Source organism: Pristiophorus japonicus, unplaced genomic scaffold (assembly GCF_044704955.1).
Source record: "Pristiophorus japonicus isolate sPriJap1 unplaced genomic scaffold, sPriJap1.hap1 HAP1_SCAFFOLD_1133, whole genome shotgun sequence".
NCBI lineage: Eukaryota > Metazoa > Chordata > Chondrichthyes > Pristiophoridae > Pristiophorus > Pristiophorus japonicus.
In genome coordinates this window covers 30,279-102,367 of record NW_027250792.1, presented here as the reverse complement: position 1 = coordinate 102,367, position 72,089 = coordinate 30,279, and the positions used below count along the sequence as shown (strand labels likewise).

The 72,089-nt window shown below is 45.8% G+C and overlaps 1 protein-coding gene across 1 annotated transcript; it reads left to right on the top strand.

The window, feature by feature from the left end:
- The first annotated feature begins 30,819 nt into the window (after positions 1-30,819).
- Positions 30,820-65,929, top strand: sacs2 (sacsin molecular chaperone 2). The gene is made up of 7 exons (XM_070870092.1): positions 30,820-30,905; positions 32,090-32,177; positions 32,400-32,511; positions 42,457-42,603; positions 42,988-44,458; positions 47,111-47,199; positions 54,075-65,929. The coding sequence occupies exons 1-7, from the start codon at positions 30,835-30,837 to the stop codon at positions 65,066-65,068; spliced, it is 12,972 nt and encodes a 4,323-aa protein (XP_070726193.1). The 5' UTR covers positions 30,820-30,834; the 3' UTR covers positions 65,069-65,929.
- Positions 65,930-72,089: the final 6,160 nt, after the last annotated feature.

Below are 72,089 nucleotides of genomic sequence, written 5' to 3'. Positions count from 1 at the left end.
TGAGAGAGGGTGATGGAGGGAGAGAGAGAGAGAAAGTGAGGGAGGGAGTGAGAGGGGGAGGGAGGGGGAGGGAGGGAGAGAAAAGTGAGGGAGGGAGAGAAAGAGAGAGAAAGTGAGGGAGGGAGAGAGGGTGAGGGAGAGGGGTGAGGGAGAGAGAGAAAGTGAGGGGAGGGAGAGGGTGAGAGAGGGAGGGTGAGAGAGAAAGTGAGGGAGCGAGAGAGGGTGAGGGAGGGAGAGGTGAGGGAGAGAGAGAAATGGGGAGGGTGAGGGAGAGAGAAAGTGAGGGAGGGAGAGGATGAGGGAGGGAGAGAGGGAGGGAGAGGGAGGGAGGGTGGGAGGGAGAGAGGTAGGGAGAGAGAGAAAGTGTGAGGGAGGAGAGAGAGAGAGAGTGAGGGAGAGGGTGAGAGGGAGGGAGAGAGAGAGAGTGGGGAGAGAGAGAGAGGAGAGGGGAGAGAGAGAGAGGTGAGGTGGAGGGGAGAGAGAGAGAGAGAGGGTGAGGGGGGAGGAGAGAGGAGAGGGAGAGGTGAGGGAGAGAGAGAGGGGGGGAGAGAGAGAGATAGAGAGAAGGAGAGGGGAGAGGGTGAGGGAGAGAGAGAGAAGAGAGGGAGAGAGGGTGAGGAGAGAGAGAGGGCGGGAGAGGGGGAGAGGGTGAGAGAGGTGAGGGGAGGGAGAGGGGAGGGGAGACGGTGAGGACTGAGAAGTGAGGGAGGGAGTGAGAGAGAGAGAGAGTGAGGAAGAGAGTGAGAGAGGGTGAGGGAGGGGGAGAGAGTGTGTGAGGGAGAGAGATAGAGAAGTGAGGGAGGAAGAGAGGGTGAGGGAGGGAGAGGGTGAGGGAGAGAGAGAAGAGAGAAAGTGAGGGTGAGGGGGAGAGAGAGTGTGAGGGAGAGAGAGAGGGGGAGGGAGAGATGGAGAAAGTGAGGGAGAGAGAGGGTGAGGGGGGAGAGAGGGTGAGGGAGGGAGAGAGAGAGAGAGGGTGAGGGGAGAGAGAGGGGGAGGGTGGGTGAGGGGTGAGGGAGAGAGAGAAAGTGCAGGAGGGAGTGAGAGAGAGCGAGAGGGTGAGAGAGGGAGTGAGAGAAAGTGAGGGAGGAGAGGGTGAGGGAGAGAGAAAAGTGAGGGAGGGAGAGAGAGAGAGAGAGAGAGAGAAAGTGAGGGAGGGAGTGAGAGAAAGTGAGCGAGGGAGAGAGGGGGAGGGAGGGAGAGAGAGAGAGAGAGAGGTGAGAGGGTGAGAAGGGAGAGAGAGAAAGTGAGGGTGGGAGAGGGTGAGGGGGAGAGATAGGGTGAGGGAGGGAGAGAGGGTGAGGGAGAGAGAGAGGGTGAGGGAGGGAGGGAGAGAGAGAGAGAGAGAGAGAGAGAGAGAGAGAGAGAGAGAGAGAGAGAGAGGACTGATTTAATGTCGCAGGCACTAGTGACTGATTTAATGTCCCAGGCACAAGTGACTGATTTAATGTCCCGGGCACTAGTGACTGATTTAATGTCCCAGGCACTAGTGACTGATATAATGATCCAGGCACTCGTGACTGATTTAATGTCCCAGGCACGAGTGACTGATTTAATGTCCCGGGCACTAGTGACTGATTTAATGACACATGGGCACTCGTGACTGATTTGATGTCCCGGGCACTAGTGACTGATTAATGTCCCAGGCACTAGTTACTGATTTAATGACACATGGGCACTCGTGACTGATTTGATGTCCCGGGCACTAGTGACTGATTTAATGTCCCAGGCACTAGTTACTGATTTAATGACACATGGGCACTCGTGACTGATTTAATGTCCCAGGCACGAGTGACTGATTTAATGTCCCGGGCACTAGTGACTGATTTAATGACACATGGGCACTAGTGACTGATTTAATGTCCCACGGGTACTAGTGACTGATTTAATGTCCCAGGCACTAGTGACTGATTTAATGACACATGGGCACTCGTGACTGATTTGATGTCCCGGGCACTAGTGACTGATTTAATGTCCCAGGCACGAGTGACTGATTTAATGTCCTAGACACTCGTGACTGATTTAATGTCCCAGTCACTAGTGACTGATTTAATGTCCCAGACACTCGTGACTGATTTAATGTCCCAGGCACTAGTGACTGATTTAATGACGCATGGGCACTAGTGACTGATTTAATGTCCCAGGCACGAGTGACTGATTCAATGTCCCAGGCACTAGTGACTGATTTAATGTCCTGAGACTAGTGACTGATTTAATGTTACAGGCAATAGTGACTGATTTAATGACCCAGGCACGAGTGACTGATTTAATGTCCCAGGCACTAGTGACTGATTTAATGTCCCAAGCACGAGTGAGTGATCAAATGTCCCAGGCACTAGTGACTGAGTTAATGTCCCAGGCACTAGTGACTGATTTAATGTCCGAGGCACTAGTGACTGATTTAAAGTCCCAGGCACTAGTGATTGATTTAATGAGGGGGAGGGAGAGAGGGTGAGGGTGAGAGAGAAAGTGAGGGAGGGAGAGTGAGAGAGGGTGAGAGAGGGAGAGAGAGAAAGTGAGAGAGGGAGGGAGGGAGAGGGTGAGGTAGAGAGAGAAAGTGAGGGGGTGAGGAGAGAGAGAAAGTGAGGGAGGAGTGAGAGAGCGAGAGAGAGAAAGTGAGGGAGGGAGAGAGAGTGAGAGTGGGTGAGGGAGGGAGAGAGGGTGAGGGAGGGAGAGAGGGAGAGTGAGGGTGAGAGAGAAAATGAGGGAGGGAGAGGGAGAGAGGGTGAGGGAGGGTGAGAGAAAGTGAGGGAGGGAGAGGGAGAGAGAGAGGGTGAGGGGGGAGAGAGGGAGAGAGAGAGAGGGAGAGAGGAAAGTAAGGGAGGGAGTGAGGGAGGAGAGAGAGGGGGAGGGAGAGAGAAAGTGAGGGAGGGGGAGGGAGAGAGAGAGAGAGAGAAAGTGAGGGAGGGTGAGGGAGAGAGAGAAAGTGAGGGAGGGAGTGAGAGAGGGAGGGAGGGAGAGATAAAGTGAGGGAGGGAGAGGGTGAGGGGGGAGAGAGAGAGAGAGGGGGAGGAGGGGGAGGGAGGGAGAGGGGGAGGGAGAGAGAAAGTGAGGGAGGGAGAGTGAGAGAGGGTGAGGGAGATAGAGAGGGTGAGGGAGAAAGAGAGGGTGAGGGAGAGAGAGAAAGTGAGAGAGAGAGGGTGAGAGAGGGAGAGAGAAAGTGAGGGAGGGAGAGGGAGAGAGAAAGTGAGGGAGGGAGAGGGAGAGAGAAAGTGAGGGAGGGAGAGAGAAAGTGAGGGAGGGAGAGAGAGAGAGAGGGTGAGGGGGGAGGGAGGGAGAGGGAGAGGGTAAGGGGGGAGGGAGAGAGTGAGAGAGGGTGAGGGAGGGAGAGAGAGAGGGTGAGGGAGAGAGGGTGAGGGAGAGAGAGAAAGTGAGGGAGGGAGTGAGAGAGAAAGTGAGGGAGGAAGAGACGGTGAGGGAGAGAGAGAGAAAGTGAGGGAGGGAGAAAAGGAGAAGGAGAGGGAGAGAGAGAAAAGTGAGGGAGGGGAGTGAGGGAGAGAGAGAAAGTGAGGGAGGGAGTGAGAGAGAGAGAAAGTGAGGGAGGGAGAGGGAGAGAGAGAGAGGGTGAGGGGGATAGAGAGGGGGTGGGAGGGAGGGAGTGAGAGAGAGGGTGAGAGAGAAAGTGAGGGAGGGAGAGAGTGAGAGAGGGTGATGGAGGGAGAGAGAAAGTGAGGGAGGGAGAGAGAGGGGGAGGGAGGGAGAGGGGGAGGGAGGGAGAGAAAGTGAGGGAGGGAGAGAAAGAGAGAGAAAGTGAGGGAGGGAGAGAGGGTGAGGGAGGGAGAGGGTGAGGGAGAGAGAGAAAGTGAGGGAGGGAGTGAGAGGGTGAGAGAGGGAGGGTGAGAGAGAAAGTGAGGGAGCGAGAGAGGGTGAGGGAGGAGAGTGTGAGGGAGAGAGAGAAAATGGGGGAGGGTGAGGGAGAGAGAGAAAGTGAGGGAGGGAGAGGATGAGGGAGGGAGAGAGGGTGAGGGAGGGAGAGGGTGAGGGAGGGTGAGAGTGGGTGACGGAGGAGAGAGAGTGTGAGGGAGAGAGAGAAAGTGAGGGAGGGAGAGAGGGTGAGGGGGAGAGAGAGGGTGAGGGAGGGAGAGGGTGACGGAGGGAGGGAGAGAGAGAAAGTGAGGGAGGGAGAGAGAGAGAGAGTGAGGAGAGAGAGAGGGTGAGGGGGAGAGAGAGAGGGTGAGGGGGAGGGAGAGAGGGTGAGAGAGAGAAAGTGAGGGAGAGAGGGGGTCAGGGAGAGGGAGAGACAGAGGGCGAGGGGTAGAGAGAGGGAGAGAGAGAGAGAGAGAGAAGAGGGTGTGGGGGGAGAGAGAGAGAGAGAGAGAGAGAAGGTGAGGGGGAGAAAGAGGGGAGAGAGGGGGAGGGGAGAGAGAGAGAGAAAGTGAGGGAGAGAGGGTGAGGGAGAGAGAGAGAGAGGGTGAGGGGGAGAGATAGAGGGTGAGAGAGAGAGAGAGAGGGTGAGGGGAGAGAGAGGGAGAGGGAGAGGGAGGGAGACGGTGAGGGACAGAGAAAGTGAGGGAGGGAGTGAGAGAGAGAGAAAGTGAGGAAGGAAGAGAGTGAGAGAGGGTGAGGGAGGGAGGGAGAGAGTGTGTGAGGGAGAGAGATAGAGAAAGTGAGGGAGGGAGAGAGGGTGAGGGAGGGAGAGGGTGAGGGAGAGAGAGAGAGAGAGAAAGTGAGGGTGAGGGGGAGAGAGAGTGTGAGGGAGAGAGAGAGGGGGAGGGAGAGATGGAGAAAGTGAGGGAGAGAGAGGGTGAGGGGGAGAGAGAGGGTGAGGGAAGGAGAGAGAGGGTGAGGGGGAGAGAGAGGGGGAGGGTGGGTGAGGGTGAGGGAGAGAGAGAAAGTGCAGGAGGGAGTGAGAGAGAGCGAGAGGGTGAGAGAGGGAGTGAGAGAAAGTGAGGGAGGGAGAGGGTGAGGGAGAGAGAGAAAGTGAGGGAGGGAGAGAGAGAGAGAGAGAAAGTGAGGGAGGGAGTGAGTGAGAGAAAGTGAGCGAGGGAGAGAGGGGGAGGGAGGGAGAGAGAGAGAGAGAGAGGGTGAGAGGGTGAGAGAGGGAGAGAGAGAAAGTGAGGGTGGGAGAGGGTGAGGGGGAGAGATAGGGTGAGGGAGGGAGAGAGGGTGAGGGAGAGAGAGAGGGTGAGGGAGGGAGAGAGAGAGAGAGAGAGAGACTGATTTAATGTCGCAGGCACTAGTGACTGATTTAATGTCCCAGGCACAAGTGACTGATTTAATGTCCCGGGCACTAGTGACTGATTTAATGTCCCAGGCACTAGTGACTGATATAATGATCCAGGCACTCGTGACTGATTTAATGTCCCAGGCACGAGTGACTGATTTAATGTCCCGGGCACTAGTGACTGATTTAATGTCCCACGGGTACTAGTGACTGATTTAATGTCCCAGGCACTAGTGACTGATTTAATGACACATGGGCACTCGTGACTGATTTGATGTCCCGGGCACTAGTGACTGATTTAATGTCCCACGGGTACTAGTGACTGATTTAATGTCCCAGGCACTAGTGACTGATTTAATGACACATGGGCACTCGTGACTGATTTGATGTCCCGGGCACTAGTGACTGATTTAATGTCCCAGGCACTAGTTACTGATTTAATGTCCCAGGCACAAGTGACTGATTTAATGTCCCACGGGCACGAGTGACTGATTTAATGTCCCAGACACTCGTGACTGATTTAATGTCCCAGTCACTAGTGACTGATTTAATGTCCCAGACACTCGTGACTGATTTAATGTCCCAGGCACTAGTGACTGATTTAATGACGCATGGGCACTAGTGACTGATTTAATGTCCCAGGCACGAGTGACTGATTCAATGTCCTGAGACTAGTGACTGATTTAATGTTACAGGCAATAGTGACTGATTTAATGACCCAGGCACGAGTGACTGATTTAATGTCCCAGGCACTAGTGACTGATTTAATGTCCTGAGACTAGTGACTGATTTAATGTTACAGGCAATAGTGACTGATTTAATGACCCAGGCACGAGTGACTGATTTAATGTCCCAGGCACTAGTGACTGATTTAATGTCCCAGGCACGAGTGAGTGATCAAATGTCCCAGGCACTAGTGACTGAGTTAATGTCCCAGGCACTAATGACTGATTTAATGTCCGAGGCACTAGTGACTGATTTAAAGTCCCAGGCACTAGTGATTGATTTAATGTCCCAGGCACGAGTGACTGATTTAATGATCCACGGGCACTAGTGACTGATTTAATGACGCATGGGCACTAGTGATTGATTTAATGTCCCAGGCACGAGTGACTAATTTAATGTCCGAGGCACTAGTGACTGATTTAATGTCCCAGGCACTAGTGACTGATTTAATGTCGCAGGCACTAGTGACTGATTTAATGACCCACGGGCACGAGTGACTGATTTAATGTCCTGAGCACGAGTGACTGATTTAATGTCCCAGGCACCAATGACTGATTTAATGTCCCAGTCATGAGTGACTGATTTAATGACGCATGGGCACTCGTGACTGATTTGATGTCCCGGGCACTAGTGACTGATTTAATGTCCCAGGTACAAGTGACTGATTTAATGTCCCAGGCACAAGTGACTGATTTAATGTCCCAGGCACTAGTGACTAATTTAATGTCCCAGGCACTAGTGACTGATTTAATGTCCCGGGCACTAGTGACGGATTGAATGACCCACGGGCACTTGTGACTGATTTACTGTCCCAGGCACGAGTGACTGATTTAATGTCCCGGGCACTAGTGACTGATTTCATGTCGCAGGCACTAGTGACTGATTTAATATCCCAGGCACTCGTGACTGATTTAATGTCCCAGGCACGAGTGACTGATTTAATGTCCCGGGCACTAGTGACTGATTTAATGTCCCACGGGTACTAGTGACTGATTTAATGTCCCAGGCACAAGTGATTGATTTAATGTCCCGGGCACTAGTGACTGATTTAATATCCCAGTCACTAGTGACTGATTTAATGTCCCAGACACTCGTGACTGATTTAATGTCCCAGGCACTAGTGACTGATTTAATGACGCATGGGCACTAGTGACTGATTTAATGTCCCAGGCACGAGTGACTGATTTAATGTCCCAGGCACTAGTGACTGATTTAATGTCCTGAGACTAGTGACTGATTTAATGTTACAGGCAATAGTGACTGATTTAATGACCCAGGCACGAGTGACTGATTTAATGTCCCAGGCACTAGTGACTGATTTAATGTCCCAGGCACTAGTGAGTGATCAAATGTCCCAGGCACTAGTGACTGATTTCATGTCCCAGGCACTAGTGACTGATTTAATGTCCGAGGCACTAGTGACTGATTTAAAGTCCCAGGCACGAGTGAGTGATTTAGTGATCCACGGGCACTAGTGACTGATTTAATGACGCATGGGCACTAGTGACTGATTTAATGTCCCAGGCACTAGTGACTGATTTAATGTCCTGAGACTAGTGACTGATTTAATGTTTCAGGCAATAGTGACTGATTTAATGTCCCAGGCACTAGTGACTGATTTAATTTCCCAGACACTGGTCACTGATTTAATGTCCCAGGCACTAGTGACTGATTTAATGTCCCAGGCACTAGTGACTGACTTCATGTCCCACGCACTAGTGACTGACTTCTTGTCCCAGGCACTAGTGACTGATTTAATGTCCCAGGCACTAGTGACTGATTTAATGTCCAAGGCACTAGTGACTGATTTAATGTCCCAGGCACTAGTGACTGATTTCATGTCCCTCGCACTAGTGACTGACTTCATGTCCCAGGCACTAGTGACTGATTTAATGTCCCAGACACCCGTGACTGATTTAATGACCCAGGCACTAGTGACTGATTTAATGTCCCAGGCACTAGTGACTGATTTAATGTCCCAGACACTCGTGACTGATTTAATGACCCAGGCACTAGTGACTGATTTAATGTCCCAGGCACTAGTGACTGATTTAATGATCCACGGGCACTAGTGACTGATTTAATGTTCCAGGCACTGGTGACTGATTTAAAGTCCCAGGCACTAGTGACTGATTTAATGTCCCAGGCACTAGTGACTGATTTAATGACCCACGGGCACTAGTGACTGATTTAATGTCCGAGGCACTAGTGACTGATTTAAAGTCCCAGGCACGAGTGACTGATTTAATGTCCCAGGCAGTAGTGACTGATTTAATGATCCACGGGCACTAGTGACTGATTTAATGTTCCAGGCAGTAGTGACTGATTTAATGATCCACGGGCACTAGTGACTGATTTAATGTTCCAGGCACTGGTGACTGATTTAAAGTCCCAGGCACTAGTGACTGATTTAATGTCCCAGGCACTAGTGACTGATTTAATGACCCACGGGCACTAGTGACTGATTTAATGTCGCAGGCACTAGTGACTGATTTAATGTCCCAGGCACTAGTGACTGATTTAATGTCCTGAGACTAGTGACTGATTTAATGTTTCAGGCAATAGTGACTGATTTAATGACCCAGGCACTGGTGACTGATTTAAAGTCCCAGGCACTAGTGACTGATTTAATGTCCCAGGCACTAGTGACTGATTTAATGTCCCAGGCACTAGTGACTGACTTCATGTCCCAGGCACTAGTGACTGACTTCATGTCCCAGGCACTAGTGACTGATTTAATGTCCCAGGCACGAGTGACTGATTTAATGACCCACGGGCACTAGTGACTGATTTAATGACGCATGGGCACTCGTGACTGATTTAATGTCCCAGGCACGAGTGACTGATTTAATGTCCCACGGGCACTAGTGACTGATTTAATGTCCTGAGCACGAGTGACTGATTTAATGTCCCAGGCACCAGTGACTGATTTAATGTCCCACGGGCACTAGTGACTGATTTAATGTCCTGAGCACGAGTGACTGATTTAATGTCCCAGGCACCAGTGACTGATTTAATGTCCCAGGCACTAGTGACTGATTTAATGTCCTGAGCACGAGTGACTGATTTAATGTCCCAGGCACCAGTGACTGATTTAATGACCCACGGGCACTAGTGACTGATTTAATGACGCATGGGCACTCGTGACTGATTTAATGTCCCAGGCACGAGTGACTGATTTAATGTCCCACGGGCACTAGTGACTGATTTAATGTCCCAGGCACGAGTGACTGATTTAAAGTCCCAGGCACTCGTGACTGATTTAATGTCCCAGTCACTAGTGACTGATTTAATGACCCACGGGCACTAGTGACTGATTTAATGACGCATGGGCACTCGTGACTGATTTAATGTCCCACGGGCACTAGTGACTGATTTAATGTCCCAAGCACGAGTGACTGATTAATGTCCCGCGGGCACGAGTGACTGATTTAATGTCCCAGTCACTAGTGACTGATTTAATCACGCATGGGCACTAGTGACTGATTTAATGTCCCAGGCACTAGTGACTGATTTAATGTCCCACGGGAACTAGTGACTGATTTAATGTCCCTGGCACCAGTGACTGATTTAATGTCGCACGGGCACCAGTGACTGATTTAATGTCCCAGGCACCAGTGACTGATTTAATGTCCCACGGGCACTAGTGACTGATTTAATGTCCCAGGCACTAGTGACTGATTTAATGTCCCGGGCACGAGTGACTGATTTCATGTCCCAGGCACTAGTGACTGATTTAATATCCCAGGCACTAGTGACTGATTTAATGTCCCAGGCACTAGTGACTGATTTGATGTCCCACGCACTAGTGACTGATTATTGTCCCACGCACTCGTGACTGATTTAATGACCCAGACACTAGTGACTGATTTAATGACCCAGGCACTCGTGACTGATTTAATGTCCCAGGCACGAGTGAGTGATTTAGTGATCCACGTGCACTAGTGACTGATTTAATGACGCATGGGCACTAGTGACTGATTTAATGTCCCAGGCACGAGTGACTGATTTAATGTCCCAGGCACTAGTGACTGATTTAATGTCCTGAGACTAGTGACTGATTTAATGTTTCAGGCAATAGTGACTGATTTAATGACCCAGGCACTGGTGACTGATTTAATGTCCCAGGCACTAGTGACTGATTTAATGTCCCAGGCACTAGTGACTGACTTCATGTCCCACGCACTAGTGACTGATTTAATGTCCCAGGCACTAGTGACTGATTTAATGTCCAAGGCACTAGTGACTGATTTAATGTCCCAGGCACTAGTGACTGATTTCATGTCCCACGCACTAGTGACTGACTTCATGTCCCAGGCACTAGTGACTGATTTAATGTCCAAGGCACTAGTGACTGATTTAATGTCCAAGGCACTAGTGACTGATTTAATGTCCCAGGCACTAGTGACTGATTTAATGTCCCAGACACTCGTGACTGATTTAATGACCCAGGCACTAGTGACTGATTTAATGTCCAAGGCACTAGTGACTGATTTAATGTCCCAGGCACTAGTGACTGATTTAATGTCCCAGACACTCGTGACTGATTTAATGACCCAGGCACTAGTGACTGATTTAATGTCCCAGACACTCGTGACTGATTTAATGTCCCAGGCACTAGTGACTGATTTAATGATCCACGGGCACTAGTGACTGATTTAATGACGCATGGGCACTAGTGATTGATTTAATGTCCCAGGCACGAGTGACTGATTTAATGTCCGAGGCACTAGTGACTGATTTAAAGTCCCAGGCACGAGTGACTGATTTAATGTCCCAGGCAGTAGTGACTGATTTAATGATCCACGGGCACTAGTGACTGATTTAATGTTCCAGGCAGTAGTGACTGATTTAATGATCCACGGGCACTAGTGACTGATTTAATGTCCCAGGCACTAGTGACTGATTTAACGTCCCAGGCACGAGTGACTGATTTAATGACCCACGGGCACTAGTGACTGATTTAATGTCGCAGGCACTAGTGACTGATTTAATGTCCCAGGCACTAGTGACTGATTTAATGACCCACGGACACGAGTGACTGATTTAATGTCCCAGGCACTCGTGACTGATTTAATGTCCTGAGCACGAGTGACTGATTTAATGTCCCAGGCACCAGTGACTGATTTAATGTCCCAGTCATGAGTGACTGATTTAATGACGCATGGGCACTAGTGACTGATTTAATGTCCCAGGCACTAGTGACTGATTTAATGACCCACGGGCACTAGTGACTGATTTAATGTCCCAGGCACTAGTAACTGATTTAATGCCCCACGCACTAGTGTCTGATTTAATGTCCCAGGCACTAGTGACTGATTTAATGACCCACGGGCACGAGTGACTAATTTCATGACGCATGGGCACTCGTGACTGATTTAATGTCCCAGGCACGAGTGACTGATTTAATGTCCCAGGCACTAGTGACTGATTTAATGTCCCAGGCACTCGTGACTGATTTAATGTCCCAGTCACGAATGACTGATTTAGTAACCCACGGGCACTAGTGACTGATTTAATGACGCATGGGCACTCGTGACTGATTTAATGTCCCACGGGCACTAGTGACTGATTTAATGTCCCAAGCACGAGTGACTGATTAATGTCCCGCGGGCACGAGTGACTGATTTAATGTCCCAGTCACTAGTGACTGATTTAATCACGCATGGGCACTAGTGACTGATTTAATGTCCCAGGCACTAGTGACTGATTTAATGTCCCACGGGAACTAGTGACTGATTTAATGTCCCTGGCACCAGTGACTGATTTAATGTCGCACGGGCACGAGTGACTGATTTAATGTCCCAGACACCAGTGACTGATTTAATGTCCCAGGCACTAGTGACTGATTTAATGTCCCGGGCACGAGTGACTGATTTCATGTCCCAGGCACTAGTGATTGATTTAATATCCCAGGCACTAGTGACTGATTTAATGTCCCAGGCACTAGTGACTGATTTAATGTCCCAGGCACTAATGACTGATTTAATGTCCCAGGCACTAGTGATTGATTTAATATCCCAGGCACTAGTGACTGATTTAATGTCCCAGGCACGACTGACTGATTTAATGTCCCAGGCACTAATGACTGATTTAATATCCCAGGCACTAGTGACTGATTTAATGTCCCAGGCACTAATGACTGATTTAATGTCCCAGGCACTAGTGACTGATTTAATGTCCCGGGCACGAGTGACTGATTTCATGTCCCAGGCACTAGTGATTGATTTAATATCCCAGGCACTAGTGACTGATTTAATGTCCCAGGCACTAGTGACTGATTTAATGTCCCGGGCACTAGTGACTGATTGAATGACCCACGGGCACTAGTGACTGATTTAATATCCCAGGCACTAGTGACTGATTTAATGTCCCAGGCACTAGTGATTGATTTCATGTCCCAGGCACTAGTGACTGATTTCATGTCCCAGGCACTAGTGACTGATTTAATGTCCCGGGCACTAGTGACTGATTTAATGTCCCAGGCACTAGTGACTGATTTAATGACCCACGGGCACTAGTGACTGATTTAATGACGCATGAAGACTCGTGACTGATTTAATGTCCCAGGCACGAGTGACTGATTTCATGTCCCACGGGCACTAGTGACTGATTTAATGTCCCAGGCACTAGTGACTGATTTAAAGTCCCAGGCACTCGTGACTGATTTAATGTCCCAGTCACTCGTGACTGATTTAATGACCCACGGGCACTAGTGACTGATTTAATGTCCCACGGGCACTGGTGACTGATTTAATGACGCATGGGCACTCGTGACTGATTTAATGTCCCAGGCACTAGTGACTGATTTAATGACCCACGGGCACTAGTGACTGATTTAATGACGCATGGGCACTCGTGACTGATTTAATGTCCCACGGGCAATAGTGACTGATTTAATGTCCCAAGCACGAGTGACTGATTAATGTCCCGCGGGCACGAGTGACTGATTTAATGTCCCAGTCACTAGTGACTGATTTAATGACGCATGGGCACTCGTGACTGATTTAATGTCCCACGGGTACTGGTGACTGATTTAATGTCCCAAGCACTAGTGACTGATTAATGTCCCAGGCACGAGTGACTGATTTAATGTCCCAGACACTAGTGACTGATTTAATGACCCAGGCACTAGTGACTGATTTAATATCCCAGGCACAAGTGACTGATTTAATGTCCCACGGGTACTAGTGACTGATTTAATGTCCCACGGGTACTAGTTACTGATTTAATGTCCCAGGCACTAGTGACTGATTTAATCTCCCAGGCACGAGTGACTGATTTAATGTCCCAGGCACTAGTGACTGATTTAATGTCCCAGGCACTTGTGACTGATTTAATGTCCCGGGCACTAGTGACTGATTTAATGTCTCAGGCACCAGTGAATGATTTAATGTCCCACGGGTACTAGTGACTGATTTAATGTCCCAGGCACTAGTGACTGATTTAATGTCCCAGACTCCCGTGACTGATTTAATGACGGATGGGCACTGGTGATTGATTTCCTGTCCCAGGCACTAGTGACTGATTTAATGTCCGAGGCACGAGTGACTGATTTAATGTCCCGCGGGCACGAGTGACTGATTTAATGTCCCAGTCACTAGTGACTGATTTAATCACGCATGGGCACTAGTGACTGATTTAATGTCCCAGGCACTAGTGACTGATTTAATGACCCACGGGCACTTATGACTGATTTAATGTCCCAGGCACTCGTGACTGATTTAATGTCCCACGGGCACTCGTGACTGATTTAATGTCCCAGGCACTAGTGACTGATTTAATGTCCCGGGCACTAGTGACTGATTTAATGTCCCAGGCACTAGTGACTGATTTAATGTCCCAGGCACTCGTGACTGATTTAATGTTCCACGGGCACTCGTGACTGATTTAATGTCCCAGGCACTAGTGACTGATCTAATGTCCCACGGGCACTCGTGACTGATTTAATGTCCCAGGCACTAGTGACTGATTTAATGTCCCAGGCACTAGTGACTGATTTAATGTCCTGAGACTAGTGACGTATTTAATGTTACAGGCAATAGTGACTGATTTAATGACCCAGGCACTGGTGACTGATTTAATGTCCCAGGCACTAGTGACTGATTTAATGTCCCAGACACTGGTGACTGATTTAATGTCCGAGGCACTCGTGACTGATTTGATGATCCACGGGCACTAGTGACTGATTTAATGTCCAAGGCACTAGTGACTGATTTAATGTCCCACGCACTAGTGACTGACTTCATGTCCCAGGCACTAGTGACTGATTTAATGTGCCAGGTACTAGTGACTGATTTAATGTCCCAGACACTCGTGACTGATTTAATGACCCAGGCACGAGTGACTGATTTAATGTCCGAGGCACTAGTGACTGATTTAATGTCCCAGGCACTAGTGACTGATTTAATGATCCACGGGCACTAGTGACTGATTTAATGACGCATGGGCACTAGTGATTGATTTAATGTCCCAGGCACGAGTGACTGATTTAATGTCCGAGGCACTAGTGACTGATTTAAAGTCCCAGGCACTAGTGACTGATTTAATGTTCCAGGCAGTCGTGACTGATTTAATGATCCACGGGCACTCGTGACTGATTTAATGTCCCAGGCACTAGTGACTGATTTAATGACCCACGGGCATTAGTGACTGATTTAATGACGCATGGGCACTCGTGACTGATTTAATGTCCCAGGCACTAGTGACTGATTTAATGTCCCAGGCACGAGTGACTGATTTCATGTCCCACGGGCACTAGTGACTGATTTAATGTCCCAGGCACTAGTGACTGATTTAAAGTCCCAGGCACTCGTGACTGATTTAATGTCCCAGTCACTCGTGACTGATTTAATGACCCACGGGCACTAGTGACTGATTTAATGTCCCACGGGCACTGGTGACTGATTTAATGACGCATGGGCACTCGTGACTGATTTAATGTCCCAGGCACTAGTGACTGATTTAATGACCCACGGGCACTAGTGACTGATTTAATGACGCATGGGCACTCGTGACTGATTTAATGTCCCACGGGCAATAGTGACTGATTTAATGTCCCAAGCACGAGTGACTGATTAATGTCCCGCGGGCACGAGTGACTGATTTAATGTCCCAGTCACTAGTGACTGATTTAATGACGCATGGGCACTCGTGACTGATTTAATGTCCCACGGGTACTGGTGACTGATTTAATGTCCCAAGCACTAGTGACTGATTAATGTCCCAGGCACGAGTGACTGATTTAATGTCCCAGACACTAGTGACTGATTTAATGACCCAGGCACTAGTGACTGATTTAATATCCCAGGCACAAGTGACTGATTTAATGTCCCACGGGTACTAGTGACTGATTTAATGTCCCACGGGTACTAGTTACTGATTTAATGTCCCAGGCACTAGTGACTGATTTAATCTCCCAGGCACGAGTGACTGATTTAATGTCCCAGGCACTAGTGACTGATTTAATGTCCCAGGCACTTGTGACTGATTTAATGTCCCGGGCACTAGTGACTGATTTAATGTCTCAGGCACCAGTGAATGATTTAATGTCCCACGGGTACTAGTGACTGATTTAATGTCCCAGGCACTAGTGACTGATTTAATGTCCCAGACTCCCGTGACTGATTTAATGACGGATGGGCACTGGTGATTGATTTCCTGTCCCAGGCACTAGTGACTGATTTAATGTCCGAGGCACGAGTGACTGATTTAATGTCCCGCGGGCACGAGTGACTGATTTAATGTCCCAGTCACTAGTGACTGATTTAATCACGCATGGGCACTAGTGACTGATTTAATGTCCCAGGCACTAGTGACTGATTTAATGACCCACGGGCACTTATGACTGATTTAATGTCCCAGGCACTCGTGACTGATTTAATGTCCCACGGGCACTCGTGACTGATTTAATGTCCCAGGCACTAGTGACTGATTTAATGTCCCGGGCACTAGTGACTGATTTAATGTCCCAGGCACTAGTGACTGATTTAATGTCCCAGGCACTCGTGACTGATTTAATGTTCCACGGGCACTCGTGACTGATTTAATGTCCCAGGCACTAGTGACTGATCTAATGTCCCACGGGCACTCGTGACTGATTTAATGTCCCAGGCACTAGTGACTGATTTAATGTCCCAGGCACTAGTGACTGATTTAATGTCCTGAGACTAGTGACGTATTTAATGTTACAGGCAATAGTGACTGATTTAATGACCCAGGCACTGGTGACTGATTTAATGTCCCAGGCACTAGTGACTGATTTAATGTCCCAGACACTGGTGACTGATTTAATGTCCGAGGCACTCGTGACTGATTTGATGATCCACGGGCACTAGTGACTGATTTAATGTCCAAGGCACTAGTGACTGATTTAATGTCCCACGCACTAGTGACTGACTTCATGTCCCAGGCACTAGTGACTGATTTAATGTGCCAGGTACTAGTGACTGATTTAATGTCCCAGACACTCGTGACTGATTTAATGACCCAGGCACGAGTGACTGATTTAATGTCCGAGGCACTAGTGACTGATTTAATGTCCCAGGCACTAGTGACTGATTTAATGATCCACGGGCACTAGTGACTGATTTAATGACGCATGGGCACTAGTGATTGATTTAATGTCCCAGGCACGAGTGACTGATTTAATGTCCGAGGCACTAGTGACTGATTTAAAGTCCCAGGCACTAGTGACTGATTTAATGTTCCAGGCAGTCGTGACTGATTTAATGATCCACGGGCACTCGTGACTGATTTAATGTCCCAGGCACTAGTGACTGATTTAATGACCCACGGGCATTAGTGACTGATTTAATGACGCATGGGCACTCGTGACTGATTTAATGTCCCAGGCACTAGTGACTGATTTAATGTCCCAGGCACGAGTGACTGATTTCATGTCCCACGGGCACTAGTGACTGATTTAATGTCCCAGGCACTAGTGACTGATTTAAAGTCCCAGGCCCTCGTGACTGATTTAATGTCCCAGTCACTAGTGACTGATTTAATGACCCACGGGCACTAGTGACTGATTTAATGACGCATGGGCACTCGTGACTGATTTAATGTCCCACGGGCACTAGTGACTGATTTAATGTCCCAAGCACGAGTGACTGATTTAATGTCCCAGTCACTAGTGACTGATTTAATCACGCATGGGCACTAGTGACTGATTTAATGTCCCAGGCACTTGTGACTGATTTAATGTCCCAGGCACTAGTGACTGATTTAATGTCCCGGGCACTCATGACTGATTTAATGTCCCAGGCACTTGTGACTGATTTAATGTCCCACGGGTACTAGTGACTGATTTAATGTCCCACGGGTACTAGTTACTGATTTAATGTCCCAGGCACTAGTGACTGATTTAATGTCCCAGGCACGAGTGATTGATTTAATGTCCCAGGCACTAGTGATTGATTTAATGTCCCGGGCACTAGTGACGGATTGAATGACCGACGGACACTAGTGACTGATTTACTGTCCCAGGCACGAGTAACTGATTTAATGTCCCGGGCACTAGTGACTGATTTAATGTCCCACGGGTACTAGTGACTGATTTAATGTCCCAGGCACTAGTGACTGATTTAATGTCTCAGGCACCAGTGAATGATTTAATGTCCCACGGGTACTAGTGACTGATTTAATGTCCCAGGCACTAGTGACTGATTTAATGTCCCAGGCACTAGTGACTGATTTAATGTTCCAGGCACTAGTGACTGATTTAATGTCCCAGACTCCCGTGACTGATTTAATGACGGATGGGCACTGGTGATTGATTTCCTGTCCCAGGCACTAGTGACTGATTTAATGTCCGAGGCACGAGTGACTGATTTAATGTCCCGCGGGCACGAGTGACTGATTTAATGTCCCAGTCACTAGTGACTGATTTATTCACGCATGGGCACTAGTGACTGATTTAATGTCCCAGGCACTAGTGACTGATTTAATGTCCCAGGCACTAGTGACTGATTTAATGACCCACGGGCACTAGTGACTGATTTAATGTCCCAGGCACTCGTGACTGATTTCATGTCCCACGGGCACTCGTGACTGATTTAATGTCCCGGGCACTCGTGACTGATTTCATGTCCCACGGGCACTCGTGACTGATTTAATGTCCCAGGCACTAGTGACTGATCTAATGTCCCACGGGCACTAGTGACTGATTTAATGTCCCGGGCACTCGTGACTGATTTAATGTCCCAGGCACGAGTGACTGATTTAATGTCCCAGGCACTAGTGACTGATCTAATGTCCCACGGGCACTAGTGACTGATTTAATGTCCCAGGCACTAGTGACTGATTTAATGTCCCAGGCACTAGTGACTGATTTAATGTCCCAGGCACTAGTGACTGATTTAATGTCCCAGGCACAATTTAATGTCCCAGACACCAGTGACTGATTTAATGTCCCAGACACCAGTGACTGATTTAATGTCCCAGGCACTAGTGACTGATTTAATGTCCCAGGCACTAGTGACTGATTTAATGTCCCAGGCACTAGAGACTGATTTAATGTCCCATGGCACCAGTGACTGATTTAATGTCCCAGGCACTAGTGACTGATTTAATGTCCCAGGCACTAGTGACTGATTTAATGTCCCAGGCACTAGTGACTGATTTAATGTCCCAGGCACTAGTGACTGATTTAATGTCCCAGGCACTAGTGACTGATTTAATGACGCATGGGCACTAGTGATTGATTTCTTGTCCCAGGCACGAGTGACTGGTTTAATGTCCGAGGCACGAGTGACTGATTTAATGTCCCACTTGCACTAGTGACTGATTTAATGTCCCATGCACGAGTGATTGATTTAATTTCCCAGGCACTAGTGACTGATTTAATGTCCCAGGCACTAGTGACTGATTTAATGACCCAGACACTAGTGACTGATTTAATATCCCAGGCACTAGTGACTGATTTAATGACCCAGACACTAGTGACTGATTTAATGTCCCAGGCACTGGTGACTGATTTAATATCCCAGGCACTAGTGACTGATTTAATGTCCCAGGCACCAGTGACTGATTTAATGTCCCAGGCACGAGTGACTGATTTAATGTCCCAGGCACCAGTGACTGATTTAATGTCCCAGGCACTCGTGACTGATTTAATGACGCATGGGCACTAGTGACTGATATAATGTCCCTGGCACGAGTGACTGATTTAATGATTCACGGGCACTAGTGACTGATTTAATGTCCCAGGCACTAGTGACTGATTTAATGTCCTGAGCACTAGTGACTGATTTAATGTCCCAGTCACTAGTGACTGATTTAATGACGCATGGGCACTAGTGAATGATTTAATGTCCCAGGCACTAGTGACTGATTTCATGTCCCAGGCACTAGTGACTGATTTAATGTCCCACGCACTAGTGACTGATTTAATGTCCCGCGGGCACGAGTGACTGATTTAGTGTCCCAGTCACTAGTGACTGATTTAATCACGCATGGGCACTAGTGACTGATTTAATGTCCCAGGCACTCGTGACTGATTTAATGTCCCAAGCACTAGTGACTTATTTAATGACCCACGGGCACTAGTGACTGATTTAATGTCCCAGGCACTCGTGACTGATTTAATGTCCCACGGGCACTCGTGACTGATTTAATGTCCCAGGCACTAGTGACTGATCAAATGTCCCACGGGCACTCGTGACTGATTTAATGTCCCAGGCACTAGTGACTGATCAAATGTCCCACGGGCACTCGTGACTGATTTAATGTCCCAGGCACTCGTGACTGATTTAATGTCCCAGGCATTAGTGACTGATCTAATGTCCCGGGCACTAGTGACTGATTTAATGTCCCGGGCACTCGTGACTGATTTAATGTCCCAGGCATTAGTGACTGATCTAATGTCCCGGGCACTCGTGACTGATTTAATGTCCCGGGCACGAGTGACTGATTCAATGTCCCGGGCACTAGTGACTGATTTAATGTCCCAGGCACTAGTGACTGATCTAATGTCCCGGGCACTCGTGACTGATTTAATGTCCCGGGCACGAGTGACTGATTTAATGTCCCAAGCACTAGTCACTGATTTAATGTCCCGGGCACTAGTCACTGATTTAAAGTCCCGGGCACTAGTCACTGATTTAATGTCCCAGGCACTCGTGACTGATTTAATGTCCCAGGCACTAGTGACTGATTTAATGACCCAGGCACTAGTCACTGATTTAATGTCCCAGGCACTAGTCACTGATTTAAAGTCCCGGGCACTAGTGACTGATTTAATGACCCAGGCACTAGTCACTGATTTAATGTCCCAGGCACTAGTGACTGATTTAATGTCCCAGACACTCGTGACTGATTTAATGTCCCAGGCACTAGTGACTGATTTAATGTCCGAGGCACTAGTGACTGATTTAAAGTCCCAGGCACGAGTGACTGATTTAATGTCCCAGACACTAGTGACTGATTTAATGTCCCAGGCACTAGTGACTGATTTAATGTCCCAGGCACCACTGAATGATTTAATGTCCCACGGGTACTCGTGACTGATTTAATGTTCCAGGCACTAGTGACTGATTTAATGTTCCAGGCACTAGTGACTGATTTAAAGTCTCAGGCACCACTGAATGATTTAATGTCCCACGGGTACTAGTGACTGATTTAATGTTCCAGGCACTAGTGACTGATTTAATGACCCACGGGCACTAGTGACTGATTTAATGACGCATGAAGACTCGTGTCTGATTTAATGTCCCAGGCACGAGTGACTGATTTCATGTCCCACGGGCACTAGTGACTGATTTAATGTCCCAGGCACTAGTGACTGATTTAAAGTCCCAGGCACTCGTGACTGATTTAATGTCCCAGTCACTAGTGACTGATTTAATGACCCACGGGCACGAGTGACTGATTTAATGACGCATGGGCACTCGTGACTGATTTAATGTCCCACGGGCACTAGTGACTGATTTAATGTCCCGGGCACTAGTGACTGATTTAATGTCCCACGGGTACCAGTGACTGATTTAATGTCCCGGGCACTAGTGACTGATTTAATGTCCCACGGGTACCAGTGACTGATTTAATGTCCCAGGCACTAGTGACTGATTTAATGTCTCAGGCACCAGTGAATGATTTAATGTCCCACGGGTACTAGTGACTGATTTAATGTCCCAAGCACTAGTGACTGATTTAATGTCCCAGGCACGAGTGACTGATTTAATGTCCCAGACACTAGTGACTGATTTAATGACCCAGGCACTAGTGACTGATTTAATATCCCAGGCACAAGTGACTGATTTAATGTCCCACGGGTACTAGTGACTGATTTAATGTCCCACGGGTACTAGTTACTGATTTAATGTCCCAGGCACTAGTGACTGATTTAATGTCCCAGGCACGAGTGACTGATTTAATGTCCCAGGCACGAGTGACTGATTTAATGTCCCGGGCACTAGTGACGGATTGAATGACCGACGGGCACTAGTGACTGATTTACTGTCCCAGGCACGAGTAACTGATTTAATGTCCCGGGCACTAGTGACTGATTTAATGTCCCGGCACTAGTGACTGATTTAATGTCCCAGGCACTAGTGACTGATTTAATGTCCCAGGCACTAGTGACTGATTTAAAGTCCCAGGCATTAGTGACTGATTTAATGTCCCACGGGTACTAGTGACTGATTTAATGTCCCAGGCACAAGTGACTGATTTAATGTCTCAGGCACCAGTGAATGATTTAATGTCCCACGGGTACTAGTGACTGATTTAATGTCCCAGGCACTAGTGACTGATTTAATGTTCCAGGCACTAGTGACTGATTTAATGTCCCAGACTCCCGTGACTGATTTAATGACGGATGGGCACTGGTGATTGATTTCCTGTCCCAGGCACTAGTGACTGATTTAATGTCCGAGGCACGAGTGACTGATTTAATGTCCCGCGGGCACGAGTGACTGATTTAATGTCCCAGTCACTAGTGACTGATTTAATCACGCATGGGCACTAGTGACTGATTTAATGTCCCAGGCACTAGTGACTGATTTAATGACCCACGGGCACTAGTGACTGATTTAATGTCCCAGGCACTCGTGACTGATTTAATGTCCCACGGGCACTCGTGACTGATTTAATGTCCCAGGCACTAGTGACTGATTTAATGTCCCGGGCACTAGTGACTGATTTAATGTCCCGGGCACTAGTGACTGATTTAATGTCCCAGGCACTAGTGACTGATTTAATGACCCAGACACTAGTGACTGATTTAATGACCCAGACACTAGTGACTGATTTAATGTCCCAGGCACGAGTGACTGATTTAATGTCCCAGGCACTAGTGACTGATTTAATGTCCCAGGCACGAGTGACTGATTTAATGTCCCAGGCACTAGTGACTGATTTAATGTCCCAGGCACTAGTGACTGATTTAATGTCCCAGGCACGAGTGACTGATTTAATGTCCCAGGCACGAGTGACTGATTTAATGTCCCAGGCACGAGTGACTGATTTAATGTCCCAGGCACTCGTGACTGATTTAATGTCCCAGGCATTAGTGACTGATCTAATGTCCCGGGCACTAGTGACTGATTTAATGTCCCGGGCACTAGTGACTGATTTAATGTCCCAGGCACTAGTGACTGATTCAATGTCCCGGGCACTCGTGACTGATTTAATGTCCCGGGCACGAGTGACTGATTTAATGTCCCAAGCACTAGTCACTGATTTAATGTCCCGGGCACTAGTCACTGATTTAAAGTCCCGGGCACTAGTCACTGATTTAATGTCCCAGGCACTAGTGACTGATTTAATGACCCAGGCACTAGTCACTGATTTAAAGTCCCGGGCACTAGTGACTGATTTAATGTCCCAGACACTCGTGACTGATTTAATGTCCCAGACACTCGTGACTGATTTAATGTCCCAGGCACTAGTCACTGATTTAAAGTCCCGGGCACTAGTGACTGATTTAATGACCCAGGCACTAGTCACTGATTTAATGTCCCAGGCACTAGTGACTGATTTAATGTCCCAGACACTCGTGACTGATTTAATGTCCCAGGCACTAGTGACTGATTTAATGTCCGAGGCACTAGTGACTGATTTAAAGTCCCAGGCACGAGTGACTGATTTAATGTCCCAGACACTAGTGACTGATTTAATGTCCCAGGCACTAGTGACTGATTTAATGTCCCAGGCACCACTGAATGATTTAATGTCCCACGGGTACTCGTGACTGATTTAATGTTCCAGGCACTAGTGACTGATTTAATGTTCCAGGCACTAGTGACTGATTTAAAGTCTCAGGCACCACTGAATGATTTAATGTCCCACGGGTACTAGTGACTGATTTAATGTTCCAGGCACTAGTGACTGATTTAATGACCCACGGGCACTAGTGACTGATTTAATGACGCATGAAGACTCGTGTCTGATTTAATGTCCCAGGCACGAGTGACTGATTTCATGTCCCACGGGCACTAGTGACTGATTTAATGTCCCAGGCACTAGTGACTGATTTAAAGTCCCAGGCACTCGTGACTGATTTAATGTCCCAGTCACTAGTGACTGATTTAATGACCCACGGGCACGAGTGACTGATTTAATGACGCATGGGCACTCGTGACTGATTTAATGTCCCACGGGCACTAGTGACTGATTTAATGTCCCGGGCACTAGTGACTGATTTAATGTCCCACGGGTACCAGTGACTGATTTAATGTCCCGGGCACTAGTGACTGATTTAATGTCCCACGGGTACCAGTGACTGATTTAATGTCCCAGGCACTAGTGACTGATTTAATGTCTCAGGCACCAGTGAATGATTTAATGTCCCACGGGTACTAGTGACTGATTTAATGTCCCAAGCACTAGTGACTGATTTAATGTCCCAGGCACGAGTGACTGATTTAATGTCCCAGACACTAGTGACTGATTTAATGACCCAGGCACTAGTGACTGATTTAATATCCCAGGCACAAGTGACTGATTTAATGTCCCACGGGTACTAGTGACTGATTTAATGTCCCACGGGTACTAGTTACTGATTTAATGTCCCAGGCACTAGTGACTGATTTAATGTCCCAGGCACGAGTGACTGATTTAATGTCCCAGGCACGAGTGACTGATTTAATGTCCCGGGCACTAGTGACGGATTGAATGACCGACGGGCACTAGTGACTGATTTACTGTCCCAGGCACGAGTAACTGATTTAATGTCCCGGGCACTAGTGACTGATTTAATGTCCCGGCACTAGTGACTGATTTAATGTCCCAGGCACTAGTGACTGATTTAATGTCCCAGGCACTAGTGACTGATTTAAAGTCCCAGGCATTAGTGACTGATTTAATGTCCCACGGGTACTAGTGACTGATTTAATGTCCCAGGCACAAGTGACTGATTTAATGTCTCAGGCACCAGTGAATGATTTAATGTCCCACGGGTACTAGTGACTGATTTAATGTCCCAGGCACTAGTGACTGATTTAATGTTCCAGGCACTAGTGACTGATTTAATGTCCCAGACTCCCGTGACTGATTTTATGACGGATGGGCACTGGTGATTGATTTCCTGTCCCAGGCACTAGTGACTGATTTAATGTCCGAGGCACGAGTGACTGATTTAATGTCCCGCGGGCACGAGTGACTGATTTAATGTCCCAGTCACTAGTGACTGATTTAATCACGCATGGGCACTAGTGACTGATTTAATGTCCCAGGCACTAGTGACTGATTTAATGACCCACGGGCACTAGTGACTGATTTAATGTCCCAGGCACTCGTGACTGATTTAATGTCCCACGGGCACTCGTGACTGATTTAATGTCCCGGGCACTAGTGACTGATTTAATGTCCCGGGCACTAGTGACTGATTTAATGTCCCAGGCACTAGTGACTGATTTAATGACCCAGACACTAGTGACTGATTTAATGACCCAGACACTAGTGACTGATTTAATGTCCCAGGCACGAGTGACTGATTTAATGTCCCAGGCACTAGTGACTGATTTAATGTCCCAGGCACGAGTGACTGATTTAATGTCCCAGGCACTAGTGACTGACTTCATGTCCCAGGCACTAGTGACTGATTTAATGACCCAGACACTAGTGACTGATTTAAAGTCCCGGGCACTAGTGACTGATTTAATGTCCCAGGCACTAGTGACTGATTTAATGTCCCAGGCACTAGTGACTGATTTAAAGTCCCAGGCACTAGTGACTGACTTCATGTCCCAGACACTAGTGACTGATTTAATGTCCAAGGCACTAGTGACTGATTTAATGTCCCACGCACTAGTGACTGATTTAATGTCCCAGACACTCGTGACTGATTTAATGACCCAGGCACGAGTGACTGATTTAATGTCCCAGGCACTAGTGACTGATTTAATGATCCACGGGCACTAGTGACTGATTTAATGACGCATGGGCACTAGTGATTGATTTAATGTCCCAGGCACGAGTGACTGATTTAATGTCCGAGGCACTAGTGACTGATTTAAAGTCCCAGGCACTAGTGACTGATTTAATGTTCCAGGCAGTCGTGACTGATTTAATGATCCACGGGCACTCGTGACTGATTTAAAGTCCCAGGCACTAGTGACTGATTTAATGTTCCAGGCAGTCGTGACTGATTTGATGATCCACGGGCACTAGTGACTGATTTAATGACGCATGGGCACTAGTGATTGATTTAATGTCCGAGGCACTAGTGACTGATTTAATGTCCCAGGCACTAGTGACTGATTTAATGATCCACGGGCACTGGTGGCTGATTTAATGACGCATGGGCACTAGTGATTGATTTAATGTCCCAGGCACGAGTGACTGATTTAATGTCCGAGGCACTAGTGACTGATTTAAAGTCCCAGGCACTAGTGACTGATTTAATGTTCCAGGCAGTCGTGACTGATTTAATGATCCACGGGCACTCGTGACTGATTTAATGTCCCAGGCACTAGTGACTGATTTAATGACCCACGGGCACTAGTGACTGATTTAATGTCCCAGGCACGAGTGACTGATTTAATGTCCCACGGGCACTAGTGACTGATTTAATGTCCCAGGCACTAGTGACTGATTTAAAGTCCCAGGCACTAGTGACTGATTTAATGACCCACGGGCACTAGTGACTGATTTAATGACGCATGGGCACTCGTGACTGATTTAATGTCCCAGGCACGAGTGACTGATTTAATGTCCCACGGGCACGAGTGACTGATTTAATGTCCCAGGCACTAGTGACTGATTTAAAGTCCCAGGCACTCGTGACTGATTTAATGTCCCAGTCACTAGTGACTGATTTAATGACCCACGGGCACTAGTGACTGATTTAATGACGCATGGGCACTCGTGACTGATTTAATGTCCCGCGGGCACTAGTGCCTGATTTAATGTCCCAAGCACGAGTGACTGATTAATGTCCCGCGGGCACGAGTGACTGATTTAATGTCCCAGTCAGTAGTGACTGATTTAATCACGCATGGGCACTAGTGACTGATTTAATGTCCCAGGCACTTGTGACTGATTTAATGTCCCACGGGTACTAGTTACTGATTTAATGTCCCAAGCACTAGTGACTGATTTAATGTCCCAGGCACGAGTGACTGATTTAATGTCCCAGGCACTAGTGACTGATTTAATGTCCCGGGCACTAGTGACGGATTGAATGACCGACGGACACTAGTGACTGATTTACTGTCCCAGGCACGAGTAACTGATTTAATGTCCCGGGCACTAGTGACTGATTTAATGTCCCAGGCACTAGTGACTGATTTAATGTCCCGGGCACTCGTGACTGATTGAATGTCTCAGGCACTAGTGACTGATTTAATGTCCCGGGCACTAGTGACTGATTTAATGTCCCAGGCACTAGTGACTGATTTAATGTCCCACGGGTACTAGTGACTGATTTAATGTCCCAGGCACTAGTGACTGATTTAATGTCTCAGGCACCAGTGAATGATTTAATGTCCCACGGGTACTAGTGACTGATTTAATGTCCCAGGCACTAGTGACTGATTTAATGTCACAGACTCCCGTGACTGATTTAATGACGGATGGGCACTGGTGATTGATTTCCTGTCCCAGGCACTAGTGACTGATTTAATGTCCGAGGCACGAGTGACTGATTTAATGTCCCGCGGGCACGAGTGACTGATTTAATGTCCCAGTCACTAGTGACTGATTTAATCACGCATGGGCACTAGTGACTGATTTAATGTCCCGGACACTCGTGACTGATTTAATGTCCGAGGCACGAGTGACTGATTTAATGTCCCGCGGGCACGAGTGACTGATTTAATGTCCCAGTCACTAGTGACTGATTTAATCACGCATGGGCACTAGTGACTGATTTAATGTCCCGGGCACTCGTGACTGATTTAATGTCCCAGGCACTAGTGACTGATTTAATGTCCCAGGCACTCGTGACTGATTTAATGTCCCACGGGCACTCGTGACTGATTTAATGTCCCACGGGCACTAGTGACTGATTTAATGTCCCGGGCACTAGTGACTGATTTAATGTCCCAGGCACTAGTGACTGATCTAATGTCCCACGGGCACTAGTGACTGATTTAATGTCCCAGGCACTAGTGACTGATATAATGTCCCACGGGCACTAGTGACTGATTTAATGTCCCAGGCACTAGTGACTGATTTAATGTCCCAGGCACTAGTGACTGATTTAATGTCCCACTTGCACTAGTGACTGATTTAATGTCCGATGCACGAGTGATTGATTTAATGTCCCAGGCACTAGTGACTGATTTATTGTCCCAGGCACTAGTGACTGATTTAATGTCCCAGGCACTAGTGACTGATTTAATGTCCCAGGCACTAGTGACTGATTTAATGTCCCAGGCACTCGTGACTGATTTAATGTCCCAGGCACTCGTGACTGATTTAATGTCCCAGGCACTAGTGACTGATTTAATGTCCCAGGCACTCGTGACTGATTTAATGTCCCAGGCACTCGTGACTGATTTAATGTCCCAGGCACTAGTGACTGATTTAATGTCCCAGGCACGAGTGACTGATTTAATGTCCCAGGCACTAGTGACTGATTTAATGACCCACGGGCACTAGTGACTGATTTAATGTCCCAGGCACGAGTGACTGATTTAATGTCCCACGGGCACTAGTGACTGATTTAATGTCCCAGGCACTAGTGACTGATTTAAAGTCCCAGGCACTAGTGACTGATTTAATGACCCACGGGCACTAGTGACTGATTTAATGACGCATGGGCACTCGTGACTGATTTAATGTCCCAGGCACGAGTGACTGATTTAATGTCCCACGGGCACGAGTGACTGATTTAATGTCCCAGGCACTAGTGACTGATTTAAAGTCCCAGGCACTCGTGACTGATTTAATGTCCCAGTCACTAGTGACTGATTTAATGACCCACGGGCACTAGTGACTGATTTAATGACGCATGGGCACTCGTGACTGATTTAATGTCCCGCGGGCACTAGTGCCTGATTTAATGTCCCAAGCACGAGTGACTGATTAATGTCCCGCGGGCACGAGTGACTGATTTAATGTCCCAGTCAGTAGTGACTGATTTAATCACGCATGGGCACTAGTGACTGATTTAATGTCCCAGGCACTTGTGACTGATTTAATGTCCCACGGGTACTAGTTACTGATTTAATGTCCCAAGCACTAGTGACTGATTTAATGTCCCAGGCACGAGTGACTGATTTAATGTCCCAGGCACTAGTGACTGATTTAATGTCCCGGGCACTAGTGACGGATTGAATGACCGACGGACACTAGTGACTGATTTACTGTCCCTGGCACGAGTAACTGATTTAATGTCCCGGGCACTAGTGACTGATTTAATGTCCCAGGCACTAGTGACTGATTTAATGTCCCGGGCACTCGTGACTGATTGAATGTCTCAGGCACTAGTGACTGATTTAATGTCCCGGGCACTAGTGACTGATTTCATGTCCCAGGCACTAGTGACTGATTTAATGTCCCACGGGTACTAGTGACTGATTTAATGTCCCAGGCACTAGTGACTGATTTAATGTCTCAGGCACCAGTGAATGATTTAATGTCCCACGGGTACTAGTGACTGATTTAATGTCCCAGGCACTAGTGACTGATTTAATGTCACAGACTCCCGTGACTGATTTAATGACGGATGGGCACTGGTGATTGATTTCCTGTCCCAGGCACTAGTGACTGATTTAATGTCCGAGGCACGAGTGACTGATTTAATGTCCCGCGGGCACGAGTGACTGATTTAATGTCCCAGTCACTAGTGACTGATTTAATCACGCATGGGCACTAGTGACTGATTTAATGTCCCGGACACTCGTGACTGATTTAATGTCCGAGGCACGAGTGACTGATTTAATGTCCCAGGCACTCGTGACTGATTTAATGTCCCACGGGCACTCGTGACTGATTTAATGTCCCACGGGCACTAGTGACTGATTTAATGTCCCGGGCACTAGTGACTGATTTAATGTCCCAGGCACTAGTGACTGATATAATGTCCCACGGGCACTAGTGACTGATTTAATGTCCCAGGCACTAGTGACTGATATAATGTCCCACGGGCACTAGTGACTGATTTAATGTCCGATGCACGAGTGATTGATTTAATGTCCCAGGCACTAGTGACTGATTTATTGTCCCAGGCACTAGTGACTGATTTAATGTCCCAGGCACTAGTGACTGATTTAATGTCCCAGGCACTAGTGACTGATTTAATGTCCCAGGCACTCGTGACTGATTTAATGTCCCAGGCACTAGTGACTGATTTAATGTCCCAGGCACTCGTGACTGATTTAATGTCCCAGGCACTAGTGACTGATTTAATGTCCCAGGCACGAGTGACTGATTTAATGTCCCAGGCACTAGTGACTGATTTAAAGTCCCGGGCACTAGTCACTGATTTAATGTCCCAGGCACTAGTGACTGATTTAATGTCCCGGGCACTAGTGACTGATTTAATGTCCCAGGCACTAGTGACTGATTTAATGTCCCAGGCACTGGTGACTGATTTAATGTCCGAGGCACTAGTGACTGATTTAATGTCCCAGGCACTAGTGACTGATTTAATGTCCCAGGCACTAGTGACTGATTTAATGTCCCAGGCACTGGTGACTGATTTAATGTCCCAGGCACTAGTGAGTGATTTAATGTCCCGGGCACTAGTGACTGATTTAATGTCCCAGGCACTGGTGACTGATTTAATGTCCGAGGCACTAGTGACTGATTTAATGTCCCAGGCACTAGTCACTGATTTAAAGTCCTGGGCACGAGTGACTGATTTAATGTCCCAGGCACTGGTGACTGATTTAATGTCCCGGGCACTGGTGACTGATTTAATGTCCCGGGCACTAGTGACTGATTTAATGTCCCAGGCACTGGTGACTGATTTAATGTCCCAGGCACTAGTCACTGATTTAAAGTCCCGGGCACGAGTGACTGATTTAATGTCCCGGGCACTAGTCACTGATTTAAAGTCCCGGGCACTAGTCACTGATTTAATGTCCCGGGCACTAGTCACTGATTTAATGTCCCAGGCACTGGTGACTGATTTAATGTCCCGGGCACTAGTGACTGATTTAATGTCCCGGGCACTAGTGACTGATTTAATGTCCCAGGCACTGGTGACTGATTTAATGTCCCAGGCACTAGTCACTGATTTAAAGTCCCGGGCACGAGTGACTGATTTAATGTCCCGGGCACTAGTCACTGATTTAAAGTCCCGGGCACTAGTCACTGATTTAATGTCCCGGGCACTAGTCACTGATTTAAAGTCCCGGGCACAAGTGACTGATTTAATGTCCCAGGCACTCGTGACTGATTTAATGTCCCAGGCACTAGTAACTGGTTTAATTATCCCACGGGCACTCGTGACTGATTTAATGTCCCGCGGGCACTAATGGCTGGTTCAATGTCCCACGGGCACTCATAACTGATTTAATTGACTTTTATTTAGGTATGCAGCAGCCTCTCTGATGATGTCTTCATTGCTGCATCGTGATAATCGAGGAGGAGGCACTTTCAGCAGCAGTGACAAGAAAACGAGGTACAGTTCAGGAAGGACCAGTGACGTGTTGGGAGGGTGGCTCGTGTATTTTTCTATTCAACAGAAATCAAACTAGTTAATCTGACCAATGTGCAGTGATCAGTGTGGAACAGTAAGTGGATGTTGTCTAAAAGACCTCAACAAGTCGCTGGTCAACTAGTCAAGCTTCTGATATTTTTGAAACTTTGGCCTAGATTTCTTTATATAGCCTCATGTCACAAATAACCTCTAATAATAGCAACGAGTTCTGATCAGCATAACAAAAACAGATGATGTGGTCATCATCACGTTGCTGTTTGTGGGAGCTTGCTTTGCAGAGGTTGGCTGCCGCGTTTCCCACATTACAACAGTGACTACACTGTAAAGCACTTTGAGACGTCCGGTGGTTGTGAAAGGCGCTATATAAATCCCAGTCTTTCTTTCAGATCTTCAGTTGGACCAGTTAGACACCCAATGCAAACCTTTAAATATTGTACATTAGAATATTGGAACATTCAAGGATGAAAGGAAGTTGTTTGGCCCATTGAAGTCTATTCTGCTGGCTCTCTAACCGTCCAATGTTAACATCCAGTTGTATTCTCAATGTCCCTGCTGTTTTTACCCATACTAGTCGGCCTGGCAGATAATTCCACACACTTATTTGTTCAACAAAGTTCTTCCTAATATCTGTATTAAATTTAGCTTTCACTAATTTAAATTTATGTCCCCATGTCCCACTTGGAGGTCTTTCTGATGCTGTTCTTTCTTGAGTTCTGTTTTTGTCTATTTCTCTTGTCTCTGTTTGTTTTTTTTCCCCTTTTCCATTCCTTATTATGTACAAACCTAGACTGAACAAGAAAGGTGCTTCAGAATATGAGATTACTCAGGGTTGAACCTGGGCCATGTCAAGTCATGCTTGTGAAGGAGTTCTTCTGTATAGTCTCAGTGATTTCCCTATTCCATGGTTCAAAAACATACTTTTTGAATGAATGGATTATTGTCTGATCATGGGAGGTTGGTTCAGACGACCTGGCATTGTAGGTTTGGTCTGCTGCCCTTATATTATACACCTGTGGATGAAGCAGGCTGTAGACCATAGTGACATCCAGAGACAAAGAAAATAACTGGTACAGCAAAACAGAATGAAGCAATGATACAATGTTAACATAGAAATTCAATTCACAGATTATGTTTCATTTGTGTAGGAAGAAATTTGGTGCAACAGCTCCACCATTTATTGACTACCTGAAAGAGATACTGCGTCGATATCCTGATGGTGGACAGATTCTGAAGGTGAATGTTCCACATGGTATATTACTGAACACGACAAAATGGATCTTCTTCAGTGGGATCATGTCCTTGAAATCATTTTTGTTAAATGTCTCTAGTGCCATTGTCAGCACTATTATCAGACATTAACTGAATTGGAGACAATTGACGAGTGGCATTAAAGGGGCGGGCCTGCTGCACCGCACAGCGAGTGTGAACCGGCTTCTTTCATTTCTTTCCCCACAGGAGCTGATTCAAAATGCAGATGATGCTGAGGCCACTGAAGTGGTGTTTATATTTGATGAACGAACTTATGGAACAACATCTGTGTTTATGAAGGATCTTAAAAAGTTTCAAGGTGCGTGAGTTCGGGAAGTAAAGCTCCTGAAAGACATCAGGGGATTTAGAACTTCAGATTTGTTTTTCCCAAGGTAACTGATAAGCTCCAAAACAAATGATGGTTAAACGATACAGTCCTACCCACGATGGCGACATGTTGGAGACCATTCTCATTTTGTCCATATAAGTGACACAAGTCGGTAGATTCCTGCTGTCATGTATGTAACCATCATGCAACGGTAATCTTCATGTAACTGTAACCTTCATGTAACTGTAACCTTCATGCAACTCCTGTACACTGTACTTATACCCTAGAAATGCACACCCTGACAATAGGGGGTGAACTTGTGGGAGACACTCCTCACCTGGGTTTCCAGGGGAGGTCCCACCCAAGGTCATCACTCCTTGGTCCTGGGAATAAAGGTTAAGGTCACGTAGTGACTGTGTCTGCAGTACATGCCTCGTGTGAGTTTGAAGCACGGTGCAGGGACACCACATTTGGCGACGAGAAACGGGAATCACCAAACCACGAGGATGGCCACCGGTAGCACAGAGGAACGTAACTGTGTGGGTGAGGACTGGGATGACTTCGTGGGGAGACTCCAGCAGAGCTTTGTCACGAAGGACTGGCTGGGAGCAACAGCGGCTGACAAGCGGAGGGCGCATCTACTGACCAGCTGTGGTCCACAGACGTGTGCGCTGATGAAAGACCTGCTCGCACCCCAAAAGCCAGCGGACAAGTCCTTTGAAGAGCTCAGCCAGCTGATCAGTGAGCATCTCCAGCCGGCGAGTAGCGTACACATGGCCCGGCACCGGTTCTACACACACCGGCGTCGGGAGGGAAAATACGTCTCGGACTTTGTTGCGGACCTGCGGCGCTTGGCCAGTCTCTGTAAGTTCACAGACGCCTGTAGGGGGAAGACGTTAAGGGATTTCTTCATTGAGGGCATTAATCATGCCGGGATTTTCAGGAAGCTCATAGAGGCCAAGGACTTGACTTTAGAAGGGGCGGCGTTGATAGCTCAGACCTTTATGGCAGGGGAAGAGGAGACCAAGCTAATTTATGCAGCAGCCCTGGTCCCAACGTGGCGATGGACCAGGGAGTTAACATGGTGAACACGGCTAGGGACCCCGCAGGCAGGCAAGGGCACTTCGAAACCGCCCAGGCAGCAACAGACTCTAGGGTGGGCCCGCAACAAGGACAATGGAAAGGGGATCGGCAATTCACACCATCTCGAGGAACAATGCGTCCCGCGATGGGACCATTAATACTCACCATCAGAGTGCCTAGAAACAACCAAATGGGCAATCAGAGAGGAATGCCTGGTAACAGTCCCTTTGTTAACAACAATCTCAGCTCATGCTGGAGGTGTGGGGGGAGACATACTGCGAAAAGCTGCAGGTTCCAGCAATATACCTGTAGGATTTGTAACATCAGGGGATACTTGGCCAGGATGTGCAAAAAGGCTGTGGCGAGGCTAATCTGCGAGACAGAGGAACCAGACGAGGGGTCTGCAATGCAGGATGATGCCTGGGGAACAACCATGGATGCTGAAGTTCAGCGGGTTCATGTGGCTGACATCCACAGCTCATACACTAAAATGCCACCCATGATGATGAAAGTTTTATTGAATGGCATCCCGGTGCACATGGAGCTGGATACGGGAGCGAGCCAGTCACTTATGAGTGCCCAACAATTTGAGAGACTGTGGCCACACAGAGCTAGCAGGCCCAAACTGGACCGTATTGACACGCAGCTATGGTCGTACACCAAAGAGATTATCCCAGTGCTAGGCAGTGCAAACTTGGTGGTAACACATAATGGATCACAGAACCGGCTGCCACTCTGGATCGTCCCGGGAAATAGCCCCGCGCTCTTGGGGAGGAGTTGGCTAGCCGAGATGAATTGGAAATGGGGGGATGTGCACGCCATTTCATCAGCGGAGCGAAGTTCATGCTCACAGGTCCTACAAAAATTCGGGTCACTGTTTCAACCCGGTGTTGGAACATTCAAGGGCCCTAAAGTAGTGATACACATCACTCCGGACGCCAGACCAGTGCACCACAAAGCCAGAGCGATGCCGTACGTGATGCGTGAGAAAATTGAAAGTGAATTAGACAGGCTGCTCAGAGAGGGCATAATTTCTCCCATTGAATTCAGCGACTGGGCAAGTCCATCGTTCCTGTCATTAAAGCAGATGACTCGGTTAGGATTTGTGGCGACTACAAAGCCACCATCAACCAAGTGTCGCTGCAAGACCAATACCCGCTCCCGAGAGCGGGGGACCTCTTTGCCACGCTGTTGGTGGCAAGCTGTTCACGAAGCTGGACCTCACTTCGGCCTACATGACTCAGGAACTGGCTGAAGAATCCAAGTTTCTGACCACCATCACGACACACAAGGGGTTATTTATCTACATCAGGTGTCCGTTTCGCATTCGTTCGGCGGCAGCTATCTTTCAGCGGAACATGGAAAGCTTGCTCAAATCCATTCCTGGAACAATTGTATTCCAAGACGACATCCTTATAACGGGTCAAGACACCGAGGAACATCTCCACAACCCGGAGGAGGTGCTACGCCGACTGGACCGGATAGGCTTGCGGCTGAAAAAGGCCAAGTGTGTGTTTTTGGCCCCAGAGGTTGAGTTTTTGGGCAGGAGGGTTGCCGCAGATGGGATCCGGCTCACTGAATCAAAAACGGAGGCGATCCGCCGGGCACCCAGGCCCGGCAACACGTCGGAGTTGCGATCATTACTGGGACTTTTGAACTATTTCGGGAACTTTCTACCGAACTTAAGCACATTGGTGGAGCCGTTACACATGCTCCTGTGTAAAGGTTGTGAATGGCTTTGGGGGGACTGTCAAGAACGGGCTTTCAATAAGGCGAGGAACCTGCTGTGTGGCCATTCCTACACCGTACTACAAACTCACACGAGGCATGTACTGCAGACACAGTCACTACGTGACCTTAACCTTTATTCCCAGGACCAAGGAGTGCTGACCCTGGGTGGACCTCGCCTTTTATACCTGGAAACCCAGGTGAGGAGTGTCTCCCACAAGTTCACCCCCTGTGGTCAGGGTGTGCATTTCTAGGGTATAAGTACAGTGTACAGGAGTTGCATGAAGGTTACAGTTACATGAAGATTACCGTTGCATGATGGTTACATACATGACATCACCTCCCCCCTTACGTCTTTTTGTCTCAGATGTTAAGTCTGTCAGGTGGTCGGCGCTCTCTCGTGGAGCGCCGCAGTTGTGGCTCTGGTGGCTGAGCCTCAGCACGCATCTCTGTCACCTGAGGTGATTCCGGCCTGTCCGGGCTGGCCGCAGGGACTGTGCATGCTGTGGACTGTCCTTGTTGCTCGTCCACTGGCAGTGGTGTGGGTGACATCTCATGCTCTTCTTCAGGTTCCTCCGTGTCGATGCTGAACCTTTTCTTTACTTGGTCCAAGTGTTTGCGGCATATCTGCCCATTGTTTAGTCTGACCACCATGACCCTATTCCCTTCTTTGCCGATTACAGTGCCCTCAAGCCACTTGAGTCCCAAAGCATGGTTAAGAACAAATACCGGGTCATCCATTTCTATACACCTCCCCCTTGAGTTTCAATCATGGAACTCGGTTTGGGACAGGCGCTTGCCCTCAACAATGTCTGCCAGGGCTGGGTGAATGAGGGACAGCCGCGTTTTAAGCGTGCGTTTCATGAGGAGTTCCGCTGGCGGGACTCCCGTGAGCGAGTGCAGGCGGGACCTGTAGACCAGCAGGAGGTGCGATAGGCGGTACTGAAGGGAGGGTCCTTGGATGCGTAGCATGCCCTGTTTTATGACTTGGACCGCGTTCCGCCTGACTATTGGAGGCCAGCTTGAACGGTGCTGTCTGGACGTGCTTGATACCATTGCCCGACATAAACTCCTGGAATTCATGGCTATTGAAACACGGGACATTGTCGCTGACCAGGATGTCCGGCAAGCTGTGGGTCGCGAAAACCGTACGCAGACTCTCCACAGTGATGGATGTCGTGCACGAGTTCAATATGATGCACTCGATCCACTTCGAGTATGCATCGACAACGATCAGGAACATTTTCCCATGAACGGGCCCACATAGTCTACGTGAATACGTGACCATGGCCTGGTGGGCCAGGGCCACGGGCTGAGTGGGGCCTCCCTGGGGGCATTGCCCAGCTGGGCACTCGTCGTGTACCTGCGAACCCAGCGTTTCAGGTCTGAGTCAATCCCCGGCCACCATACATGTGATCGGGCAATGGCCTTCATTAGCACGATGCCAGGGTGCTCGCTGTGGAGTTCCCTGATGAACGCTTCCCTTCTTTTCTGGGACATGACTACCCGGCTGCCCCATAGCAGGCAGTCGGTTTGGATGGAAAGTTCATCCATCCGTCTCTGAAACAGTCTGACCTCATCGGGGCATGCCCTGTGTCCAGGCGCCCAGTCCCCAGTCAGGACACATTTCTTTATCATGGATAGGAGGGGGTCCCTGTTGGTCCAGAGTTTGATCTGGCGGGCTGTGATAGGGGAGCCCGCAGTGTCAAAAGCCTCAATGGCCATGACCATCTCAGCGCTCTGCTCCGACGCCTCCGACTGGTGGCCAGTGGGAGCCTGCTGAGCGCGTCAGCGCAATTTTCGGTGACTGGCCGGTGCCGTACGGTGTAATCATACGCAGCCAGCGTGAGGGCCCATCGCTGTATGCGAGCTAACGCATTGGCATTGACGGCCTTGCTGTTGGACAACAGGGATATTAATGGCTTGTGGTCCGTCTCTAGCTCGAACCGTCTACCGAAAAGGTACTGGTGCATCTTTTTCACACCATACACACACGCGAGTGCCTCCTTCTCGACCATGCTGTATCCACGCTCTGCCTGGGAGTCGACCTGGAGGCGTAAGCCACCAGTTGGAGTCGGCCGTCATCATTACCCTGCTGCAAAACACACCCAACCCCGTAGGAAGATGCATTGCATGTTAAAACCAGTTTTTTTACAAGGGTCATACAATGTCAACAGTTTGTTAGAACACAGCAGGTTCCTCGCCTTATTGAAAGCCCCCACAAAGCCATTCACAACCTTTACGCAGGAGCATGTGTAACGGCTCCAACAATGTGCTTAAGTTCGGCAGAAAGTTCCGAAATAGTTCAAGAGTCCCGTGAATGATTGCAACTCCGACATGTTGCCGGGCCTGGGTGCCCGGCGGATCGCCTCCGTTTTTGATTCAGTGGGCCGGATCCCGTCTGCAGCAACCCTCCTGCCCAAAAACTCGACCTCTGGGGCCAAAAACACACACTTGGCCTTTTTCAGCCGCAGGCCGATCCGGTCCAGTCGGCGTAGCACCTCCTCCGGGTTGTGGAGATGTTTCTCAGTGTCTCGACCCGTTATAAGGATGTTGTCTTGGAATACGATTGTTCCAGGAATGGATTTGAGGTGACATGATAGGTCCAAGTCAGCATGGATTTGTGAAAGGAAAATCATGCTTGACAAATCTTCTGGAATTTTTTGAGGATGTTTCCAGTAAAGTGGATAAGGGAGAACCAGTTGATGTGGTATATTTGGACTTTCAGAAGGCGTTCGACAAGGTCCCACACAAGAGATTGATGTGCAAAGTTAGAGCACATGGGATTGGGGGTAGTGTACTGACATGGATTGAGAACTGGTTGTCAGACAGGAAGCAAAGAGTAGGAGTAAATGGGTACTTTTCAGAATGGCAGGCAGTGACTAGTGGGGTACCGCAAGGTTCTGTGCTGGGGCCCCAGCTGTTTACACTGTACATTAATGATTTAGATGAGGGGATTAAATGTAGTATCTCCAAATTTGCGGATGACACTAAGTTGGGTGGCAGTGTGAGCTGCGAGGAGCATGCTGTGAGGCTGCAGAGCGACTTGGATAGGTTAGGTGAGTGGGCAAATGCATGGCAGATGAAGTATAATGTGGATAAATGTGAGGTTATCCACTTTGGTGGTAAAAACAGAGAGACAGACTATTATCTGAATGGTGACAGATTAGGAAAAGGGGAGGTGCAAAGAGACCTGGGTGTCATGGTACATCAGTCATTGAAGTTTGGCATGCAGGTGCAGCAGGCGGTTAAGAAAGCAAATGACATGTTGGCCTTCATAGCAAGGGGATTTGAGTACAGGGGCAGGGAGGTGTTGCTACAGTTGTACAGGGCATTGGTGAGGCCACACCTGGAGTATTGTGTACAGTTTTGGTCTCCTAACCTGAGGAAGGACATTCTTGCTATTGAGGGAGTGCAGCGAAGGTTCACCAGACTGATTCCCGGGATGGCAGGACTGACCTATCAAGGAAGACTGGATCAACTGGGCTTGTATTCACTGGAGTTCAGAAGAATGAGAGGGGACCTCATAGAAACATTTAAAATTCTGACGGGGTTAGACAGGTTAGATGCAGGAAGAATGTTCCCAATGTTGGGGAAGTCCAGAACCAGAGGTCACAGTCTAAGGATAAGGGGTAAGCCATTTAGGACCGAGATGCGGAGGAACTTCTTCACCCAGAGAGTGGTGAACCTGTGGAATTCTCTACCACAGAAAGTTGTTGAGGCCAATTCACTAAATATATTCAAAAAGGAGTTAGATGAAGTCCTTACTACTAGGGGGATCAAGGGGTATGGCGAGAAAGCAGGAATGGTGTACTGAAGTTGAATGTTCAGCCATGAACTCATTGAATGGCGGTGCAGGCTAGAAGGGCCGAATGGCCTACTCCTGCACCTATTTTCTATGTTTCCATGTTCCGCTGAAAGATAGCTGCCGCCGAACGAATGCGAAACGGACACCTGTTGTAGATAAATAATCCCTTGTGTGTTGTGATGGTGGTCAGAAACTTGGATTCTTCAGCCAGTTCCTGAGTCATGTAGGCCGAAGTGAGGTCCAGTTTCGTGAACAGCTTGCCACCTGCCAGTGTGGCAAAGAGGTCCTCCGCTCTCAGGAGCGGGTATTGGTCTTGCAGCGACACTCGGTTGATGGTGGCTTTAATGCCATCTGCTTTAAGGACAGGAACGATGGGACTTGCCCAGTCGCTGAATTCAACGGCCGAAATTATGCCCTCTCTGAGCAGCCTGTCCAGTTCACTTTCAATTTTCTCACGCATCACGTACGGCACCGCTCTGGCTTTGTGGTGCACTGGTCTGGCGTCCGGAGTGATGTGTATCACTACTTTAGTGCCCTTGAACGTTCCGACACCGGGTTGAAACAGTGACCCGAATTTTTGTAGGACCTGTGAGCATGAACTTCGCTCCACAGATGAAATGGCGTGCACATTCCCCAATTTCCAATTCATCTCGGCTAGCCAACTCCTCCCCAAGAGCGCGGGGCTATTTCCCGGGACGATCCAGAGTGGCAGCCGGTTCTGTGATCCATTATGTGTTGCTACCAAGTTTGTACTGCCTAGCACTGGGATGATCTCTTTGGTGTACGTCCGTAGCTGCGTGTCAATGCAGTCCAGTTTGGGTCTGCTAGCTCTGTGTGGCCATAGTCTCTCAAATTGTTGGGCACTCATAAGTGACTGGCTCGCTCCCGTATCCAGCTCCATGCACACCGGGATGCCATTCAATAAAACTTTCATCACCATGGGTGGCCTTTTAGTATATGAGCTGTGGACGTCAGCCACATGAACCCGCTGAACTTCAGCATCCATGGCTTTTCCCCAGGCATCATCCTGCATTGCAGACCACTCGTCTGGTTCCTCTGTCTCGCAGATTAGCCTCGCTACAGCCTTTTTGCACATCCTGGTCAAGTGTCCACTGATGTTACAAATCCTACAGATATATTGCTGGAACCTGCAGCTTTTCGTAGTATGTCTACCCCCGCACCTCCAGCGTGAGCTGAGATTGTTGTTAACAAAGGGACTGTTACCAGGCATTCCTCTCTGATTGCCCATTTGGTTGTTTCTAAGCACTCTGATGATGGGTGTTAATGGTTCCCGTCGTGGGACACATTGTTCCTCGTGATGGCGTGAATTGCTGATCCCGTTTCCATTGTCCCTGTGGCGGGCCCACCCTAGAGTCTGTTGCTGCCTGGGCGGTTTCAAAATGCCCTTGCCTGCCTGCGGGGTCCCGAGCCGCGTTCACCATGTTGACTCCCTGGTCCATCGCCACGTTGGGACCAGGGCTGCTGCATAAATTAGCTTGGTCTCCTCTTCCCCTGCCATAAAGGTCTGAGCTATCAACGCCGCCCCTTCTAAAGTCAAGTCCTTGGCCTCTATGAGCTTCCTGAAAATCCCGGCATGATTAATGCCCTCAATGAAGAAATCCCTTAACGTCTTCCCCCTACGGGCGTCTGTGAACTTACAGAGACTGGCCAAGCGCCGCAGGTCCGCAATGAAGTCCGAGACGTATTTTCCCTCCCGACGCCGGTGTGTGTAGAACTGGTGCCGGGCCATGTGTACGCTACTCGCCGGCTGGAGATGCTCACTGATCAGCTGGCTGAGCTCTTCAAAGGACTTGTCCGCTGGCTTTTTGGGTGCGAGCAGGTTATCAATGGCCAGGCGGAACGGGCGGTCCAAGTCATAAAACAGGGCATGCTACGCATCCAAGGACCCACCCTTCAGTACCGCCTATCGCGCCTCCTGCTGACCTACAGGTCCCGGCCGCACTCGCTCACGGGAGTCCTGCCAGCGGAACTGCTCATGAAACGCACGCTTAAAATGCGACTGTCCCTCATTCACCCAGACCTGGCAGACATTGTTGAGGGCAAGCGCCTGTCCCAAACCGAGTTCCATGATCGAAACTCAAGGGGGAGGTGTATAGAAATGGATGACGCGGTATTTGTTCTTAACCATGCTTTGGGACTCAAGTGGCTTGAGGGCAGCGTAATTGGCAAAGAAGGGAATAGGGTCATAGTGGTCAGACTAAACAATGGGCAGATATGCCGCAAACACTTGGACCAAGTAAAGAAAAGATTCAGCATAGACACGGAGGAACCTGAAGAAGAGCATGAGATGTCACCCACACCACTGCCAGTGGACGAGCGACAAGGACAGTCCACAGCATGCACAGTCCCTGCGGCCAGTCCGGACAGGCCGGAATCACCTCAGATGACAGAGACACGTGCTGAGGCTCAACCACCAGAGCCACAACTGCGGCGCTCCACGAGAGAGCGTCGACCACCTGACAGACTTAACCTCTGAGACAAAAAGACGTAAGGGGGGAGGTGATGTCATGTATGTAACCATCATGCAACGGTAATCTTCATGTAACTGTAACCATCATGCAACTCCTGTACACTGTACTTATACCCTAGAAATGCACACCCTGACCACAGGGGGTGAACTTGTGGGAGACACTCCTCACCTGGGTTTCCAGGTATAAAAGGCGAGGTCCACCCAGGGTCAGCACTCCTTGGTCCTGGGAATAAAGGTTAAGGTCACGTAGTGACTGTGTCTGCAGTACATGCCTCGTGTGAGTTGTAGTAAGGTGCAGGGACACCACACACGCCCTACTGCACTGCTCCTTTTCAGTGTTACTTCATTTTCTTCCTGAATTTCTAGGCCCAGTCAATCAGTTACTTAGGGCTTTTCTGTCTCACCGAAAATGCAGTTCTTAATAGGAAGCGAGCATGAACGACTCTGGTCGCATCTCACTTCTACCCCATCATTCTCTGTCCCGGTATCTCCTTAAATGTGGCTAGAGGCAGAAAGTCTACAATCCCAAAAGATAAAGTGATAATAACATTCTTCATGTTTTGTGAAGATAAGGTCCTGCCGACATAAGTGGCCATAAAATGATGCCTTTAATACTGCTGGGTCCTTTAAAAAAAAAAAATAGTTGAATTAAATGTGCCAGAATTTATTTTGATGGCGACATAAATGGTAAGTATAGTATTGATGCACAGCTCAGAAAGAAGGGATTAATGTTCCTTTACTTTGAGAAGGGAATCAGTATGTTAAATGGCTTTTCTTCAAACATAGTGTTTCTTTCCAACCCCTGCTTTGTTTTTTTGTCCTTTAGGCTCAGCCCTGGTAGTGTATAATGATTCTGTGTTCTCAGAAGAGGATTGGCATAGCATTCAAACTACAGGACTCAGTAAAAAGCGAAATGATCCGAGCAAAGTTGGGCAGTTTGGTCTTGGATTCAATACTGTTTATCACATCACAGGTGAGAGATTTAGTTTTAGTATACAAAATAGTATGACATTGTAAATAGATATATATATATATTTTATTTTTCGAAAGTTAATCATTTGTAGTTGTTACCTGTGAGTACATAACCACATGAAAAAAGTGCTGTGAAAATTATTTTTACTTTTGCTAAACAGACAAGTAATGGTGCAAACTAAAACATCACCAGTGCATTATCTCCTAGTGTACTGACGGTGTATGTTCAAGTTAACCAATTATCTCATGGATAAGTCTGTTTGATCTAAAATCTGTTCACTGTTTATTTTTATTTTTGGAATGTGAAGGTTAAATTGACATCTGTGAGCCTCGACGGGTGACATTGTGATCTCTTAACACTATTTTCAAACTTATTTTTCGATAGATTTACCAAGCATATTCAGTGGGAAATACATTGGTATACTTGACCCACAAGAAAAGCTGTTTGGAGAACGGGAAGCAGGGTACATATGGTCTCTGGATGACTCTGAGGACAGGAAAGCTTTTGAATGCTCCAGAGACCAGTTCAGGCCATTCAGATATGCCATGGAGGTGACTGGGACCGGAGCATGGACTCACGCACTGAAAGAGCATTATTTCAAGGGAACGTTGTTTAGGTTTCCATTGAGAACTGAACCTTCAGAAATATCAGACAGCTTGTATGATAAAGATAAGATCTTTGATCTTTTTGATTCCTTCAGAGCAGATGAAGATATGAGTCTCCTGTTTCTCAGAAATGTTGCATCAGTCTCTATTAAGCATATTGATATCAGTGGAAATGTAAAGGTTCTTTTACAAATAGCTGCTTTGCAGCCTGAGTATATTCCCTCTTTTAATCACAACCTCAATGTTGAAAGCCAGGAATTGGTCAGCAATGTTAAAACTTCTACCTGCATCAGAGCTATTTCACATCACGTTGCAACAGAACAACATCACACTCACTGGTTAATAACAAACTGCACAGGCAACACGGGCGAATGGCCTAACTTAGATGATCTGGCTGAGAGGTTGAGTTACACTCCATATGTTGGACTGGCTTTTCCATTGAGTAAATCTGAAACTATAGAAGCTGACGCAAAAACAGACTTTGAAGGACGTCTAAGTTTCTTTCTACCACTCCCAAATAACGAGGCCAACAAGACTGGATTGCCTGTCCATGTGAATGCCTTCTTTGGCCTTTCAGACAACCGAAGACATATCAAGTGGCTTGAACCAGACCAAAGATATGATGAAGCAGCCAAGTGGAATGAGCTACTGATTGAGAAAATCCTTCCTTATGCATACTGCCAACTTATCCTGGATGCCATTGCTCTGTCTGAAACCTCGGTGCTCAAACCCTCCTCAGTGTATCGTTTATGGCCAGACTATGAGAAAATGAATCATAAAGAGCGCTGGGTTAAGGTAACTAAGGAAACCATCAAGCGCTTGCTGGAATTTAATGTTCTGTGCTTGGCTGCCAGTGAAGATAAGTGGATAAGAGCTGACAAAGCCATCTTTTTGCACTGCAATGATCGGCTTGACATAAGACAGGCAATTGAGGATGTATTGATAAAAGAGGCCCAGCCTTTGGTTCGAGTCCCAAGTCATGTATATAAGGCCATAGTATACACTTTAGAACGTCACAGTGACTTAAATGTGATCACTCCAGCATCTTTGCGAAACATTCTTCAGCATTGTGACTTGGACACTGTCCCCTGTGAGCAGAAGTTAATGCTGCTAGAGTACATTCTAAGTGATGAGCAATACGTTTCCCTTAACAACCTTCAACTGCTGCCACTCACCAATGGATCCTTTGTAAAGTTCCAAATCACTGCAGCCGATGAGCCAGTATTTACTGATTCAGCAAAATTTCCACGGTAAGCCTTTAAAAACTAGACTATAAAATAGCTTCACTCTGTTTTAGCCATATTCTTCCAATAGTATTTAAAAAAATGTTTAACTCAATACCCTGGTGGCAAGTTTTAAATATGGCAAAATAATCTGCAGTGTTTGTAATGAAGATGTGGTTCATCTTCCTGTGCTACTGTGCCATACAGATCAGCAAGTTCCCATATTTCTTTCCTTATCTTGTTCACTAGGTTCAGCTCGGGTAGTTTTGGGGCAATTTAAATGGGTTAGAGAGGGGAGAAAGCAGCCAGAGATCCTTCTCCTGTTTGTTGTTCAGTGGCTTTCAGTGGAAACTGAACATATGTGAACATCAAGTGAAGCCAGGGTTGAGCTCGGCTGTGATGTTACCACCATACATAAATATTGAATATATTTAAGGCGGAGATAGACAGATTTTTGAGCGATAAGGGAGTCAAGGGTTATAGGGAGCGGGCGGGGAAGTGGAGCTGAGGCCAAGATCAGATCAGCCATGATCTCATTGAATGGCGGAGCAGGCTCGAGGGGCCGAATGGCCTACTCCTGCTCCTAATTCTGATGTTCTCTGTGAAGGCTTGCCTGTGAAGAATAGCCACTTGGTGAGAGATGAGAAGGCTGCAGTTATCCATCGAAACATGGAAACATGGCTTTTAGGAGAAAAGGGAAAACATTGACCGCGGGAAGACAAGATGTTTTTCAAAATCAGTATCAAAGCATCTTAAAGGAGGAAAGTGAGGAGAGGTTTAGGGAGGGAGTTCCCGAGCTTGGGGCCCAGGTAACAGAAGGCACGGCCACCGATGGTGGAGCGATTATAATCAGGGATGTTCAGGAGGGCAGAATTAGAGGGGCGCAGAATCTCAGGGGGTTGTGGGGCTGGAGGAGATTACAGAGATAGGGAGGGGCGAGGCTCATGGAGGGATTTAAAAATAAGGATGAGAATTTTGAAATCGAGGCGTTGCTTAACCAGGAGCCAATGTAGGTCAGCGAGCACAGGGAAGATGGGTGAGTGGGACTCGGTGCGAGTTAGGACACGGGGCAGTGAACACAGAGGGAAGATGGGTGAGGGACTCGGTGCGAGTTAGGACACGGGGCAGCGAGCACAGGGAGTGATGGGTGAGCAGGACTTGGTGTGAGTTAGGACACGGGGCAGTGAACACGGGGGGTGATGGGTGAGCGGGACTTGATGTGAGTTAGGACACGGGGCAGTGAGCACAGGGAGTGATGGGTGAGCGGGACTTGGTGTGAGTTAGGACACGGGGCAGCGAGCACAGGGGGTGATGGGTGAGCGGGACTTGGTGTGAGTTAGGACACGGGGCAGCGAGCACAGGGGGTGATGGGTGAGCGGGACTTGGTGTGAGTTAGGACACGGGGCAGCGAGCACAGGGGGTGATGGGTGAGCGGGACTGGGTGTGAGTTAGGACATGGGGCAGCCAGGAGTGTGTTGAAATAGTCAAGTCTAGAGGTAACGAAGGCATGGATGAGGGTTTCAGCAGCGGATGAGCTGAGGCAGGGGTGGAGATGGCGATGTTATGGAGGTGGAGGCGTGGATATCTGGTCGGAAGCTCACTTCAGAGTCAAATATGACACCAAGGTTGCTACCAGTGTGGTTCAGCCTGAGACCGATGTTAGGGAGGGGATAGTCAGTGCCTAGGGAACGGAGTTTGTGGCGGGGACTGAAAACAATGGCTTCGGTCTTCCCAATATGTAATGGAGCCTTGACGATGAGACAAGTCCACCAGAGTTGCGCTGAATGAACAAAGCTTTGATTGTAATCAGCATGAACACATCAGCCTGTGAAGGGCAAGGAAGTTCAGGTTCACTATGGGCAAATACACAGGATTATGGAGCAACGTACTGTCGGAATATTCTTTAGTTTCATTCTTCCCTATTCACTGAAAGGCGTGACATAAATCCAAGTCTTTCTTCACCAGGTTGGCACTTCATTTTTAGATATGCCTGGCTCCTGGCATGCTCTTCTACACTCCTCATTGAACCAGGGTTGGTGTCCTGGCTTGATGGTAATGAGGTTAAAGGTTATGGTGCTTTACAATTCAACAGCTGCTGATGGCCCACAGCGCCTCATGGATGCCCAGTTTTGAGCTGCTAGATTGGTTCTGAATCTATCCCATTTAGCACGGTGGTAGTGTCACACAACACCATGGAGGATGTCCTCCACAAGGACTGTGCAGTAGCACCAATACTGACCAAGCTAGCCGGGTCCTTAAGGACATAGGTGCTAGACTGGGCCTGCAGCAGGCGGTGAGAGAACCAACACGAGGGAAAAACCTACTTGACCTGGTCCTCACTAATGTACCTGTCGCAGATACATCTGTCCATGACAGCATTGGTAGCTAGGACGTAGAAAAAAATCAGTCCGGGTTCCTGCTCCTGATCTCTATTGGGAAACACTTGCTGGACTGTGTGCACCAGTAGCTGTCAATTGAGAAAGCATTGGGCTTTGAGTGTTATAACAAGTGCTGAATATTTAATACAAGTATTGAATCGTGAATTAACTACTGTTTAATATTTGCTATTACTGTAACAAAAAGTACAGATGAATTTAATATGTTTGTAGTGGCTATGTGCATACTGCAATGAGAATATTGAAACAAATGTATAAAGTCGTCACTTTTTTTCATTTGTAGAATTTTACTTCCGGGTCTTGAGAGGAGATTCCTACCTGAAGATCTCAATGATACCTTACTGGACCACCTGAAAAAGATTGCTTGTACTCGTAAGAAACTTGATTCTGTTTGGGCTTTAATTATGAGAATTATGGACAAATGATCTTTGGCAGAACACTGAAGCTGTAGATTTTGGTTTTCTGGACAAAAGGGGAAAAACGGGGCCTCTGGGGATGAACCTGCTCAGTGATGCCGCATAATGGGCAATAGCCAATCATCAGCCTGTTTTACAGCCCGTTGAAAGTTGGCCATGGTGTATAGTTTTGGAATAGTGTGTACAGTTCTGGTCTCCTTACCTAAGGAAGGATATATTTACCTTGGAGGCGGTACAGCGAAGATTCACAGGAATAATCCCTGGGATAATCCCTGGGATCCCAATTGAATAAATACTTTGGTTCTGTCTTCACAAAGGAAGACACAAATAACCTTCCGGAAGTACTAGGAGACCGAGGGTCTAGTGAGAAGGAGGGACTGAAGGAAATCCTTCTTCGCCAGGAAATTGTGTTCGGGAAATTGATGAGATTGAATGCCGATAAATCCCCAGGGCCTGATAGTCTGCATCCCAGAGTACTTAAGGAAGTGGCCCTAGAAATAGTGGATGCATTGGTGATCATTTTCCAACAGTCTATCAACTCTGGATCAGTTCCTGTGGACTGGAGGGTAGCTAATGTAACACCACTTTTTAAAAAAGGAGGGAGAGAGAAAGCGGGTAATTGTAGACCGGTGAGCCTGACATCAGTAGTGGGGAAAATGTTGGAATCAATCATTAAAGATGAAATAGCAACGCATTTAGAAAGCAGTGACAGGATCGGTCCAAGTCAGCATGAAAGGGAAATCACGCTTGACAAATCTTCTAGAATTTTTTAAGGATGTAACTAGTAGAGTGGACAAGGGAGAACCAGTGTATGTGGTGTATTTGGACTTTCAAAAGGCTTTTGACAAGGTCCCACACAAGAGATTGGTGTGCAAAATTAAAGCACATGGTATTGGGGATAATGTCCTGACGTGGATAGAGAACTGGTTGGCAGACAGGAAGCAGAGAGTCGGGATAAACGGGTCCTTTTCAGAATGGCAGGCAGTGACTAGTGGGGTGCCGCAGGGCTCAGTGCTGGGACCCCAGCTATTTACAATATACATCAATGATTTAGATAAAGGAATTGAGAGTAATATCTCCAAGTTTGCAGATGACACTAAGCTGGGTGGCGGTGTGAGCTGTGAGGAGGATGCTCAGAGGCTGCAGGGTGACTTGGACAGGTTAGGTGAGTGGGCAAATACATGGCAGATGCAGTATAATGTGGATAAATGTGAGGTTATCCACTTTGGTAGCAAAAACATGAAGGCAGAATATTATCTGAATGACGGCAAATTAGGAAAAGGGGAGGTGCAACGAGACCTGGGCGTCATGGTACATCAGTCATTGAAAGTTGGCATGTAGGTACAGCAGGCGGTGAAGAAGGCAAATGGTATGTTGGCCTTCATAGCTAGGGGATTTGAGTATAGGAGCAGGGAGGTCTTACTGCAGCTGTACAGGGCCTTGGTGAGGCCTCACCTGGAATATTGTGTTCAGTTTTGGTCTCCTAATCTGAGGAAGGATGTTCTTGCTATTGAGGGAGTGCAGCGAAGGTTCACCAGACTGATTCCCGGGATGGCGGGACTGATATATGAGGAGAGACTGGATCGACTGGGCTTTTATTCACTGGAGTTTAGAAGAATGAGTGGGGATCTCATAGAAACATAAAATTCTGACGAGACGGGACAGGTTAGATGCAGGAAGAATGTTCCTGATGTTGGGGAACTCCAGAACCAGGGGGAACATAGTCTAAGGATAAGGGGTAGGCCATTTAGGACTGAGTTGAGGAGAAACTTCTTCACTCAGAGAGTTGTTAACCTGTGGAATTCCCTACCGCAGAGAGTTGTTGATGCCAGTTCGTTAGATATATTCAAGAGGGAGTTAGATATGGCCCTTACGGCTAAAGGGATCAAAGGGTATGGAGAGAAAGCAGGAAAGGGGTACTGAGGGAATGATCAGCCATGATCTTATTGAATGGTGGTGCAGGCTCGAAGGGCCGAATGGCCTACTCCTGCACCTATTTTCTATGTTTCTATGAGAGAATTGTCCTATGAGGAGAGATTTGGCCTATATTAAAAGGCGGAGCAGGGCCGAATGGCCTACTCCTGATCTTATTTCTTATGTTCTTAAAATGGGCTGCCAATTTGCTATTGCCCGTTTTACTCTAACGCCGAAGACCAATTTCACCCCCTTCTCCCCCCCGCCCCCAAGAGTTTTTCTGGGGTATCATTTTCCACTTTTTGCCTGTGCATAAAACTGGTGTTGTGGAACTCCGCCTATTACAGCAACCCTCTGGTTTTCATTTCGGTGTTAGAGGCAAGTTAAAAATCAACCCCTTTATCTTTGAAGTGCTTTCAGTATCTGGTTAGTGAAGTTTATACAGACCCTACTACTTAAAACATCCTTCTTTCGACCAAAATGCGATAAGTATTTGCATTAATGACAATTTCAAAGTTGCCAGTTATAGCCTCTTAGTTATACTAATTTTTGTGCTTCACTTTTGCATGCAGTCATTGATGTGGTTCAGAAATCACCAATTGGGGCAAAGTCCTAAGTGCTTTTGACTGCTTCACCTCCAACTAGGGGAAGTGGTCCAGTGGGAGAATAAGGCCATGTAGGCTCAATTGTAATATCTGCTGATAACACAATGTTCCAAAATTCGATACATGTTAAAACATTATAATAGAATCATAGAATGATGAAACACAGAAGGGGGTCATTCGCACCTGTGCTCGCTCTTTGGCAGAGCGATCCAATTAGTCCCACTCCCCTGCTCTTTCCCCATAGACCTGTACATGTTTTCCCTTTGAATATAGATCCAATTCCCTATTGAATCTGCTTCCACTGCCCTTTCAGGCAGCGGGTTCCAGATTATAACTCTCAGCATAAAAAATAAAATCCTTCCTCATGCCGCCTCTGGTTCTTTTGCCAACCGGTTACCGACCCTTCCGCCATTGGAAACCGTTTCTCCATTTCACCAGCCTGTCGATGTCCTCCCTGCTACTATCCTCCTCATTGATAACTATGTTTCCCAGTTTCGTGTCATCTGCAGAATTTGAAATTATACCCTGTATACCCAAGCCCACTTATGATATACATTAGAGTCAATGTATATTGTGTGTCCAGAACCAGGTTATACTGTCTTTACAATTCGTTCTCTCTTCTCTGAAAGTTGGAGAACTACTGAATGTATTGAGGTAAATGCATGACAACTTCATAAGTGCATGTACGTGCACAGTTGCAGTCCAAATTTCAGAGAAAGCTAAAGTGCCCAGTTGTGTGTACCCTGTATCGGTGAGCCTGACATCAGTAGTGGGGAAAATGTTGGAATCAATTATTAAAGATGAAATAGCAGCGCATTTGGAAAGCAGTGACAGGATCGGTCCAAGTCAGCATGGATTTATGAAAGGGAAATTCTGCTTGACAAACCGTCTAGAGTTTTTTGAGGATGTAACTAGCAGAGTGGACAAGGGAGAACCAGTGGATGTGGTATATTTGGATTTTCAAAAGGCTTTTGCCAAGGTCCCACACAAGAGATTGGTGTGCAAAATTAAAGCACATGGTATTGGGGGTAATGTACTGACATGGATAGGGAACTGGTTGGCAGACAGGAAGCAGAGAGTCGGGATAAACGGGTCCTTTTCAGAATAGCAGGCAGTGACTAGTGGGGTACCGCAGGGTTCAGTGCTGGGACCCCAGCTATTTACAATATACATTAATGATTTGGATGAGGGAATTGAATGTAATATCTCCAAGTTTGCAGATGACACTAAGCTGGGTGGCGGTGTGAGCTGTGAGGAGGAGGTTAAAAGGCTGTAGGGTGACTTGGACAGGTTAGGTGAGTGGGAAAATGCTTGGCTGATGCAGTATAATGTGGATAAATGTGAGGTTATCCACTTTGGTGGCAAAAACACGAAGGCAGAATATTATCTGAATGGCGGCAGATTAGGAAAAGGGGAGGTGCAGCGAGACCTGGGTGTCATGGTACATCAGTCACTGAAAGTGGGCATACAGGTACAGCAGGCGGTGAAGAAGGCAAATGGTATGTTGGCCTTCATAGCTAGGGGATTTGAGTATAGGAGCAGGGAGGTCTTACTGCAGTTGTACAGGGCCTTAGTGAGGCCTCACCTGGAATATTGTGTTCAGTTTTGGTCTCCTAATCTGAGGAAGGATGTTCTTGCTATTGAGGGAGTGCAGCGAAGGTTCACCAGACTGATTCCCGGGATGGCTGGACTGTCATATGAGGAGAGACTGGATCAACTGGGCCTGTATTCACTGGAGTTTAGAAGGATGAGAGGAGATCTCATAGAAACATAAAATTCTGACGGGACTGGACAGATTAGATGCAGGAAGAATGTTCGTGATGTTGGGGAAGTCCAGAACCAGGATAAGGATAAGGTGTAAGCCATTTAGGACCGAGATGAGGAGAAACTTCTTCACCCAGAGAGTTGTTAACCTGTGGAATTCCCTACCGCAGAGTGTTGTTGATGCCAGTTCATTGGATATATTCAAGAGGGAGTTAGATATGGCCCTTACGGCTAAAGGGGTATGGAGAGAAAGCAGGAAAGGGTTACTGAGGTGAATGATCTTATTGAATGGTGGTGCAGGCTCGAAGGGCCGAATGGCCTACTCCTGCACCTATTTTCTATGTGTAATTGTTTTTACATAATTGAGGTGACATTATTGTCTCCGTAATGTTGCTCCGATTTCTGGGTTTCCTCAAGAGTTTGTAGTTCTGTGGAGCAGCTTGGTATAATTTGGAATACCTTTTGTATTTGTTAATAAGTAATTTTGAAAAGGATGGCAGCAGAGTAGTTTGCCAGTGTAAGTAGCAGATGATGTGTATGAGCGTTGGGAGTACTGCGGTTTCTTTCGGGCATTAAGGCCACTTGTCCTTCCCCCATGTATGCCCCAGCTGCGATCAGATGTCGAAGCAATAGCACTGATGGAAGAAAGAATCTTCCTGGTGTGAAGAGCTTAGTAACAGATGGTGTGATTTCCCACTGAGCCATTGGAGGAAGCCCTTTCATTCGTGTCCATGGGAGCCGCATAATCTCCAGATATAAGGCTTCATTCTGGTTTGGGCCTCATTTCTTTTTCTCCCAATCCTCAGCAGCAGTTCTGTCAGGGCATCCCTCTGCACTTCAGGCTGGGATTCTTAAAGTTCAGAAGAATTGTCTTTCTGGACTATTGAGCAACTTTGCTTTGGGAGACAATTGCTGAGAAGAAGTTAATTCATTGTTTCCCTTGCGTGGTTGGGGTATTCTAACACCAGGAGAGGAATTCTACTTGTGGGATCCAAAAGAATAGTTCCTCAATTTAATCCGAGAGGGTCCTCGAATCTGGTTGGCCGTTGTTGACAATAAAACAAGTTCCGAGCTGCTTCTATATCTAGGACAGAGATACCATTGAAGGGTAATAACTTCACTTTCTCATTAGCACTCAGGTTTTTCTGTGGTTGCTGTGTTTCAACAAATGCATGTGTGCCTTAACTTAAATAGCTGCCGCACAAGATCATCTCCTCCAGTCTCGCAACGCCATGCAATAAATACTCGATGCATTTTGGGAATTGGGATTTGTAATGGTTGGAGAAAATTGTGAATGAGTGCCTTTATAGCATCTCACATTTATTGACACTGTTCCAACAGCTCCAGGAATATATTTCCTATTTTTAAATTGATCCCTAAGCCTACAAAGAAGGTAGAGTCTGACCCTCAGCCAGAGAGAATTTCAGCACGATACCTTTTATCCATTCTCAATCTGCTGGTTTTAACAGATTGGATAGAGGGGAGTGAATGATTGAACTGCCTGCCCAGTGAGTTGAGCAAGGCTAATTACATCAATAATTTTGAGAAGGAGTTGGACAGGCATTTGGTGAAAAAAAATCAATTGAGCGATATCAGTAACGACTTGCATTTTGTTTCTGAACGTGGGTGGACAGAGATGGTAGTTTTTAATCCTGTACATTCCAATTTTCTCACATCTCTACACTGTGAAATGTTGATATTTTACAAAATTGCACAAATAGTAATTATACTTTGGTTAACTAAACAAACCCACTTTTATTAAGATAATAATTATCATATACATTGCACTGAAGCATTTGATTTACAATCATGATTTTATGCCATAACCTCCCTATTGAATATTTTTCTTCTATTTTCTCTCCTTGCCCCTCAACTAAAGGTTGTGACGTATGCTGGGTATGGTCCTCTGGTATCTTTAAGTAGTCATTCTTTGTGTGTGTGGGTTAGCTGTTCAACTGTGGGGAGAAGGCTGTACCAAGTAAATCCAGCCACTTTCCTCAGGACACATACATTTTGAACAGGAGTTACTGGATAGAATCAGGACTGGGAACCGTGGCAAGAGCAAAGTGGGGGGCTTAGAAAGCAGGAAAGAGCAGGGGCTGGGACAATACAGCTATGAGAAGAGGCTGGGAGGGAGTGGAGCAGAGCTGTAACATTTGGGGGAGCAGGGACCTACAATGAGCAGTGTCTGGGCATATTGGGTACAGTGCCCAGGATAGAGAGGTCATGTGAAGGTGGGATAGACAAATAGGGAACTATCATCATGACATTTTTTCCAGTGATTGAATTAATCTATTATGTCTCATAGTTAGCATGATCAACCAGCAACTTAGAAGGCTCACTGCAATACTAGGGTCATAAAATGCTACTGAAAATAATATATTTCTAACACAGATGGATTTAACTGCTTACTGTAACTAAATCATTTTGATAGCTTGTAAAATCATCACTTGTGGTTGCCTTGGATTGCAAGTACTGATAGCATTAAGTTTTAATGAATCATTTTGGAAACATTGCGATGGAAATTCTTTCTGTTCTGTTCTTCCAGGAATATTTGCAAATGTTATCTGCTTGGATGTGGATGTTGTGAGACAGCACATTAGAAAAGCTCTACCAGATAATTGGACTAAAGGACTTGGTCATGTGACATGGGATTTCTCAAATACCCAGCACCCTCCAGTGCCCTGGCTTGCAGAATTTTGGAATTTTCTGAATAACAATTGTAGAACTCTCGATAAATTTGAAGGGTTGCCACTCATACCACTCAGCCCTCTAAAGGATTGTGTCAACAGCCTCCAGCTTGCACATTTGTCAAAGAATATTACAACCATATTTCAAATGCAAAACGGTTACAAGTTACCAGATACAATCGCTAGTATAATTACAAGAGCTGGAGGCAGTGTCGTTCAAAGTAGTGATGAATTTCTACAGCATCAGCAATTAGCTGAGTATGTGTGTTTACCAAACCCAAATAATGTTTTAAAGGTGTTTTTGAATCTGGGTTGCGATCAAGTAGTAAAAGAGATCGGTTGTATGTCAATTGAAGACAGAAAGTCATTGAGAAACTATCTTGCTGAAGCAGCCATATTTGATACTGATGAGATAAATATGTTATTCAAGTTGCCGATCTTTCAACAAATGAATTCTGTCAGGCCTACAAATAAAGGGCTTATCACAGCTGAGACGTATGGAGCGCTGAGTAATGATGTTTACCCTGAGATCCCGGATGACTTGCCCCTACCAGAAACTGTACTGAAGTGTGTTGATGAGAAAGACAGGAAACTAATGTTGTTAAAGGGAAAGTTACTGACGGCATCAGATGTTGCATTACTTATGTTGAAGGGAGTAGAGACCCAAAAGTATGAGGCTGAACAAATCGAAAAGGTGATGCTCTGGATTCTAAAACACAGCGAGGTACTTTTTAAACAGAAACCAGAATTGTTCAACAAGTGCAGAACACTTAGATTCTTGGCATCCAAAGACAGAATTGTGCAGGCTTCCACCTTATTTGATCCTAACAATGTGACCTTTCAGTACCTCTTTCAGCCGGAGTTTCAGCACTTCTTCCCGCCTCCACTTTATTGTAAGGATGAGAAAATCTTGCAGACGCTGCAAAGACTTGGGCTAAAATCAAACGAAGACAGTATTTCACCTGAGGACCTTTTAAAGGTGGCCCGATTGATAGACAGATACCACAGCCAAGCTAGTGATATTGGCAGTGTTTGTAAAAAAGCAGAAGCTTTAATTAAAGTGTGCAACACAACCTCCATTTTGGCCATTTGTAGTTATCAGACAGTAGAACAATTATGTTCCTTACAGTGGGTACCCTGTAACAGTCTGACAAAAGAATCGACAGAACACAAAAAAATAAATATTGATTTTAATAAACCTGAAAGTGTAAGAGATTCAAGATATGCAAACATTATTGGTCTAGTGATGCCACTTACTGACAAGTTTACTGAGAAAGCATGTAACATCTTGGGACTACTGAACATACCACCAGCTGACAAGGTGATTCAAAATTTTCTATTCCTAATTGACCAGGTGTGCAGCAATAGTAACTCACGCTACAACTTCATGATGGATTTGCAAGATATCTATGAGTATATGCAAAAGCACCTCAGTCAGTTTAAGGCTCTCTTACTGGCCATAGAGCGGCCATGGGTGTGGAACGGGACTGGGTTTTCACATCCTCACAATCTTGTTTTCTCCTATGCTGAAGATTTAGATCTCAGCTGTTATGTAAAGAGAGTTCCACAGGAAATATCCCAGTACATGGAGTTACTGACTGAGTGTGGAGTCAAAGCAGTCTACAGCAGCGATGAAATTATTCAGATACTTTATCACATACAAGATAATATGGTTAAGCTGAATTCTGGCTATGGTAGCCCGAGTGAATTGAGGACCATCATTTCCATACTTGATTGGATGCGCAGAAATAATCTTTCATCGGCCGATGACCTTCCAGTCCCTGTATGGAAAGGCACCCAAGGTGGATTCTGCTTGAAACCACGTTCCCTTGCAGTTTTGTGTGATTTAGATAAGGGAACACTGGAGGATATTAACACAAATGAAGAAAACTTTCATATTGTTCATAAAGAAATAAACCTTGCAATAATTGAGTGGCTGAATGTGCCTGCCTTAAGCAGCAAAGTTCTGCATCCTGAATTAATTGGAATTGAGCAGTATGGGCAAGCAGAGCCCCTTGTACTGAGAATTAAGAACATTCTGAAAGAATATGATCAAGAACACGATCTCTTCAAAGAGATGCTTCAGAATGCTGAAGATGCTGGTTCAACAGTTTGTAGTTTCCTAGTGGACATGAGACAAAACAGAGATGCACCTGAAAGTCTTATTGATCCTGGTATGGCTGCGTGTCATGGGCCAGCACTTTGGTCATACAACAATGAGTGTTTCACTGATGAAGATTTTTACAATATAACAAGAATTGGGACAGGTTCCAAGGAAAGCCAAACTGATAAGATTGGTAAATTTGGACTTGGATTTAATTCTGTTTATCACATAACTGATGTCCCATCCATCCTCAGTGGAAAATACTTACTTATTTTTGATCCAAATGTTACTCATCTTAAGAAACACATTCATTCTGTAAGCAACCCTGGAATAAAACTTAATCTTTATGAACATAGACGATTAATTCAGAAATTCCCTGGACAATTTAACCCTTACAATGGAATATTTGGATGTAATTTTAAAATAGCCACTGGAGAAAATTTCTATTATGAAGGGACCCTGATTAAGTTACCTTTCAGGACACCAGAGGAGGCTGCAGTATCTGAGATTTCCAATAAGTATTATAACCAGAAACACATCATGACCTTGGTGGATAGTTTCAGGCAAACGTCAGAAGATCTTGTCATATTCCTAAAGAATGTGAGAAAAGTTTCACTGAAATTTATCAGCGAGCATACAGCCCATGACAACCACATCATCCCTGTATTCAAAATGGAAAGACAAATGCTGAATATCATTGAGATGTCAGATCATTTCCCAATTAAAAAAATGCAAGAAAATGTCATGAACATATTGGAAAGCACAAATAAATTCTCTCAAAAAATCAGAAATTTGAGCATCTCAACTATCATACAATTTACAGAAGAAACCATTGATAATCCCAGTCTCATCAAATATTGGTTGATTCATTCGTGTTTTGGAATGGCAAAGGCCTTGCAAATGGCTTGCAATAAAAGAACAAATACTTATTTTGCCCCTCCGCTTGGGAGTGTGGCCATACCACTCAAAAAGAAGAAAGAAACTGGACATTGGATGCCAAACACTGAAGCCCATGTGGGACAAGTGTTTTGTTTCCTGCCTCTTTCTCTTCAGTGTGGTCTTCCCGTTCACATTAATGCATCTTTTGCAGTCACCTCAAATAGGAAGAATCTTTGGAGTTCTGGGTCAAAGGGAGATTGGAATCAAGCCCTTTTGGAAGATGCAGTTTCTGCCGCTTACATCACATCTATTTCACTCATGCAGCAAATGTCACAGAAGGGAGAATTTGAAAATTATGACTACTACACGTTTTGGCCTAATGTGAAAAATGTAGACAATCAGTTTAAAGTTATTGTGGAAAATTTCTACAGAGCAATTGCACATGGAATCAATGGTGTCATAGTCAAAGCGTTCAGCAATGGGAAAGATTGGTGCCCAATAAACCAGGTTCGCTTTCTGGATTCATCAATTCTGAAAAACAAAAGAGTTGGAGGGTCTGCTGTTACTGAATTTTCCAAACATCTTTCCAAACCCTTTCTCTCAGTGCACTTACCAGAGTGGGTGAAGCAAAGCTTCATTGCCAGCGGGTGTGGCCAGTTCATTGAGCAAAACACATACAATTGGGAATTGTTTTACAAGGAAATTATATTTCAGAACTTAACTGTTATCAATCCCAAGACTAGGAATGATTTTATTATTTATGCAATTGATATGAGGGATTCATCTATTGATGAAATGTTGCGCATAAAACCATGCATTCCAGCTAGTGGGAAGGAAGATCTCCAGTATATCAAAAATCTTGTACATCCAGAAGGCAAGATAGCTTGTCTTTATGATGATGAAGATGGGCGGTTCCTCGTAGGAACTTCTGAGGATTTTCTTCATCCTGAGAGATTGTTAAGGATAGAGATGCTGGGGATGGTAAAAGACAGAATTGCTTTTCCTGACTTAATTGAAAGAGCAGAGACAATTAAACAAATCTGGGGCTTTGATAGGAACAAAGCATATCAAAGAGTGCGTCATATCTTGGATTTGCTCAAAGACATAAATCAGCTTAATGAAGATGACCAGCAAAACTTACAGAATATCCCATTCCTTCCGGCTTTTCTCCCACATAGTCAGGATAACAATGCTTCTGTAGATGCTGTGGTTTTGATGAAAGCAAAAGATTTGTACAGTTGCAAATACCAAGCACTAGTGAATATGACAGAAATGGTTTTAGACAAAGAACTGTTGAAAGGTAGCAAGCTGTCTCCAGAAGCAATTATCTTTCTCGGTTTGAACAGGCAGCCACCCGTTGAGACAGTGTTGGAACAACTGAAACACACGTACACGTGTAATAATCTCACAGCTAGTGATCTGAAAAGAATAACTAAAGAATGCTACATCTACTTGACTAAACAGTTAAAGGGGGATCCAGAATCAAAAAAGGGAATCTACAATGCTGCTCAAGAATTCCCCTTTATTTTAGTTCACGGGCAGTTTGTGCCTGATAAACTAGTTTCGCGTAAGGTTTCATTTGATGCTGCTCCATACCTTTATGAACTTCCCAAAGAATATGTAGAATGTGAGGAACTGTGGAAGTGCCTAGAGATTAAGGAACATTTTAGACTGCAAGATTATGTCTCTGTCCTCAAAAGAATGTCAGAAAAGTACCATGGATCACGGCTCTCCAATAGCGATCTTGCTGTGTGTCTTCGAATTGTGACCACTGGATTCATTGAGGCGTCAGAACAGGAAGATATCTTGCACAGTGTTCTCCTGCCCGACCAGCACTGTGTCCTTCACTCTGCTCAAACATTACACTACAATGACACGCCGTGGCTTGTTGTTGGAGATGATCTAAATCTCTGCCATAATCAGATAGCTAGAGAAACGGCTGTCCGCTTCAATGTTCAGACAACAAAACACAGGGCCATGAAAAATCTACAGGTTAAAGATTTGTCTATATGGGCACAGGAATTTGGCCAGCAGGAAAAACTGACAGTACGTTTAAAAAATATCATCAAAGCTTACCCATCGAAGAAAGATATACTAAAGGAGCTGATTCAGAATGCCGACGATGCTGAAGCCTCCGAAATCCATTTTATTTGGGATCCCAGAAAACATGGCAACACAAAGACCTTTGGTGAGGAATGGAATGCACTTCAAGGCCCCGCACTCTGTGTTTACAATAACAAGAAGTTCACAGACAAAGACATTGAAGGTATACAACAACTTGGAGAAGGAGGTAAGCGTAACAGTCCCGAGAAAACGGGAAAATATGGACTTGGTTTTAATTCAGTGTATCACCTGACAGACTGCCCCTCTTTTATGTCAGGTGACAGTATGTTGTGTATCTTTGACCCTCACTTGGCTGTGCTGGCCACAGCAAAGCCACATTCTCCAGGTGGAATGTTTATAGTCAACCAGAAGTTTAAAAACACATTTGAGGATGTTTATTCTTCCTTTCTCCCATCCTTTTTCAATCTTGAACAGGGGACCATGTTCCGATTGCCACTGAGAACAGCAGAAATGGCAGAAAAATCAGATATCTCAAAGCAGGCAGTCACAAAGGATGTCATTCTAGAATTACTGGAGGTATTGAAAGAAGATTCTGATAGTCTCCTCTTATTTTTGAACAATATTAAGAAAATTTGTTTTCATAAAATGGACAAAAAAATAAGTGAACTGCAGGAAATATTTACTGCAGAAGTTGAAATGTCTCGGGAAAGCACCCGGGAACAGGAACATATGAAGCATTATATTCGAAAGTGTTCAAGTTCCACTACGGTGGTATCTAAAATGGAATCTTATCAAGTTATATATGAAATTGAGATTCGATCTTCTATCAAACAACCAACCAAATGGATTTTGGCAAATAAGGTGGGCATTGCTGATGCAGAAATAACTGAGTCAGTGCAGAACTTCTGTTCCAACTTGGGGCAAACACTATTGCCTCGAAGTTCTGTTGCTGCTTGTATTAACTGCGACAGTTTTCAAGGTAAAGCCTTTTGCTTCTTGCCTTTACCCATAGAAACTGGTCTCCCTGTCCACATCAATGGAAACTTTGCTGTTGACTTTGCCAGGCGAGACCTTTGGAAACAGGATGGACAAAGCGGCAAGATGAAATGGAACACATTTTTAAAATTACACCTGATTGCACCTTTATATGCAGATTTACTTGATTACATTCGGATAAGTTTATCTGGTGGCAGAGCTGGTCCCCTCAAATATAACAGTCTGGAATTATGCAGAACCAGCCTGGAACCCTCTTACCTATGGTTCTTCCCTCATGTTTCTGAAGAAGTTCCTCAGGAATGGCAGTTAATGATAAATCATGTTTACAAATACATATATCAGACGAGTCTTTGCCTGATCCCTATAGTCAGACATGACATTAATCAATTTCACAATGAGAAGATCATTAATATTACTTGGTCCAGTTTGACTAAAGAAAAGAAAGATGAAGTTCCTCACTTTGTGACCATTCACATGATTGGAAAACTGAGTGAAATTTTGGAAGAGATTGGTATGCACTTGGTCCTACAGTCTGACTATATGACCAAAGTTTTGAAAAGTTTAGAAAGAGCTTGTATGGATGCCTTTATTTTAAACCCAGGCACAGTCAGAACATTTCTTCAGATCCATCCACTGAACAACCCAGGCGTAGCAAAGACTAACTTCCCTTTACTCCTCAGTGACTCTCTGATTAAAGATGGCAACAGATGCATGGCTCTTTTGGACTACTGTGTCTCTGATATCAAGGAAAGGAATTATAATGCTATAAATCATTTACCTCTATTGGTCACACAAGATTACATGTTGGGAACATTTAAACGTGTCTCTCCCAAATATATTTCCAAATTTCATGATTTATTTCCGGAGTCCCAGGAGTGCTTTGCAAACTATGATGTCAACAAGAAATATAAAGATCTCTTAATGGCAGCTGGCTTTTTAGAAGACTTCACAGTTTCGAGGGCTGAGCAATTCATTCGAATCAAACTTGGGTATAGATTTCAGATTAACTCCACTGACCCACACCTCTGGTTGAACTGGACTGAAAATGAGCAGTTCGTAGAATGGCTGAAGAAATTGTGGAAGTATTTTGAGAGCCAGATGAGATGCGATGATGAGCAGAACACATTTGAAAAGCTCAAGTTACTATTCTCAGACCTTGCAATATTACCTGTATTATGTCCCAGTTATAATGACCAGCATCTGCTTGCACCTCTGGGATCATTAAACAGTGTTATCTGTGAAATGACCCAAACTAATGTAGCACAAATTCTGCTCAAGCTTGGGTTTGCTAAAATTGCCGCAGATTATTTTTCCTTGAAGGTGATGTTTAATTACATTAGACCTCATTCACTGAAAACTGATGACAAAACCTCCATGCTGCAACATCTGCGTCTGACAAAATTAAACTGGAATAATTTAAGTGAGTGGGAAATTGAAACTATTTTAAGATTCCTTCATTCTGGACTGGAAACAAGTGATGATAAACATAAGTATCAGGAACAGCTGAAAACTCTCCCACTTTTTGAAACAATGGAGGAGTGTTTTGAAAGTATTGAAATGTACAATGTGATTTACATTCTAACTACTCAATTCAGTGACACGTTCCCAAATCTCTATAAATTGGACAGCTCCTGCATGTTTCTGAAAAAAAACAGGATCAACACCGAGGTTTCAGAGGATTTGGGGATTCAAGTTATTGATGATCTGCAGTTCTTTCTAGATTACATCCTTCCTAACGTTGAACAAATATTCAATGATCAAAAACTAGATGTCATGCGCCTGTTGTACAATATAATCTGCTGTTGTAGCATAACCTATGAAGTGAAGAAAGAACAAATTATTTCTAGTCTCAAAAACATAAAACTGATCAAAGCTATGAATGGGGTATTTCAAAAGGTTTCTTATTTCTATGAAAACAGTGAACGCTTATTTAAAATTATGATTCCTATAGAAAATTTTATTCCTGAGAATTTTTATAAAGATATGGGTTGCTGCCCTAATGATTCCAATTTGAGCAAATTACTGAAGGATCTGGGCTTGAAATGCTTCGTCTCTTCAGATGATTTTATTACTTTTGCATCGCAAGTTTCTGAAGAAGTGAAAATGCGTGTTCCTTTGAAAGAGCTAATTGAAAAAAGTGATGCTTTAGTCACATACCTGTGTAACGTAGATGAGGAAAACCTTCAGAAAAGTTTTTATGAAAAAGTGGAAAATATTACATTTGTTTATCCACACAAAGTTAGGGAGAGTTTACGTAACTTGCATTCTCCTTATGCAGAAGGAAGGAATTTTGTTGCTTTGAAGGATTCATTGGTGAAACAACGGGATGAAGACGAAGAATTAGTTTGGACCTCCATGTCAATCCTACCATCTAAATGTAGCCAGTCAAGAAATAATGCTAGTAAATTTAAAGCTGCTGGTGCTGTTTATATTCCTCCAGAAACTGTAGTCATAGCAAACCTCAGGAACATTTGCTTAGCTGTCTGCAAAAATCACAGTGCCTTTAAAACCAGATCTAAGGTTCTTCAGACTGCTTACGGTTTCCTTCAAAACCATTCATTTGATACCCGGTCCTTGACAGATCTTCCAATTGTTCTAGTAGAAGAGGATAATAAGCTGGTCAAAATCAACCAGGTGGTGTTCTCGTTACAAAATTACCATGAATTCCGTCCTTATTTATATCGGCTGCCCCCACTGCTAGCCCCATACCGTGAGTTCTTCCAGAAGTTGGATGTTGCCCTGGAGCCATCAGCTCCCCACCTCATCCAGGTACTTGGGTCTCTTTATGAAGATTCCAGCAAAGTAAATAGTTTAAATTCAAACCAAATGATAACTGTGAAACGCACTCTATATCACCTGTTTACCCTCCTGGAATCCAGGATAGAGCAACGAGCTGTTGAGAAACTGAAGCCATTGTATCTCCCAGCAAGTGATGGCATTCTGTATGCATCAGACACATTATGTTTTAATGACAGGATTATTACAAGTTCTAGAAGAGATGCCAGTGTTTTAAAAGGAAAGTTTAATTTTCTTCTAGATCTGGGTGAATGCTACCTAAGTTCTGATCCTTACAAGCAGATAAACCTTTTACAATTTCTACCTGAAGAAATTCGCCCTAAGATGCTTTCACAATTAACAGAGGAAATTCTCAATGAATCAGTTTTACGCTTATGTCCATATGGAGATAATTGTGCATTCAGAAATGATTTCCACAAGCTTCTTGTGTCCTCTAGTTTTAGAGGTGGGTTAGTGAGCTTGTTGAAGGGCCAGTGCAGTGGAGAGATGTCCATGAGTGACATTGAGCCTGGTTGTGAAAATGTTTTTTCCAAAATGCAAATTATTTGCTGTGAGAGGCTGGAAACAATCCTTTGCTTGGGGTCAAAGCAGCTGAGTAATACCAGCATTGAAAAACAAGTCTACACTAAGATGAGCAATATGGGCAGCGGTGTGGTTTACCTGGAGCACAGAGATAATGTACCATTCAGCATGAAAACTGTTATCATACATTCTTTGGCAACAGAGATTAATTTACTTTTGAAGAATGCCTTAAATAAAGATTCATTATTAATTGTGGTGTTGATGCTCAGCTGTGAACATCCACATGATATCCAGAAAGTATTGGAAGACAAAGGCATCTGCATTCGTAACTTAAAAATCCAGAGTCCCCTGGACCTGCCTAATCCTGGAGAACCCATTCCTGAAGAACTGATTCACACGCTGGAAATGGATATCACCCATAATTTCCGAGTTGATGAATATGTGGGTTATAAAGGCCCCTCTTCCAATGACTATGTCTATGCCATTTTTATTGAGCGACTAGACATGTTTATCAAAGATATTAGGATGCAAAAATGTAAAATAAAGATAGGTCCAGACTTGTTCATTGTGGTGAACCATCTCGATCTCTATAAATTCACCCAACAAAAGCTGCCTGAGGAAGTGTGCCACAAGCTTGCTATATTGAATATACCAAAGGCTAAGCAGCAAACACCCAGCCAGAAATATGAATCATTTGACAACATTAAGAAAGAAATTCAGGAATACCTGAAAGAAATAAGGAATCTCCCGAAGGACGAGAGGCAGAAGGCAATCCGTCGCCTTTACCTGAAGTGGCATCCAGACAAAAACCCAAACAACATTGAAGTGACAACGAAGCTGTGTCACTTTATTCAAGAGAAAGTGAAGCAACTAGATATAATCCACACTGAGGACAGAAGCAGCTCTTCAAATTACAAAAACTCCTTTTCTAGTAAAGAGGAAGATTTTTCTTCATTTTTTAACCAATGGAATAGTGAGGCATCAAGGCATAAGCAGAGCCAATCTCAGCAGAAAAAAAGTCAGTCTGCTAATGACTTCTGGTCATTCCCAAAGAAAAGTCAGTCCAATCCAGAAGAGGCTCAGAGATGGTTTAGACAAGCAAAATGTGACCTTAGGGCAGCGTTTAATGACCTGGGCTGCACTGGTCTAGACTGCACTGCCACTGAATGGCTTTATTTTAAAATCCATCAAGCTGTGGAAAAAGCTTTAATTGCTGCTGAGTACATGAAAAGTGGGAAGTGGGTTAGTGACCAAAGCATTACTTACCTTGCTAGCCAGGTATCGAGCTACAGCATAAAGCTGTCAGACATAGAAAGCATGGTGAACAAACTCAAGGAGCACGGAGTAGACAGCAAGAAGACCCAGTATCCCAACTACCACTCTCAGCCCCACGTCCCAAATGACCAATTCAAGGCAGGACATGAACAAGAGGTTCTGTCTTTAGCACAAACAGTGTTGGACAATATTGGAGAATACATCATGAGTCACTGATTGAGAAAATCCTTCTGTTCAATGATCAATGTTTCAGTGAAATAAAAAAAATCATTACCTGACTTTAGCCCAGAAACATTGTTTGAGAAAATGCAGGATACACTAAACTTCCTTTAACCTGGTTAAGTACATCAAACCTGTTGCCTACAAATACTGATTTCATGACCTGTACTTTAACATTGTGTACACAAGTTTTTGACACTGAGATGCCTGCCATTCAAACAATTTACAGTAATGGAAATGCTGACAAAAGGCTAACAATTTCACTTTAATTTGCTTAAGTCAGTTTCTCTTATGTACCTATCTGTTAATTAAATGTTTCTGTTCAGTGAATATAAACTGAATCTAAAACCATTTTCTACCTGCATTCGTTACATTCCATTTTGTAAACAGGAATTTACAACTAAAATACATATTCAATGAATACATTTTTTGTCTGAACAAAACATGTTAAGTGTGTTGCTCAAGTTATACAATTGTGGCCAGTTATACTGCCACACTTTCAAATGAAAGTGCATTCAAGCAATCCACCCACAGACATTAGAAGTTTTCCATTGCAGTTAGAAGTGCCATTGCCTGAAATTATACTGTGGAAAACTACTAATATTCCCATGGAATTTGGACAAGTGAATGCATTGTTGGGGCAAGCATGTTATTCACTTTACAGAAACTATATTTTTAATTAGGTACTTGGGCACATCTGTCTCGAGTTTCACTGTTGGTTTTAATGTAAAACACAGTATTTAACAGCATTTGATTCAAGTGTTGTGATGACCTTTGTTCAACTCTTAAAGGTGTAACTACATTCCATATAAAATAAACCCCATCTTGTGCTGTGTTGGCTGGGTGCCCTTAGGCAACTGTTGGTGTCAGTGGTCCTGAGCTGGGGGGGGCGGGAGCGGGGTGGGGGGGGGGGGGGGTAAAACCAGATTGCTGTCTAGTGATTCACACAATGAATGAAGACAAAATCAGGTTAGTGGTGATGTTCTCACAGTGAAACTATTTACCAACACTCAGTGTCTGCACTCACATCAAAAATGGTGACTTGGGCAAGGTAATGCAGGGTTGTATCCAACAGGAGGCAGTGCCTTAAAGAGGGAGAACTTTGGTAAACACGGTGTTTTCTATCTGGGGAATGTGGAATTCGATTGTAATATAGAGTAGGGTACAGTATTTGTGTAGTGAGACCTGTTCTGTGATGTCTTCTGGCAGGGAGTCATTCCATAAATAGAGCAAGTGATTTGATTCATTCACAAATCCTGCAAAAGTTCACACTACCCGAGTCTTGCAGAGGCTTATGAAAACCTGTGACAATAAATTACTTGGTTTATCCATAGAAAGTGCCACATCTATTCCAGTCTGAATACCAATTGGGGGAGATTTGACCTGGATCGAACCCCTATTTGCTGGTTGTTTTAAATGAATAGCTTTCATAACAGCCAGGTAAATATCTTCATTACTTTTCACATTTACGCAACACAGTATAGCGTAGATATCACTGTCAGCACTGTACATTTACCATATTTCTCTGTCCACGATTTAACACAGATATCTCCCCCTGTATTTTAATTGGGATATAGCAGACAGAGCAATGTACTAAGAATTTGTTAAATGTTCAGTTGCGTTTATCACAATTTCTAAGCTAGTATGTTTAAAGCACATAATTAGATTTAAAACTATAGTGAAAGACTTAGTGTAAAAATAGAAAAGATTAAACATGTACATTGAAATGTGCACAGGATTTCATATATTAAAGTATGTTACATCAGCAATTGTCCTTCTGTTATGAACATTATATCATAACAAAACTGAACCAGAGCTGGAACGAGATCGCCACTAATGATGCACTGAGAGTCCTGGGTGCAAGACCATCATCTCCCCAAGTCTGAGGAGGATTTCCTAGTTTATAATAGTTTTGATGACATTTAGGCTGCCTGCCCTCGGTTATTGGGTACTAATTTTTTTAAAGATATTTGAACACATTTATTACAACTGATCCATAGAATCAGAGAATCATGGAAATTTATAGCAGGGAAGGAGGCTATTTCGGCCCATCGTGTGTGCATCAGCTGACCAAGAGCTACCCAGGCTAATCCCACTTTCCAGCTCTTGGTCCGTAGCCCTGTAGGTTACGATACATTAAGTGCACATCCAAGTATTTTTTTTAATGTGGTGAGGGTTTCTGCCTCTACCACCCTTTCAGACCCCCACTGCCCTCTGGGTGAAGCAATGTCCCCTCATATCTCCTCTAAACCTCCCCCCAATTATTTTAAATCTGTGTCCCCTGGTTGTTGACCCCTCTGCCAAGGGGGCCCTTCCTATCCACTCTATCCAGGCCCCTCATAATTTTGTGCACCTCAATAAAGTCTCCCCTCAGCCTCCCCTGTTCCAAAGAAAACAGACCTAACAGATCCAATCTTTCCTCATAGCCAAAATTTTCCAGTCCAGGCAACATCCTAATAAATCTCCTCTGCAATCTTTCCAGTGCAATCACATTTTTCCTGTAATGCGGTGACCAGAACTGCATGCAGTACTCCAGCTGCAGCCTAACTAGTGTTTTATACAGTTCAAGCATAACCTCCCTGCTCTTATGCTCCACTCCTCGACTAATAAAGGCAAATATTCCATCTGCCTTCTTAACCACCTATCTACCTGGCCTGCTACCTTTAGGGATCTGTATTCCAAGGTCCCTTTGTTACTCTATACTTTTCAGTGTTGTACCATTTATTGTGTACTCCCTTTCCTTGTTAGCCCTCTCCCAATGCATTACCTCAAACTTCTCCAGATTGAATTCCGTTTGCCACTGTTCTGACCAGTACATTGATATCTTCTTGAGTCCACAGCTTTCTTCTTCATTGTCAACCATACAGCCTATTTTCTCTTTAGATCCAAGAACAGATAGATTTTTTGCGCATGTAGGTTGTTCTATATTCTGGCAGCCACACAGTAAGTTAGGATCCATTGCTATATGAACAGGAGTCTCAAGCACTTATCTCAGACTCCTACAGTTAGGAATAGCCAGTTACTAACATCACATGAACAAAAAGGACAGGAAAATATCAAGTGGTCCATTCAGATATGCCTCTCCCCAGAGATGGTACAGTCTGTATGCACTACCAACCTACCCCTGCCCCAATCCCCAAGTCACATAAGTTTGCAGGAGAGGCAACAACCCTTAGTCCAATTTAGGAAAAGAACTCTGGGAAATTCTCTCCTATCCCCAAGGCTATCAATCAAACTCCAGGAAGCTGCAGCAACTGATAGCATTAGTTGCAGGGAGCCCAGTTATCTCCGGGAACTTCACATGTCCCATTGGCAGGGACTGGTCCAGCTCCCTGCTGCAGGCATGGAACCACACTCCCACACTCGCTGCAGATTCCAGAGGCCTGGCCTCACTGCAATCTAACCTAACACTGTGTTTTCTTATTTTGAACTGGGACTCTTTAGTTCCATCCTATCGAGCTAAAATAACCTGTGCACCTGAACTGGGTATTTCCTTCATCGTGCTAAAAACCTCAATCATAGTTGGTGAGAACCAAAACGACTCTAGATGCAGTTTACATATAAGAACATAAGAATTAGGAACAGGAGTAGGCCATCTAGCCCCTCGAGCCTGCTCCGCCATTCAACAAGATCATGGCTGATCTGATACACAATGCAATAATGTGAGCCACATCAAGATGCATCACATGTTATGACAAAAACAGAAAATGCTGAGCAGATCAGGCAGCATCAGTGGAGGGAGAGGGAGTTACTGTTTCAGGTGGAGACCTTTCGTCAGCTCCTCCAGTCCGTATCCACAGTGTGTACCTGGACCATGGACCCCGCACTGTCCCTAACCCTGTTGATTCTGGATTCTTTTTTCCTCAATCTGTTTCAGCGAATACACTGAGGCGAACACCAAAGAAGCTTATAACAAAGCAGACTTTATTAATTGTTTCACCGGCCGGGACTTATCAGAACGAAGGAACGCTCTCCCTCAGAGTGCGCCCACTTCCCTCAGACAAGCCCCGTTACAATGTGGGGGCGCAACAGTTATACACTTTCAGTACGTAATACAATTGAAAGACATTCAGTTCACCCTATCCTTTGTGATCCCTCCTTCCCTTTGTCCACTCATGAGCCGATACCTGGCCTTCCTTGCCCAATTAAATACGGTCAAGTGGTTACAGCAACTGTTTTTCACAAAGAGTTTCTCACACATTGCAACAAAGAGCTTTCTCACACATTGCTTGTAAATGTTACAATTTTACTGGTGTGACTAGTAAGTTAGACCTTGAGCAAGTCTGTTAATTGTGCTGATGTTGTAATATTTGCAGTCTGACATTCTTTTAGTTATTTTCCATTATTCCTTTGTTCACTTCACTGTCTTTATTGCTTATACATTTTCACACATTCACATTCCCCCCTTTTATCATTCCATGATAACCCTGGTGATTATTCCAGGAGTATCGCATTCAGCCGTTCGCACTCTCTTTCCTGATCCTCCTTGTCGAGTAGGTTTTTAGTTTGCTGGATCATAACCCGGGAGCCCCTGGCCACAAGAGGGTTTGCTAATCTTGCCATCATGACTTTACAACAAAGGTTAAAGCAACCAATAATCAAGCAACAGGTAATTATTACTACGATGAGAATAATTGCTCCATGCATAGGATACGATCCCCAGGATCCACCTAACAGCCAATCAAACCAGCCCACTCCTCCTGCAGGGGTGGATAACTTCTTTACCTCCCTTCTTATGTGATTAGCGAGATTGGTTATGTTTTCTGAATTATCGGGGATGTAAGTGCAACATTCAGATCCTATCAGGACACATGTTCCCCCTTTCTCAGCTAACAGATAATCGAGGGCCATTCGACTCTGTAATGCTACGGTCCGTATGGCTATTATTTTGGCCGTGATGCCCTCCAGAGCTTCAGTAGTATAGTTAGCTATCTGTTCCAATACCCTCTCTATATTCTGTACTTCATCCATGATGCGTGCTATCTCGAATGGGAACATCATGACCCCAAAGAACCTCTCGATGGGGGTGAGGGCTCGCCTGTGTCGGCTGGAGGCATGTACTTCCGCCAGGGTACGTATTTGCCGCACAAATGGCACCACATATCCCATATAGCAGGACCCTGTCCATCGTCTAGGTAACCAGGGGTATGCCCTATGCCCGCACACAAAATACGTGCCGTTATACGCTGCCTTTATATATATTGTGTTGGGGTCCCAAGACTGGGCCCACAGACCTCCACCTGTTTTATTCGGAAGCTGAGAGAGGATAGTGACTCGTGCACCTGTTGTGATGTTGAGGTTGGGTGGGCAATCGCTGTACCCTATGATATGTCCTTTCTGCTGGTGTCATTTCGGGTTAAACATATGGCCCCGGTTGGCCTCCCGATCCCCGAGGTATTGGTCAGGACTAAGAATGGGGGTTCCTTCTTATGGTCATAGGGTGGTTGGTACCATCCCTGGAACGTTTGACTAATGGGGTACCCAGCACTCTCCCACTCGGTGACGTCCCCGTGGTTGTCCAAGCGGTAACGGTATGATGCTCCTCCTGGCCTCCGTGATCCCTCTCTTGACCCACCTTTCATCTCCCGTATTTGCATTGGCCCCCCTCCGCTCATGCTAGTCTGGCTCAGAAGCCACTTGACAGTCTCAGTTCGGGTCAGTGGAACGGGGCGCAAAGGAATTCCCCCTTGGAATGTATAGGGATATGTGAACACACCCAACATCTAGAAAAGTTCCCGTTTTGCGCATAAACATAAGACATGTATAGGAATGTGTTTACATGGAGTTCCCTTCGTTGTCTTGCCCTCTGTATCTTATAAGCCGCCAATGCCATTATACTACAAAGAATCCACCACCCCATAGCTATGGGTTAAGTGGATATCATCCAATGTCCTCTGTACCCGTCAGGTTCCAAGAGTCCCAAGGACCCGGTTTGTCCAACGGGGAATTGGAGGCACACAACCTTCAGCAGCTCGTCTGCTCGCCCGAATGTTCCACTTATTCAGCTATGGGATAGAGGAAGTCTGTAACATGAATATAGAGGATAGTTAAGGAGTGATAAGCTTGCAATGATGCAGGTGAACCCAGGCACTTCTCCCTTCAACCTTAGCTGCAGTGGGGGTAGTGAGTCACACCTGAAAAGGCCCCTCCCATCGTGTCTCTAATCCTTTTCGAATCCATTTCTTAATCAGGACATACTTCCCTGGTGCCACGAGGGACAATTCGGGCGAAACTGGGAGGTCGAGGTGAGCATCTCGAACTTAGTTGTGGGCTATTCGCAGAGCCTGAGTCAGGGAAAGAACATAGGTGGTCATTTCCTTAGTCATGTGGTGGAACTGGACAGTGGAGGGGACATTCTGATTCCAGGGGGTCCTAAGGGGTCTACCATAAATGACCTCAGCGGGGGTTAGTCTAGCCGTACCAGTAGGGGTAGTGCGGATCTGGAATAGGGCTATGGGAAGGAGTTTAAGCCAATTGAGTCCGGTTGATGCTACCAGTTTTGCAAGCTTGGTTTTAAGAGTTTGATTAGCACGTTCAACTAATCCCGCAGCTTGGGGTCGGTCGGCACAATGCAGCTGCTGGTTAATGTGCATCTGGGAACAGAATTCTTTGTTAACTTGGCCAATAAAGTGAGGGCCATTATCGGAACTCAGTCGAGCTGGGATACCATATCTAGGAACAATTTCCTCATTAACACTTTAACAACAGTTTGAGCCTTATTGTCCAGGGTAGGGTAAGCTTCGATCCATTTGCTGAACACATCCACTATTACAAACACATATTTGTAACACTGAACTCTTTGCAAATCAATGAAGTCCAACTGCAAGGTCTCAAAGGGATCTTCTGGTAGGGGCGTCTTACCCCAATCACAGGGGACTCCCTTCCCTGGATTATGCTGTTGGCAACCAAGGCAGCGACTACTGATGTTCTGGGCCAGCGCCTGGAGTCTAGGGTGCCACCAAGTGGCCAAAAGCGTGTCACTTGTCCTTGCTCCACAATGAGTAGCAAAGTGCATACA

Excerpts from the sequence above, each read along its gene's own strand:
- sacs2 (XM_070870092.1), top strand. The coding sequence starts at position 30,835 with ATGATGTCTTCATTGCTGCATCGTGATAATCGAGGAGGAGGCACTTTC. Across the intron at positions 30,906-32,089 it reads AGCAGTGACAAGAAAACGAG|GAAGAAATTTGGTGCAACAG; the intron begins GTACAGTTCAGG and ends TCATTTGTGTAG. Across the intron at positions 42,604-42,987 it reads TACTGTTTATCACATCACAG|ATTTACCAAGCATATTCAGT; the intron begins GTGAGAGATTTA and ends ATTTTTCGATAG.